Source organism: Lithobates pipiens, unplaced genomic scaffold (assembly GCF_037356315.1).
Source record: "Lithobates pipiens isolate NorthernLeopardFrog02 unplaced genomic scaffold, aLitPip1_a1.2 Scaffold_8, whole genome shotgun sequence".
NCBI lineage: Eukaryota > Metazoa > Chordata > Amphibia > Anura > Ranidae > Lithobates > Lithobates pipiens.
In genome coordinates this window covers 627888111-627949058 of record NW_027507903.1, presented here as the reverse complement: position 1 = coordinate 627949058, position 60948 = coordinate 627888111, and the positions used below count along the sequence as shown (strand labels likewise).

General features: G+C 44.1%; 1 protein-coding gene across 1 annotated transcript; it reads left to right on the top strand.

Annotated features, from left to right (window-relative positions):
- The first annotated feature begins 746 nt into the window (after positions 1 to 746).
- Positions 747 to 26735, top strand: LOC143964008 (olfactory receptor 5G26-like). Its single transcript, XM_077473730.1, has 2 exons — positions 747 to 856; positions 25779 to 26735. The coding sequence occupies exons 1-2, from the start codon at positions 767 to 769 to the stop codon at positions 26691 to 26693; spliced, it is 1005 nt and encodes a 334-aa protein (XP_077329856.1). The 5' UTR covers positions 747 to 766; the 3' UTR covers positions 26694 to 26735.
- Positions 26736 to 60948: the final 34213 nt, after the last annotated feature.

Sequence of the window (60948 nt, the reverse complement as noted above, 5' to 3'; positions counted from 1 at the left end):
ACCAAGCCTTTGTTGAAGGAACATCATAGTTATTTCCATAAGAAGCTAAATATAATTTGACAAAACACATGCTGTTGAGAAGGGGTGTTGGAAAAGCAACAGCAATCTGCTTACATAATGTGACTGTGTATATGCATTATAGCTGTCTATGCCAGCAGGTGGCACTGTAGTATTATAATTTATAGTGCATGTATTTTCTGATATAACAGGATGTATTGTCTACCTATGCTCTGTATACTTGTTTGTGTTTATGCTCCTTGTTACTGTCCCATACTGTAGGTTCTGCCATTCTCCATAAAAGTAAAGCCATTTGCTATATCCAAGAAGCTTCTAGCACATGATTTCTATACTCTGACAATACTAACAAACTAATAAATCAAAGCAAAAAATCCTACATTCTATATAAGAAATACACATATTAAAATATGATACAGTAAATGACCAAAATGTCCCTTTGTAGTTTATGTTCAATTTGTTTAAAATGTTCAGAGACAATGGTAGAAAATAGGTGAGTGGATAAAATCTGTAACAATAAACATGACGTTCCCTACTGCTTTCAAATTAGGATAAAATAAATGGTGTGTGTCAGGAGAAACAGGAGTCTAAAAAAAAAAAAAAAAAAATCCTAAACGATTATTAGCAATCTGGTAAATTAGCCATGCAAAAAAAAACAGCCAACCAAGGAGGAGTAAATGTATAAAAGGTTTTCAGATCCAACAGAGACTAATATTTCACTGTAAGCGGTATATTATTTCCATTAAAATATATGATGGCTGATCCTACATTGTTGGCCGGGGATAAACAAATACATCCAGACATCATCTCTAAAAATGCTCATGGAATTGAGATGAAGTATGTAAGTATGTTTAGAGATAAATGAAAACATAGACACATCATAGAATTGCTGTTTTGAGTATCCATACAGATGAAGAACTGTAGAAGTATAAGATTATAGATTTAGCATTAAATACTATACTGTATGCTTCAGAGCCATTCAATTTACCTGGGTCTTTTCTAATTATTATGCCATCATTTTCAAATCAGTTCAACTAATGCCAAAAAAGATTGCATTGTATGTCTAGGATTTTAAGCTTTCCTGGTTCAGTGTGTTTTTATAATATTGGTTAAATTTTGAACTTACAATCCAAATACTTGGCAATGTCTAATTACCAAACTTCCTGACTGACTATTTGCTGTCCTTTTTAATCTCCCCATCCTTCTTTTAGGTAATATCATGTATTTTTGTATTTATTTATGCTCAAGAATATAAAACAAACAATTTAAAATACATTCAATGTTCATTTAGAGGAGTGCCAAACTTATAATGAAGTTTAGAAAAAAAGGGTGGGGGTGGGGAGGGTACCTTCGTCCCAACAGAGTAGAGAATACTTTTTTGGGGAGGCTGAAATAGACTTTAATGGTACAGTACAAAAGCTTGGGATAACAAAAGTTGGTATAAAAAATATTATTTTTTATTACAATTTAAAATACATTGTTTAACCACTTCCTGCCCGCAATATAGCAATATGACATGCGCAAAGTGGTTGTGTTATCCTGACCAGACGTCATATGACATGATCAGGACAACAAGCCGGCGTGCAGCGTGGTGATCTGTGGTGCTGTGTGTCAATCTGACACACCGCATCACTGATCTTGGTAAAGAGCCTCTGACAGAGGCTCTTTACCACGTGATCCACTGTGTCTAATCACAGCGGATCAAGATGTGAACAGGAAACCTGTGTATTGGCTTTTCCTCACTCACGTCTATCAGACGTGAGTAGAGGAGAGCTGATCGGCAGCTCTCCTGACAGGGGGGACTGCACTGATTTTCAGTGCAGCCCCCCCGAGGATGCCCACCCGAGACCACCAGGGATGCCACCAGGACCATCAGGGATGCCCATCACTGATGACCACCAGGTATGCAACCCATGGCCACCAGTGCTCACATATGGTGCCAATCAGTGCCAACATATGATGCCAATCAGTGCCCATCATCAATGCCTGCCAGTGCTTCCATATCAATGATATCCATCAGTGCCACCTGTCAGTGCCCATCCATGCCCATCAGTGCCACCTATCAGTGCCACCAATCAGTGTCACCTATCAGTGCCACCCATAAGTACCCATCAGTGCAGCATTTCAGTGACTATCAGTGTCGCCTATCAGTGCCCATCAGTACCAACTATGTGTGCCCATCAGTGCTGCATATCAGTGCCAACAATGAGCGCCCATCAGTTCCACCTCATCAGTGCCACCTTGTCAGTGCCAGTCAATGCAGCCTCAGTAGTGCACATCAGTGAAGGAAAATAAAATTACTTATTTACAAAATGTTATAACAGAAACAAAGAAAAACGTATTTTTTCAACATTTTCAGTCTTTTTTTATTTGTTTAGCAAAAAATAAAAACCCAGAGGTGATCAAATACCACCAAAAGAAAGCTCTATTTGTGGAAACAAAATGATAACAAATTTTGTTTGGGTACAGTGTAGTATGACCGCGCAATTGTCATTAAAATGCAACAGCGCTGGAAGCTGAAAATTGGCCCAGACTGGAAGGGTAGAAAGTGCCCTGCATTGAGGTGGTTAAAAGAGGGGAGAAAACACAACAAAGGCTCTATATGATCACAAATGGTGTGACACTAGAAAGATTATACCATGTAAAAACTGCTCGCTCAACATGTTTCGTGGAAAACGTTTACCGCTTCTTCAGGCTCTTGTTTTTGTACATATATACATTAGGGCTGTGGAAATTACAGATGAATTCCTCGATTAATCAATTAATTTTTTTTGATCGATCAAAATTCTTTTGATTGGTACTCACCTCTCCGTCGGCTTCCGGGTCTTCAGGGAGTTCTGTTGGAGATCCAGTGACGTCACGTACATCGATGTCACCGAACTCCTACCCCCTTTCCCAGGTGCCTCCGTCTGCTAACGAAGGGAAGGGGGGAGGAGTCCAGTGACATTGAAATTCTGTTTGAACGTTAGGTGAACGGGGGAGGAGCTACATATGATGTCATGCGCGGCTGCCCTATGGAACTAACACGATTGTCGGCTTTACATGCTGTGTTTTATCATCTAGTAGTTTGTGTTTGAACACAAAAATTGTATCTTATACTTAAGCGGTGAGCACTTAGATCTTTTCTTTCTACCCATGACCTGGCGTCCTTGCTGAGATCTAAGGAGACGCGAGAGAAGTTTATGGTCTGTGTTAACCCTTTTGATACCCACTTGGATGACCACCTGTTTCGACAGGGGGCCATGCCATAAGGTGAAAGTGATTTGTTAGACTGGAGGTGGAGAGATTGTCACATTACTGTGGAAAAAAATGACCTACGTCAGTGCTACAGTTTGAATTTAAAATGTATTTGTGTGCACTGTGAAGTTAAGTCATGGATTGTGTAAACTAACTAGTGTCGGGTGATTGTATATAGTGTATACCACATTTACCACTGACTAATGCAGACTTGCAATGCAAGGAGATCAGCTAAAAGTAGTTGCATCTGTATGTGCGTTTTAATCGAAATGAGTCGATTAATCGATTATTTGTTTAATCGATTAATCGAACACGAAAAGTTTAAGCAGTAACAGCCCTAATATACATATAATTCTATAGAGCAAATATCAATGCCAACTATAAATCACACAGAACAAACATTAATCACCATATCATATCATACATATATCAAGATATTTAATAAAAATAAAAATATATATACATATTTTGTGTAGTGATATTGCAAACTGGTCATCTTACCCAAGACACGACCCATGGAGGAGATTTATCCTGGTGGGCATGGAAGCCCTACATGCAGAGGACACAGATCAAATATCTAGTCAAGAAGTAAATTGAAAAAATAAATAAAATTGCATTAATTGATAATGATGCTAAACCAGGAAACTCGGCTAAACATATGTTAAAAGGATGCTTGAATAAACATGCTTTAACTAAATATATATAGTGATATCTGTCATTCAGCACTGGAAGAACTGTAGACACAAAACATCCCAGGAAACTAGACTGATAGAGCCAAAAAATGCTGAACATACCATAACAATCACTGCATACCTCTGAGCGAGGGGCCTCTATAATATTCCAAAAACACACAGCCGCAGCACACTGCAATGGTAAAAAAAATATAGCAGATACTCCAGCCCAAACTATACAGGAAACTTATAAAAAAAGGCAAAACTGCACAAAAGGATTTTTGTATTTATTTATTTATGCTCAAGAATACAAACTAACAATTTAAAAATATATTCAATGTTTAGTCAAGCAAAGATAAAATATTGCATATTCATTAAGGCCCAACTGAACTTTCTCTTTAAAGCAGCTACATTTTTGTTCAGGTGCATAAAAAAAAAAAAAGTGTTCCAAATCTTGGTTGGTTTCCTTTAGAAAGAAGCCACACACACTGATTCTTAAAGCAAACCTATATAGAAGGCAGGACTTTTGAGGCACCACAAATACCATAATATACTTTTTCATAAAATTACATTATTTGTACAAAAATGCAAAAGCTATCACAAAAAAAAAAAAAAAATAAGAACAAAACCCAAAATGACATATACGTCTATCACCCACTTAACTGAAGCATTATTCTGTACAATACAGAGAAAGAAAGGAGAGACAAAAAACAACACCCCTTAATAACAACACTTTTATACTCCTATAGTGATTGTGACAGGTATTTGTCAGTAGGAATCGGCGGACGGTTCAGCCCGAAACACAGGTTTGGGCCGAACTTTGGTTGTTCGGACGTTCGGCGAACAATGAACATTATGCAGTGTTCGCGGCAAATTCAAAAGCCGCGGAACCCCGTTAAGGTCTATGGGACACTAACATGAAAGACCAAAAGTGCTAATTTTAAAGGCTTATATGCAAGTTATTCTCATAAAAAGTGTTTGTGGACCTGGGTCCTGCTCCAGGAGTAATGTGCCATTGCAAAAAAAGTTTTAAAAATGACCGTTTTTTTCGGGAGTAGCGATTTTAACCAGTTCCGGACCAGCCACCGCAGTTACACTGTGGCAGCTTGGCTCGGCTGGGGGAAGCTTTGTAGCTGTAAGTCGGGTGCATGGCCGCCTAGGGTGCACGCACGCGCACTCCGCTAGGTGGCCGCAACGATCGGATTCACTTCAGAACCGATCAGTCCCCAGGCCCAGGCCAATGATTTCTGGCCTGGACCTGGTGATCGGTCCTGGCGAATGATGTCATCTCCCCTCGTGAAACTCTTTTTTGTTCCAGAGAGAGGAGAAACGACATCTCAGAGTAAGTTGCACCAACACTACACTGACACAGTACACATAGCACACTTGTCAACCCCCCTGATCACCCCCCGATCACCCCCCCCCCCCCCCCCAGTTAACCCCATTCATTCCCTGTCACTGTGTCACCCAGTGCAGTGTTCATTTTTTTTATCACTGTACTGGGGTAATTTGTGACAATAATCACTGTTAGGGTACTTAGTGTAGGCCCAGATAGGTCTAGGGAACCCCCCTAAACTCCCCTAATAAAGGCTTAACTCCTTGATCACCCCCTGTCACCAGTGATCACCGTATTAGTGTCACGGGTAATGCTGGTTAGCTAGTTATATTTTTATAACGTCAGGGCATCCGCTGTATATTACCTAAATAAAGGTTTAACCCTCTGACCACCCGGTGGGTGATATCAGTTTTTTTATCAGGTTTTAGCGTCAGTCAGGGTCTGCTTCTCCCCAGGCACTGTCAGATTAGTGCCAGTAGCGCTAACACCCACGCACAAACCATACACCTCCCTTAATAGTATAGTGTCTGAAAGGATCAATATCTGATCAGATCTATACTAGCGTCCCCAGTAGTCTAGGGTTCCCAAAAACGCAGGGTTAGCGGTATCAAGCCAGATACCTGCTAGCACTTGCGTTTAGCCCCTTCACCCAGCCCACCCAAGTGCAGTATCAATCGATTACTGTCACTTACAAAACACTAAACACATAACTGCATCATTCACAGAGTCAGGCCTGATCCCTGCAAATGCTAACAGTTTTTTTTTGGTAGCATTCGAAGCAGTCGCTGACAGTCATGTACTTTTTTTTTCCTTTGAGTCTCACTAGTGTACCAGTCAATTTAGAGGCCAAAATGTCCAATCGAATGTACACTAGTGAAGAGGACTACACGTTTCTGAGCCTGAAAGATGAGAGTGAAGAGGAAGTCACCCATCTGTCCGATTCTGGCTTAGAATACGAACCAGTAGACAGCAGCAGCACCCTGACAGATAGCTCTGATAATGGAGTAGTGGTCCTTGCCAAGGTCAGGCATACCCAACCTCGTTATTTTGCCATTGTTGAGGTGCAAGAACCGCAGGGCTCTCATATGGAGCAGAGAGCCAGTATTAGTGTCGCTCATCCTTCTGGTGAACTGGCAAGCACTAGCAGCCTAGTACATCCCGGTCATACATCCAGCACTACAGTAACACTTGGTGACGTGGCGAGTCCATAAGGGTGAGTCCATAAGGGCAGTTCAAGCTGGTGAGGTGGTTAGCACAAGTAGTGTCCCACAGCCACCAAGAAGAAGACAAACACAGGCCCGCCGAGCCCATAGTCCCCTTCCTGCTGTATTTGCCAATCCGAATTGGGAGCCCACCACTTCTGTAGCACCCGTACTTCCCCCACTCACTTGATTTTACTTCACTTTTTCTTCATGGAAGATCTCTATAGATCTATTGTGGACCAAATCAATTTGTATGCTAGTCAATTCATCACCACTAATCCCCAGTTGACCCTTGCCAGAGATTGGAAACCTATGACGGTTTCTGAATTTAAGACCTTCCTGGGCCTATCCCTCCTCATGGGCATGGTTAAATAAAGTGAGTTGCGGTAATATTGGTCCACTAACCCAATTTACCATATGCCTGTGTTCTCTGCCTCCATGACTAGGACATGATACGAGCAGATCTTCCGGTTCATGCATTTCAATGACAATGAACTCTGTCATCCTTGTACGATTGGCTCCACAAAATGCCACCCCTCGTAAATCACTTCAAGCAGCAGTTTGCAGCCTTGTTTACTCCTGATCAAGTTATCTGCGTTAATGAGTCCCTGATTATGTTTTCTGGCCGGTTGTCTATCAAACAGTATCTTCCCAGCAAGCGTGCCAGATATGGGGTCAAGATGTATACGCTCTGTGACAAGGCAACAGGCTATACATATCATTTTATGGTTTATGAGGGAAGAGTTAGTCACATGGAGCCGGAGAACTGCCCAGACTACATAGGGAGCGCTGTTAAGATTGTGTGGGACATGGTGTCACCCTTATTTGGAAAGGGGTACCACTTGTACATGAACAATTATTACACAAGCATGTCACTTTTTAGTCACCTTTTTGGTTGTGGAATTGGTGCATGTGGCACCGTGTGATCTAACCGTCGGGGCTTCCCCCAATTGGCTTGTAGAGTCCTGACTTAGACAGGAGGAGAGAGCCTGCTTGAAATGTAATAATTTGTAAGCAGTGAAGTGCAGGGATTCATAAAATGATTTTGTTCTGTCCTTCCTTCACGCAGATACGACAGTCCAAATTCCTACAGTGACTGGTGTTGTGGAGAAACCCCTCTGTGTCAACGAATACAACTTTAACATGGGAGGGGTGGACCTCAACGACCAGTTGTTGGCGCCGTACCTAATTGCCCATAAGGCCAGGCGCTGGTATAAAAAAGTGTTTGTATATTTATTCCAATTGGCTCTGCTGAATGATTTTGTGCTATACAAAGCTTCAGGACCAACTGTATCCTTCCTAAAATTCCAGGAAGAGATAGTCACATCCCTTCTGTTTCCAGGTAGTGCTATGGCCTACCTTCCCAATGCAAATGCAGTGAGCTGGCTGCATGAGAGGCATTTTCCGTATGTCCTCCATGGTACCCCTACCCAACGAGCCCCCCAAAGAAGATGTCATGTTTGCAGAAAATGTGGATTTAGGCGTGACACCCGCTTTTATTATCTCTCCTGTCCAGACCAACCTGGTCTCTGCATCGGTGACTGTTTCAATCGGCTACCACACACTAGTGGAGTATTAGCGTAGGGTACACCACTACATAGTCCTAGGGTACACTTACACAGGGTCTCGAAGGATGAGATGGCCATCACATTTTGAAAGACCCTAATCTGGAATGTTTACAGTTTATATAAAAGTGCTAAAAACAAACACAAAAACACACAAAAATTAAAAATAAAAAAGCCAAAAATAGTTGTGGTTTTATTTTTCTTCTCTCTCTATTGTTCTCTCTCTTATGTTCGCTCTCTTTGGTCTGCTCTATTGTTCGATCTCTATTGTTCTATATCTATTGTTCTCTCTCTTTTGTTACTGTATTTTAGAACTGTAATGTTTTATTTTTACTATGTTTTATTGTATTTGCTTTGCAGGTATGATATGTCTTATCGTTATACTGTAATGTTACTTTGTTTTATTGTTAACCATCATTTGCTTAGCAGGTACGCCATTCAGCTGCAGCACTGATTTATTTATCTTGACAGCAACAGCGTTTGCTCTCACGATACATAAATCAGTGACTCCAGCGCTGTAGGAGGTGATTTTTACCACCACAGTTTAAAAAAAAATGCTGCATGTATGCCAATCATTAGAAGTGGGTGGATGAAGGGTGGTATTTTAATGGTGGACATACCCAATGATCAATCTCTTTTTTCGTTCAGCCCACAGGCTGCATGAGAAAAAGAACATTACAATATATGCCCAACAAGGACCAGCAACTTACTGAGAATGCAGCCGGTGGTTCCGCCAACTGCCTATAAAGCTGATCAGAGACCAGAATGGCTCCAATCATCTCTATGGCCTAAGAAACCGGAAGCTACAAGAATTTCATGATTTAGGTTTCCCTGGATATAAACAGCGCCATTGGGAAATTGGGAAAGCATGTCATCACACCGATCTGGGTTTGGTCAGATGCTTTGAGGGCAGAGAAGAGATCTAGGGTCTAATGGACCCCAATTAAAAACAAAAAAAGAGTACCTATCACTACCTATTGCTAACATGGGGGATATTTACTTTCCCTGAGATAACAATAAAAATGATAAAAAAAAGGAAAGGAACAGTTTAAAAAGAAAAGAAAAAAATAAAAATTAAATAATAATAAAAAATAAAGCACCCCTGTCCCCCTGTGATCACTTGCAAAGGCGAACACAAGCATCGGTCTGGTGTCATATGTAAACAGCAATTGCACCATGCATGTGAGGTATCACCGCAAAGGTCAGATCAAGGGCAATACTTTTAGCAGTAGACCTCCTCTGTAAATCTAAAGTGGTAACCTGTAAAGGATTTTCATTTCAATAAATTTTTATTAGTTTATAAAGGATATACAAAGGTGAGTGGTACAGGACATGTTGACTTTTACAATTGTAATTAACAGTCAATGTAATAGAGGGAGGGAAGAGGGGAGAGGGAAAGAAAGGGTGAAAAAGAAACGGGTAAGTAGGTGGTTACATAAACAATAATGCAAATACTGGTTACTACACAGGATACATCTTATCAAACCTGTAAAGGATTTTAAAGGCTTTTAAAAATGTATGTAGTCTGTAGCCACTGCACGTTTGTGCGCAATTTTAAAGCATGTTGTATTTGGTATCCATGTACTCGGCATAAGATTATCTTTTTTATTTCATCAAACATTTGGACAATATAGCGTGTTTTAGTGCATTAATATTAAAAAAGGTGTTTTTTTTCCCCAAAAAAAATTGCATTTGAAAAATCGCTGCGCAAATAATGTGTGAAAAAAAAAATTGCAACACCGTATCGTGCGGGAGGACCTGAACGCATGACTACAGGAGTTATATATATGTTGGAATGTGAGTGTGGCTTGCAATACATAGGTAGAACTTCTAGACCGTTACATGTCAGAATTAGCGAACATGTTAATAACATTAGGAAAGGACTCATAACCCATAATGTTTCTAAACATTTTAATTTGTTTCATAATATTGACCCCAGACACCTCAAATTTTAGGGTGTTGAGAGAGTTAAAAAACATTGGAGGGGGGTAATTTTATCTGACAACTCAGCCGTCGAGAATCATACTAGGTATATGAAAAGAAGGTGGCAGGGCCCATGGGTTTAAATGTTGAGTTTGACTTAAAGTGGAGGGCCACCCTGAAAAAAAAAATATTAAAAATTACAAAAAAATCTAAAAAAAAAAAATGAATTTTTTATTTTTTTTTTTACTTACCAGAAATGCCTGTTGCTAGGCACATAATCCTAATCTTCCTCTTCCTCCTCCGCGGAGATGTTCTTTCTTCTCTCCTCATCGCGTTGTCTTCTGGGTAATGGGTCATGCTGTGATTTGGGAACTGTGTGTTCCAGAACACAGCGCGTCCCATTCACAAAGCGCTGTGCGACTCGCGCATGCGCAGTAGGAAACAGGCAGTGAAGCCGTAAGGCTCCACTGCCTGTTTCCCTTAGAAGGAATGGCGGCGCCGGGACCCGAGAGCCGAGGGACGGGTCGGCCTCGGGCGGCCGACATCGCGGGCGCCCTGGACAGGTAAGTCTGCTTATTAAGTCAGCAGCTGCAGTGTTTGAAGCTGCTGACTTTTAATTTTTTATTTTTTTTAAACGGCCCTCCTCTTTAAATTGTTTTATTTCTGATCGCTAATTGATTTTTAGGTTTTATTAAAATGTTTGCATTTAACATAAGAATTACATTTCTTTGTGCGATTCTATAAATTTTTTAAATAATTTTTTTTTTAGATTTTTTAATTATTAATATGTATTGTAGAGTAGAGGTTGGTTGCTCTTACGTTTTAGTTTACATTTTTCTACCTTTATATATTGTGCAATGGTGAGTTTTGCATTACTTGCAGCTCATCGTAACATTTTTAGCACTATTGATGGAAATTCTCTATCATAATTGTGTCGTTACGATCCTTTCCCTTTCAAGTGTGTTTGCCAGGGACAGGGTTTGCTGGTCACTTTTTGCCCTGTATGTCCATTTCTGACGGTGCTCTGGTAGACTTGCTGTACTGAGTTCAGCCACTATGTCTGTACGGCAATTAACACAGTTAGGGTCACCACTGCACATGTCTGCCAATCAGGTGGCTGATAATAGGGCCGATGTACGTGCCTCTGAAACACCACTGATAAAGTCCCGTCCACTAGGATGATGCGTGTGTGGGAGGACCCGAACACGTCAGCAGCAGCCACCTTCCACTCAGTCTCTGCGAGACTAGCATGCAGCAAACATTTATATTCTTAGCACTGGGACCACAGTGCTTCATTTGTTCGTCTGTAACAACATTGATTGGAAGATCTGATGGGCAATCTGGAGCAGTAAAGCAGTGGATGTTTATTACGAGCTAGATCTCTGGAAAAGCACCTACACCTCTATTTAACCCCTTGTGAGGGGAAGGTTTTTATTGAACTATCTGTTAGTTCAGTTGGTCCACTGTGTAAGGTGAGCGGCTTGTATTACTGTCGGTGGCGGTGTTTTCACGAATCTGCACAAGATTAAAAAGCATTTTCACAAGCACAAGCATTCACAGCTGAGGACTTTTTCTGCCTTACTTCTTGTTTACCTGTTTACATGCATTGACTTTTTCTTTGAAGCTTTTATAGCTATCCATTTATAATAATCTTTATGTATTTCATTTAGTTTTTAATTAGAGCTGCACTATTTATGATTTAAAAGTTTTTTTGAAGGGGGCTTGGCTTTCCGCTGACCGGAATGGCCGCCTAGATCCGAAGCTCCGCACCACCGCTGTAGAACAGACAACCTGAGGCAACTAATCTCCCTCCCAAGCTCACTGCCTGGGAAGGGAAGAGCTGAGGAAACGCCAGGGTATGTCGTAAAAGCGGCAGAAGCCGCCTGCACCGCACCGCCTGACTCATTATTATACTGCCACCGCGGCCATGCAGACAGCCCAAGATGACGCCGGCGCAGGGGACCCACACCACGCTGTCTCCAGGCCCTCGCAATAGAACATGCAGCCAGCTACACAGCGCCCAGCAGAGAAGAACATGGACACCCTGCCACTGCCAGTAGCAGCCCTGGGGACACCTCAGATGGACAGAGGTAAGAGGCTGGCTTCCTCTCCAGCTAACTCCCCTTGCAAAGAGCCCCATGCTAAAAAGCAATTATGGTCAGCAGTAGTGGCAGGGGGACAGAGCTCAGAACAAACTCCCTCACTAGCTGCAGTCCCTGTCACAGATAATCCAGTATCTGAAGCAATGCTTAAATCCATGCTGTTAACCCTTCAGAAGGATCTGCACAGAGAGCTACAAATCTCCATGTCTCAGATGCATGATAGAATAGACTGCAAGATTATTCCAAAGTGCATAACAAGCTACTGGATGCACATGAGCACCAGGCTGAGGAAATTCATTGCTTAAAATTAAAAATGGCGGATTTGGAAGACCGCACCAGACGGAATAATATAAGGTTTAGAGGAGTCCCAGAATTGATTAAAGTGCCTGATATTATCCCATACTTGCAGCAACTATTCACAATGCTAATACCGCACCTTGGCACTAGTGACATCCTAATCGATTGGGTGCACAGGATTTCTAAACCCACACATCTGCCTGATGACATTCCCTGAGACATCCTGGCCCAAATTCATTTCTTCCACATTAAAGAACAGATTCTCTCCACTGCCAGGGCCTCCAAATCCCTGCCTGCACTATATTTGAACATTACATTTTTTTACGGATCTCTCCCCTGCAACAATGGAGTTATGCAAATATTTCACTCCAGTCACCTCTATCTTGCAACAGAAGAAAATCACCTACAGTTGGGGATTCCCCACAAAACTCCTGGTGAACTATCAACAGCAAATGGTCCCCATCCTTACCCCTAAGGATGGATACAAGAAGCTAACCAACTGGAGTCTCCTTCTGTTAATCCCCTAGAGATACTGGTCAAACCAACAATCACCCCAAGTCACATCCCACTGGAAAGCTGACGTCCCATCAAGAGCGAGACGCTTAACCTACCATTGCACCAGGTCCTCATACCAACCTCCCTGCCATGGTCAGACTGCACTATGCACTTAGCCCTTTTTGCTTTTGTTTAATAAAAAAAAAAACAAAGGTAATATCCACACTTCTCTTTCACCCCCCCAGGTTATGGTGTTCTAAGCACACCAAGTGATACCAGTATTGACACACTTTTATCCTAATTGAGCTTTACTCATAACCTTGTTTGTTGGTTCTCTACTGTATTTTATATATCATATTGTACATTACTTGGAATTTTTTTTTTTTTTGTGTTTCTTTAACTTGTTTGAGACAATTAGACTGGTAATAGAGTGTAGTGGAGAGGCATCTGATTGACTTGTCTGGAAGGCGTGGTCTCTCTCTAAGCACTCGCTCCCCGCTACATAACCCGTCATTATGGCCCTCACAATTACCACTATAAATGCAAAAGGCCTCAACTCCCCCCTTCAAACTCAATCTTCTCTGGAAGGAGGTGCTGGCCCTCTGCTCCAACATTCTGCGTGTCCAGGAGACTAATTTCTTCAAGACCAGTCCCCCCGCCTGCACTCACAAATGCTACCCTTACTCCTTTTTTGCGAATGCCTTGCGCAAACAAAAAGGGGTGATGATAGCCATCAGCGCCTCAGTTGACTTTGTGTTACACCACTCTGAAATTGATGAAGAGGGCAGATACTTAATTTTGTCAGCTACAATTGACACCCGTTCTCTGACCATAGTCAATGTGTACACCCCCCATATGGCACAGAAAAAATTCTTTGCGACCCTCATGGCCAAATTTGCAACCTACAGATCTTCACCTCTACTTATGTGTGGAGACTTCAACGATATAACAGACCCCTCATTAGACTCTTCATCTCTCATTAAACGCAGACCCTCCTTAGATGAGAAGACCTCTTAGACAGGAAGACCTCTACGATTCATGGAGGTGTGCACATGGCTCGGAGAGAGACTACACCTTCTCTCCCCCACATCAGTCCTACTCACGAATAGATTTGATTATTACTGATAAACACTTGTTACAATCCATAACCAACTCACGCATAGGAACAATCTCATGATCTGACCATGCCCCAGTCACCATCAAATTGGCCCCACTATCCCATGTACCCAGACATATCCTCTGGAGATGAAATTCTTCCCTCCTTAACAACCCAGCGCTTGAGCCACAAATACAGTCGGAAATTCTCTCATATTTCCAGACTAATGAAAACTCCATCAGGGACCATGACATTGTGTGGAACGACCACAAGGCTTGCCTGCGAGGTCTCTTTAAAAAACTTGGAGCACACCTAAAAAAGTCCCAAGCAGCCGCTACGGAGTCCCTGCTCCAACAAATTCATACGCTAGAAGTTACTAACAAACAATCCCCTTCAGATCAGGTCTCTGTCGAATTAAAAAATCTTAGGCTCCAACTCAGTGAACATCTCCAAGCTAAATTTGACTACTACAAAAAATGCCTCAAACTACAATCGTATTCCTCGGCTAATAAACCATGTGCTTACATGGCCAAGCAACTAAAAAGACAACTAGCTAATAAAAAGATCTCATTTTTGACAAACTCCCAAAAGGTTTGTATATCCAACCCTCTTGATATCGCAAATGAATTTAGTAAATTCTATCATAAACTTTATAAACACGCGGACACAGACCCCCCACCCCAAAACCAAGCGGACATCACAAAATTTCTATTGTCTATTTCCCTCCCCGCGATCACTCCGGAACAAATGACTTTCTATCTGCCCCCTTTCCACTTGAAGAAATACATAAAATCATTAGACAGCTCCCTTTACATAAAGCGCCGGGCCCTGATGGCATTCCCAATGAATATTATAAACGTTATGCAGATCTTATTGTCCCCTACCTCTGTAAAACGTATAATCAGTTTGTGTTTATGGGAAACATCCCAAAAGAATCCCTAGAGGCTCTAGTAGTCACTATTCCCAAACCAGGGAAGTCTCCAGACAACCCGGCTAATTACCACCCTATTTCGCTCCTTAATACGGACACAAAATTGTATGCCAAACTCATATCCCAACGTCTTTTCACAGTTATCCCCACCCTGATTCACCAGGATCAAGTGGAGTTTGTCCCAGGACGGCAGACAGCAGATGGCAAAAGACACTTTACAGACCTTATCCAATGGGTCGAGCGGGAGCGAACGCCTTCTCTCTTCCTCTCTTTGGATGCAGAGAAGGCATTCAATAGGGTCTCCTGGCGGTACATGGAAGCAGTTCTCTGTAAGGTCGGTATATCGGGAACATTCCTGTCTGCTATCCTGGGGCTATACTCCCACCCTAGTGCGCGTGTCTGGACCTCAGGTATTATTTCAAGCCCCTTCCAAATCACCAACGCAATAAGGCAGGGATGCCCACTATCCCCTTTAATCTTCGCATTAATCATGGAACCGCTAGCACAGACCATAAGATCCAACCCAAAGATCACTGGAATCAAAGTTGGAGACACAGAGCATAAGATAGGCCTTTACGCCGATGATGTTATTATAACAATCACAAACCCCTTAATGTCTAGACATGTTTAGTGCTGTCTCCATGTACAAAATTAATCACACCAAATCACTTATGCTTAACCTAGGCCTCGACCACCGAATTACCTCACTGATCTCCACTAAAACTCCCTTTGCATGAGCCACCAATTCATTTCTACCCTACTTAGGTATTAAATTAACATTTCCTAGCTCTATTCTGTAACAGACCAACTTAGAAGACCTCGCAGGCAAATTAACACGTCTTTCCAAAGAGCTATTATCCACCCCAACCTCCTGGGCAGGTAGAATTGCCCAGGCCAAAATGTATTTACTCCCACCCATGCTGTACCTTTTCCGTTCAATCCCCCTACCAATCATGCAAGCCCAAATAAAAAAACTCCAGGGCATTGTCAACATCTTTATCTGGCAATACAAGCACCCCAGAGTCAAATTGAATACACTCCTGACCCCCATACGCTAGGGCGGGCTAGGAGCTCCGGATATCAAGGCTTATTACCGAGCCACGATACTAGACCAACAATCCACTTGGAAACAGATCGAAGCTACCGTTTTGGCAGTAGATCTTAAAACAGTCCTGAATACTATGTGGGTTAACCACAAACCTCTCCACTATCCACTGGGCGCAATCAACGCACCAATATGATATATCACTAACCACCCTCCCACTAATCCCTTTGGAATCACTCCAATTCCTATCTCCTGACCTTTCCCTTGCAGAATGGGTAAACGCTGGCACTACCAACTTAGGAACACTATTTTCCTCAACAAACCTTCTGTCCTTCTCACAACTACAACAAAAATTTCACATACCCTCAAAAATGTTTTTCCTCTACCTCCGGATAAGGTCTATCCTTGCTAAACTCCCCTTATCTCCTACGAGTTCTCTTGCTGAGCCCTAATAAAATTCTATGAAGCAAGGGACCCCAAGGCAAAAGGTATCTCCCTTGTCTATAGAATACTGACTTCACCAGATCCGGAAGTGCTTTCAGCACCCATCGAATACTGGTCCATGCACATGAAGCAACCCACACAACCTGAAATGGCAAAAGGCCCTAAGTGCTCCCTCACGCCTATCCCACTGCACCTCACATTGGGAATCAATCATGAAGCTTTTTCATGGCTGGTACTACACGCCGGCCAGACTAGCAAAAATCTTCCCTCCCACTTCACCAAATTGCTGGAGGGGCTGTGGTGGCAAAGGCACCCTACTTCATATTTGGTGGGGTTGTCCCCAGATCAAGTCCTATTGGAAGAGAATTAAGTCTTTAATGCATCAGGTATGTGATATTTCTTTCCCACTCTCTCCCCCTGGACCTACTACTAGGATTATCCATTCCCTTATGGCCGCACCATCTACACACGGTTTTAATGCATATCCTTATTGTGGCTCGACTAGCCTTGGCCAAAAAATTGAAATCTAGGCAACTACCAACCCTGAAGGAAGCCCTCATATTGTTGAACTCTCATTTTCAGCTGGAATTTGCATTTGCCAAAGTAAACTTAAAAACAAAGTCTTTCTACACCACCTGGGATAAATGGATGGCTGACCCGAGAAGTGTCCCCCTATCTTGAACCCTTTCACCTTTTTCCAAGTGAGTAGACCTCACTGTTGTGTGCTGTGCACTAACTGATCTTTGCTTACGCAGCAACCTTTCTACCTCTAAACCTTAGTAACGCTTAATCTAAAATACCAACACAATGTCATGTTTTGGGAAAAGTCCCTCCTTTGCACTTGTAATCCCTGTTTATTGTTCAGTTGTTATCAATATCCTCCGCAACGTACACCTGCCTGCCTACCTTCAGATGATTGTATACCATCTTTGATGTTTATTTTATGCCAGGGTATGCCCATTTGGCAATGTTTTGTTACTTACATTCTTTTAATGACAATAAAAACTAAAGTAAAAAAAAAAAAAATTTGTATTTTGACCTTATTACAGTGGTTTCCTAGGTTAGGTTATTTTTTTGCGCCGATTGATCACAATTTATTAATGTTGTGCATAAAATGCCAGGACAGTTCAAACCCCACCCCCCAAATTACCCCTTTTTGGAAAATAGACATCCCAAGCTATTTGCTAATAGGCATGTTGAGTCCATGGAATATTTTATATTTTGCCACAAGTCTTATGAAAATGACAAACTTTTTTTTTTTTTGCACAAAGTTGTCACTAAATTATATATTTCTCAAACATGCCATGGGCATTTATGGAATTACACCCAAAATACATTCTGCTGCGTAAATTCCAGAAATATACCCTAGTTTGTAGACGCTATAACTATTTGCGCAAACCAATACATATACGCTTATTGACATTTTTTTTTTTACCAAAGACATGAATGCATTTTGGCCTCAATGTATGACTAAAATTGAGTTTATTGGATTTTTTTATAACTAAAAGTAGAAAATATCATCTTTTTCCGTTTATATCGCTAAAAATAAATGATAATATTTTGTTTGGTTACAACATTACATGACCGCGCAATTACCAGGTAAAGCAGCGCAGTGCCAAATTGTAAAAAGTTCTCTGGTCATTGAGCAGCCAAATCTACTGGGGCTGGATTGGTTAATAATGCTTAAAGTGAAACAATAAAAATGAAATATTCCTTTAAATATTGTGCCTAGGGGGTGTCTATAGTATGCCTGTAAAGTGGCACAGTTTTCCCGTGTTTAGAACAGTACCACAGCAAAAGGACATTTCTAAAAGAAAAAAGTTATTTAAAACTGATCGCGACTATAATGAATTGTCGGGTCTCGGCAATATAGATAAATCTCATCGAAAAAAAACGGCATGTGGCCTGGTATGGTTCAGGGGGCGCTCTCGTCCCCCCCCTCTTTTCCTGCAGCCTGCCAGGTTTTGTGCTTGGATTAGGGTCTGGTATGGATTTTGGGGGGAGGACCCCTACGCTATTTTTTTTTAATTTGGGGCAGGGTTCCCCTTGATATCCATATCAGACCTAAAGGGCCTGGTATGGATTTTGGAGGGACCCCCACGCAATTGGGAGGGAACACATGCCATTTTTTTCAATGAGTTTTATCTATATTGCCGAGACCCAACAATTCATTACAGCTGTTTTTTCCTTTAGAAATGTAATTTTTCTGTGGTACTGTTCTAAACACAGGAAAACTGTGCCATTTTACAGGCATACTATAGACGCCCCCCAGGCATGATATTTAAAGGAATATTTCATTTTTATTGTTTCACTTTAAGTATTATTAAAATCACTGCTCCCGAAAAAACTTGTTTTAAAAAAAATTGGTATTGATACATGTTCCCTTGGGCATGGCCCAGGTCCCCAAACACTTTTTATGACAATAACTTGCATATAAGCCTTTAAAATTAGCATTTTTGATTTTTCATGTTTGTGTCCCGTAGACTTAAAGGTGTCCTGTGTTCGTTTGAATTTTTTGGCTGTTCACAAGTTCTTGTGCGAACAGAAGCGGGAGGTGTTCCTTATTTGTCAGGTCGACGCATTTCCTGGATTTTAAAAATGCTGCTTCATCAGGAACTAGGGGGTAATTTTACTCCAAGATAGAGATTTACACATTAGTCACATCTAATATTTTTTTTTTTATAATTCATATATTATATAGTCCATGCAATACCCAAACACCCCCTCGCCTAAAACTTTACATGCACAGGTATCAGTCCTCCCCAGAGATGTAGAAAGAGATAAATGCATAGGAGGGAGGGAGGGATAAAACACTGTCCCAATGTCCAACGCATCGCATAGAGGACTTTCAAAATGTATAGATATAGGTTTTTCTTGGTCACCAGAGATATTATTAGATTGCTAGAAATATCCCAATTAATGTCCCTCGATCATTTTTCTCCACTCTGCAATCGGCTTTTACAAAATTTATTTGGGGACATAAAAAACCAAGATTACAAAAGAAATTATTATCATTACCTAAAACGAAAGGAGGTGCGGGTGCACCTGATCTATATTATTATTATGTTTCGGCTGTTTTGACTAGACTGGTGGACTGGTTTTATTGCTCGGAAACCAAACAATGGGTAAAAATAGAACAAGGGTTAAATCAACTGGATTTAAAGGTGTTACCATGGTTAGATCTGTCTGGTAGCAATTTAAATCAAGAGTTGAAAGAGTCTATGCCTTCCCTCACATCCCATGTGTTGAATATATGGGGAAAAACAGCTATAAAATTGGAACTTTCCTCTTATGAAGGACCTATGACACCTTTATTTGGCAACCCTTTTTTTCCACCGGCATTAAATAGGACAAGTTTTCTTATATGGAATAGGGAATCCCATTATAGACTGAGCAATATTCTAAGCCAGGGGACAATTCCGTCTTTATTAAATCTATTCTCTACACAGCGACCATCACCTATGCAAATGTTGGAGTTTTGGCAGTTGCGGTCATTTTGGTGTACAATCCATTCAAATAAGTCTCTGGGTAGAGATTTAACAGAACTTGAAACTCTCCTGTCACAAGATCAGAAACCAAAGCATGTTATATCAGTACTATATAAGATGTTTATTATTAAAAATCACCCGGAGCCCCCAGAATATATAAATAAATGGGTTAATGAGATCAACGCTCATATTGAGGTTGGGGAATGGGAGAAGGCATTTAGCTTCACTCACTGTCTATCACCGTCGATTAAAGCACAAGAGACGAATTATAAATTGCTCTCAAGATGGTATTGGAGCCCAGTGACACTCCATCGTATATATCCAGAAAAATCAGATATATGTTGGCGGTGCCATAGAGACAAGGGTACATTGCTCCACATCTGGTGGGAATGTCCCCTAATTTTCAAATTTTGGGAAAAGCTTATGCAATTATATACAACAATCACTGGGGAGGTAATTCCAAATACACCACAAGTCACCCTTCTCTCTATGTTACCAAGAACATATAAAAACGTTAAAAAGAATCTTCTAGGATACTGGTTGACTGCGGCAAGAACTGTGATACCGCGGCACTGGCGATCATCCCAGTCCCCTACGATAAATGAATGGGCTTTAGAAATGGATAACATAGAGAGAATGGAGATACTCTTAGCTCAAGAATTAGATACATATGAAAGGTGTCTTTTGGTCTGGACTCCTTGGAGTCAGCATAGGAAATTGGTAAAGGACTGAGGAATTAGGAGGGAAGAGGGGGGAGGGAGGGACTTGCGGAGGAGAGAGGAGTGAGAAGTGGAGGAGGGGGAGAAATTAGATATACATTTCTCCCCTTTTCCTCCTGGAGGGAGGGAAGAGGAAATAAAATAATAAATGTGATTATTATATATGTAAGTAATATATATTTATATGTATGAAATTGCTTAATTATGTGTAATGCTTTATAATAATTGAAAATAAAAACAGAATTGGAATAGATTGCTAGAAAATAATAGGAAACCACCAAAATATCATCAAAGATACTGGCAGATGATAAATACTTATCATAAGTCTCCGTCCTTCTCTGGAACTTGCCGTCTAGCTCTCCAAATCATCAAACTCTCATGTGCTCTCCTAAAATTGATCTCTTCAAATCATCACACAATCTAACTGGTCAGTTGTACAGAACTGTTTCCTTCAACTCTCCATGCTCTAAGATCCTTTTAAATGTTATGTTTGTTTTAAATAACACATTAGTCTTTCTAGAATAGAAGGTATTCACATGTCTCATTTCATCACCTATCCCAAAAGTAAGGCAATTAAGGCTTACTTTTGAACAATGGGTGGATTCATGTAAGCAGTGGCGGCCCATAATGTAGGGCACAGGGGCACCGACTCCCTATCCATGTGTCCTGCCCCCTAATCTACATGCATGGATTGCAATTTTTTTTTTTTTTTTGAAGTACATGATTAGAGCCTGAGACTTCAAGCTTCAAAAAAGGGTGGGCTTGGGGTGCAGAGCATGGCATCCAGAGCCCACACAGTTGTGTGACAATAGCAAATTAATATTTGCTATTGTCTTCCTGGTTATCCTCCTCTTCCTGATTCATAACCTGCATGCTAATCAGGAAGCAGGTCATGAGACCCATCACCCAATTGGCCGAAAGGAGAACTGATCCTATTGGCCTCCTAGGAAGAGAATGGAGATACATCCAAACCACTGGTGTACACCGCAGATACAGCCTAAGCCCTTGTACACATGGTCGGACATTCCGATCACCAAATCCGTTGGATAATTTCCAACGGACTTAGTCCGGAACTGGTGTTGCATACACATGGTTGGACAAAGTTGTCGGAATTTCCAGTCGACAAGAACGCGGTGACGTAAACTGTGTATGACGGGACTATAAAAGGGAAGTTCAGCACCACGTGCGGCACCCTTTGGGCTCCTTCTGCTGCTTTCTTGTTTATCGCGTGTTAGTAGAAGTTTGGTTAGAGACGATTCCCGCTTTTCAGACCTGTGCTTCAGATCATTACTGCTCTTCAGTTTGTGCTTGTGGGTGCATATCTGCTTATCAGTGCTTGTAGTCAGTTCGCATTTGTTGGTCATTGCGGACTATATTTTGGTATAGTACACTTTGATTTTCAGTGCTTATTGTTGTTTCTGGTTTTCAGTTCGTTCTTTCTGGCCTTGCTGTTTATCGGTGCTTTCTGTTGTCCGTTCTGACCAGCCGACCGTTTTGAAGCCATGTTTCGTGTACGTACTTGTCGTAGAGTTCGTGCTGTGCAGGGGCTTGGTGTTGGGCTTTTAGCTTGGACACAAGCCCAATCCATGAACAGGGCGAGGAGTTCATGGAGCAATAATTGATTGCTCCAGCGTGACCAGTTCTCGCACATGCCTTTGCTTTGTGTGATCCGGGAGAATAATCCTGATGATTTCAGGATTTATCTCCAGATGACGGACCCCATTTTTTACCGTCTGCTGGCTTTGCTGTCCCCTTATATCAGCAGGCACGATACCTGCATGCGGCAAGCCATCACTCCGGAGAAGAGGCTAGTTGCCACGTTGCGGTACTTGGCGACATGGAGAAGTCTTCAGGACCTAAAGTTCTCGACAGGCATCTCCCCCCAGGCTCTGGGAATCATTATTCGAATCATTATTCCAGAGACCTGTTCTGCCATCATACAGGTCCTGCAGAAGGACTATATTAAGGTACGTTTTCTCCTTTAACATCACATTCTATGTATTTAACCACCTCAATACAGTGCACTTACACCCCCTTCCTGACCAGACCAATTTTCAGCTTTCAGCGCTCTCACAGTTTGAATGACAATTACTCAGTCATGCAACACTGTACCCATATGAAACTTGCATCCTTTTTTCCACACAAATAGAGCTTTCTTTTAGTGGCATTTAATCACTAGTGGGTTTTTTATTTTCTGTGCTATAAATAAAAGAAAACATAAATTTTGTAAAAAAAATGCCTTTTTCTTTGTTTCTGTCATAAAATTTTGCTAATTAGTAGTTTTTCTTCATATCTTTTGGCAAAAATGTATACTGCTACATATCTTTGGTAAAAATAACCCACATTAGTGTATATTATTTGGTCTTTGTGAAAGTTATAGAGTCTACAAATTATGGTGCCAATCACTGAAAATTGATCACATCTGATCAGGCCTTCAGTACATCAGGTGTATCTCATTTCTTGAGACACTAACAAGTCAGGAAAGTACAAATACAAATGACCCCTTTTTAGAAAGTAGACATTCCAAGGTATTAAGTAAGTAGCATGGTGAGTTTTTTTAAGTTGTAATTTTTCCCCACAATTCTTTGCAAAATTAAGATTTTTTTTTTTTTTACAAAATGGTCATATTATCAGGTTATTTCTCACACACAGCATATGCATACAACAAATTACACTCCAAAATACATTCTGCTACTCTTCCCGAGTATGGCGATACCACATGTGTGAGACTTTTACACAGCATGGCCACATACATAGCACCAACATTGAAGTGGCACTTTCAGACGTTCTACGAGCAAAAATGACACATCTCATTTCACAACCACCTATTACACTTTTGAAGGCCCTGGAGTACCAGGACAATGGAATTGCCCATAAAATAACCACATTTTGGAACGCTAACACCCCAACATAATCTTTGAGGCATAATGTGTCTTTTGAACAGTTCATTTTTTTCCAGAAGTTTTTGGAAAATGTGGAAAAAAATTAAAACGCATTTTTTTTACACAAAGTTGTCAATTTATAAGATATTTCTAACACATAGCATGTATATAGCAAAAATTACACCCCAAAACACATTCTGCTACTCCTCCTGAGTATGGGGATACCACATGTGTAGGACTTTTACACAGCCTGGTCACATAGAGAGGCCAAACATTGAAGTAGTACCTTCAGGCGTTTTAGGAGCATAAATGACACATCTCATTTCATTCCTACCATCACACTTTTGAACGTCCTGGAGCATCAGGACAATGGAATTACCCACAAAATTACCCCATTTTGGAAAACAAACACCCAAACGTTTATTCTATGTGGCATGGGCTGCAAATAGCTACTCTGGTACTCTGATGGGCTGCAGATAGGTACTCTGGTACTCTGATGGGCTGGTGACAGGTACTTGAGTACTCTGATGGCCTGGTGACAGGTACTCTGTAGGCCTGGTGACAGGTACTCTGGTACTCTTATGGCCTGGTGACAGATTATCTGATGGCCTGGTGACTGGTATTTGGGTACTCTGAAGGGTGGTGATAGGCACTCAGGTACTCATATGGACTGTGACAGGTACTCGGGTACTCAGATGAACTGTGACAGGTACTCAGGTGAACTGTGACAGGTATTCAGGTACTCAGATGGACTGGGATGGGTACTCGGGTACTCAGATGGACTGGGACAGGTACTCTGATGGGCTGTGACAGGTACTCTGGTACTCTCATGGGCTGTGACATGTACTCGGGTACTCGGATGGGCTGTGACAGGTACTCGGGTACTCGGATGGGCTGTGGCAGGTACTCGGGTACTCTGATGAGCTGTGACAGGTACTCGGGTACTCTGATGGACTGTGACAGGTACTCGGGTACTCTGATGGACTGTGACAGGTACTCGGGTACTCTGATGGACTGTGGCAGGTACTCAGTTACTCTGATGGGCTGTGAAAGGTACTCAGGTACTCTGATGGACTGTGACAGGTACTCAGGTACTTGTATGGGCTGTGACAGGTACTTGGGTACTCGGATGGACTGTGACAGGCACTCGGGTATTCTAATGGGCTGTGACAAGTACCCGGGTACTTGGATGGACTGTGACGGGTACTCGGGTACTTTTATGGGCTGTGACAGGTACTCGGGTACTTTGATGGGCTGTGACAGGTACTCGGGTACTTTGATGGGCTGTGACAGGTACTCGGGTACTCGGATGAACTGTGACAGGTACTCTGATGGACTGTGAGTGACAGGTACTATGATGGGTGGTGACAGGTCCTCTTTATTGGGGGGGCAATCAGTGTGATTGGTGTACACTGTAAGTGGTAACGAGATGTTACAGCAATCTCCTCCTCACACACCGATCTCGTTACCAGGGTTTGTTTACATTTAGTGATCGGCTGTGAAACGATCACAGCCAATCACATGGGTAAACAGCCGGCCAATGGCTGTTTACCAGCGTTGGTGACGAGCAGTGTTCCCGGGAACACGCCGCCACCGACGTGCAGTGTGCTCGCAATCGCGCGCACGTGTAACCATCTGTGATCGGCCGTGACTTCATCACATACGATCATGTGGTAAACAGCCATACCCAACGGCTGTTCACCCCCCTCAGTGGCGAGCGGTGTCTCCGTGACACGCCGCCACTAAAGGAACAGGGATGCGCGCATATTCCCTGTTTAAATGGGAGGACGTCATATGACGCCCTCCCGCCACAAGAGCTGCCCCGCCTGGCCGTCGGCAAGTGGTTTAACTATTTTTAACATTGCAGCGTGACGAATGTGCTATATCGATTACGAACGCTAGTTTTACCTGACTGAGCGCTTTATTCTGAGCATGCCTGGCACTTTGTCCATCGGACTAGGCTACACGCGATCGGAATTGACGCGCATCAGATCACGTTGTCGGAAAGTTTTAGATCCAGCTCTCAAAAAAGTCCGCTGGAGCCCACACACCCAACATGGTCTGATAGGACATTTTCCGTCGGAATGTCCGACCGTGTGTACAAGGGTTAATATTATAAAGACATTTATTCAGAAAAGACATGTATTATTTATGGGGAATGGTTAAAACTTGGCTGAATAGTAATATATGATAAACGGTTCTTAACAAAATTGAATAAGTAATTGAAAAAAAAGAAAATATTGTTTTTCCTTCCACTGGAAAAATTGAACATTGTGTATTTTCTTCTGATTACAACCTAAATTGTTACATATTTTTTATTCTATTATTAGGTGGTCTATCACAATAACGTAACCTATATTGTACTAACAGGTTTTCCAAATTTAAAATTCATAAAAATTCTATTTTTCTTGTTGCTATTTTTTATATATTGTGTTACTACGTCTGGAAATCTTTTCATTGTGATTTTATTTCACCTGAGTAAAACAATTCAGTCTCCCATGTACCTCTTCATCACCCAACTATCATTGCTTGATATCATTCTGTCTACAGATATTCTTCCTAACCTTCTATATATCATCTTACATGATGGATGTACCATGTCTCTTGCTGGATGTATCATCCAGTTCACCTTCTTTTCACATGCTGAGACCTCAGAGTGTTTTCTACTGACTGTGATGTCCTATGACCGGTATTTGGCCATCTGTAAGCCTCTGCATTACAGCTCTATAATGAACCAATCAATTTGCATTAAATCAGTGATTATCATATGGGTACTGAGCTTCAAAATGGCGTTGGTTAATTCTCTATCTTTGTGCAGTCTTTACTATTGTGGACCAAACATCATTGATCACTTCTTCTGTGACTATCTACAAATACTTGAGCTTTCCTGCTCTGATACTTCATGGATTCATATTCAGACCTATCTAGTAGGTCTCATTTGTGCCATAGCACCTTTTATGATAATTGTTATATCGTATATCTATATTGTTATAACCATCCTCAAAATGAAATCAAATACAGGAAGAAAGAAAGCCTTCACCACCTGCAGCTCTCACCTGACCGTTGTTTGCATTTTTTACGGGACGCTAATCGCTGTGTATTTGTTCCCAACAAAAGGACAACTGGATATTCTGAACAAGGTCCTCTCTCTATTTTACACTATAATTACTCCATTACTTAATCCGATCATATACACGTTTAGGAACAAGGACTTTAAAAAAGCTGCTGTGAAAATAAAATCATAATTTTTTTAATTCAAAATGCAAATGTAATCGATATGAAAAATATGAAATAAATTCTTCTCAGCAATCAGTCTTCTTTATTCTGTGTGTATATATATATATATATATATATATATATATATATATATATACCATATTACCAAGAGTACTGGGACACCTGCCTTTACATAGCTGTTTTATGTTCCCATTAATGAATGATTGTGTTTCAACCCACATATGAAATGTGATGGTCATTAGAACCTGCGTGGTATAATTGATTATACACCTGACTATTAACCTACAAAATTCATGGCTTTGTGCAAGTGTAAGAATTGATGCTGGTTTTATGCCAAAGGGTAGTCATAACAAATATTATTTGAATTTACATTTTTCCTCTGTAGGCTTACTTCACATACTGTAAATTAAGCATTCTTATGCCGCATACACACGAGCGAATTGTCCGGCGTACTTAGTCCGGCAAACAATCCGGCGGATAGTCCGGCGGACTTTCTACCGAATGGACTTGGCCACACACAGACACACAGAAAGTCCGGCGTTTGCTAGCGCTATGACGTACATCGCGTACGACGGGACTAGAAAAAGGAAGTTCAATAGCCAGTAGCCAATAGCTTCTTTTTCGTACTTGCTTCTGAGCATGCATCATTCTTAGTCCGCCGGACTAGCATACTAACGAACGTATTGTCCGCTGAACCCAAGATTGGACTGCAAAAATACTTTCTAAGTCCGCCAGACTTTACGCTGGAAAAGTCCGCTGAAGCCTCCTCACGATCGAATTGTCCGGTGAAATACGTTTTGGCAGACTAAGTACGCTGGACAATTTGATCGTGTGTATGCGCCATTACTTTACAGCATTTCTGCACACCTACCTAAAACTTTTGCATGGTACTATAAATATATACACACACTATATATATATATATATATATATATATATATATATATATATATATATATATTTTTTTTTTTTTTTTTTTCACATATTTCTTTAAGCAGGATGGCTCATTACCAGCATATGCCCCTGTGCGTATCCTTGGTGTCAGAAATATACAATGTACAAGGAAGCTGCAAATCACATTGAAGGCCCTCCTTCTTTCCTCCCATCCACCTTTGGATTGAGCAGGCCATCCCACTGCGATTCGGTGCCACGCCTCCCCGGGCCATGCACACGGCACCCTCTCTGGGCAACCTGCTGCTGGCGTAAGTGGGATTTCATTTGTGGCCAACCTGTCATGGGTGGCTTCGGTTGCTCCGGCAGGAGAGCCTTCCCCCTTTTTTTGCTATGCCAGCGTGACACTGGGGGGAGCCTATTTGATCATGCTGAGCACATAAGGATCCCCATTTCACTCTGCTAGCTCTCTTGGTAACACCTTCAGCAGCATACTGCACAGATCTGTGGATCATGGTTTTCTGTCACAGCTTTAGGTAATCACCTGGCTTGGCTTTCTGCCTATGCTTTCAGTGTTTGATTGAAGACAGCATTGGCTGTCCATCATTTTTCCTATATCCTTTGCACTTTGTATCCACTTTTTATCTTGGTGTTGGGCTCCATTTACTGTTCAATAATTTTCAATGATATAATACACCTTCATATATTCATAGTCTACCTGATTTATCACTTTTACAGCATTGGAGCCCAAATGGTTTTCTTTTTGACCACCTCTTTCCTTTTCTCTGGGGGCTCATTGTGTGCGTCCGGCTTTCCTGCGGGCCTCTTCCTCAGCTCCCGGGATGGACATTTTAAGCAGCCACCAGTTTTCATGTTCACATGGTCTAGACTTATTTGACATGTAAGTACTTAGTGGGATGAGTTCACTTCTCCCCTCCTTTACATGTATATAGTCTCCCTTGTGTTTGGGTGTAACTTTGGACCATATTGTTTATTTATGCTTTTTTACAGACATTGGTGCACTCGCCCCTTATGATGTGGTAAGAAACCTCGAAATGTGTGTCGGGCCAGTTCTGATTTACCATTTTCTTTTTAGGTGGTTTTATTTCATCCACTCCCAAGCTACCCCACCATGCTGCTTTTCAAGCAATTCTTTACTATGAACAGATGTCTGATACCTCAATATGTCATCTCCAAGTTGCTATGATTGTTTTTATGAATATCTGGTCAATAATATATGATTGCTATGCTTATTTACTATGTATGTACTCATATTGCCATGTCATGTTTTTTAATGAATAAAACATGTCTTGTCACATTGACTCATCTTTTAGCCATGCTAGATCTACCTCATTTAAAGTCCCAAACCCTTTTTTTATTGCATAAATCTATTTTCACACATATTTGGTTAAGCGGGAAGGCTCATTGCTAGACATGTGCACACTGAAATATTCAGTTTCGGAATTTTGTTTTCATCCGAAAAATTTATTAATTTAGTTACTTCCGAAATTCGTTTTTATTTTTATTTTTTTCGTTAAAAAATGCATTCTTCCGAAAATCTGAAATAATTAAGGTCAAATCTGTCATTGAATTCTATAGCCTATGAGTGGAGCATTTGACCATAAATATCCGCTCATGTTGACTGCCTCGTCAAATATTCATGTTGAATCTTTTCTCTCTATGTCGAATAATCTTGGACTAATAGAGGTTAGGCACATTCAACCTCTTTTGCTATTGTCTCTATAATGTCAAATCTTTTCTCTCTATGTAGAATAATCTTGGATCTTGGACTAATAGAGCTAAGGTTAGGCACATTCAACCACAGGTTGGATGGACACAGATTGCTATTGTCAGCGTCATGTTGAATCTCCTATTTATATCTAACTTTTGTCACAACAAAAACGAAAATAAAGCATTTGTTTATGTCGGATTTTCAATTTTTCGGATTCTGCACGTTTTAACAAACGATAACGAAAATACCCAAAATTCGGATGAAAATGCATTTGGATGAAAACCAATGCACATGTCTCTTCATTGCCAGCATATGTCCCTGCGTCAGAAGTATACAAGGTTGTTATACATTGGATTATATGGCCAAAGGTGTGGGGGTAGAGATGTTAAAATCACATTATGTAACTAGAACAGAGTGGTTCCACATTTTTTACAAATCCCACCCTAATCTTGGATAATCAACATCTGCCTTAACACATTCTATGTTGATTGGATTATGGTGTCTTTCGCACTTATGTGGATATAAATTCTAGGGTATGTTCATATGACTTGTCAGAACTGAAGAAGTGGCTTGGAAACACTGTAAAACCTCTTCCACATTACAGAGCCAAGTCCAGTTGAATGTCACCAACTACTACTTATTGTACCATTACCTGGATCAATGAGAACCTTCACAGACAACGTTGATGGTACTAACAAACTGATATCTAGGGATGAGCTGAGAGTTCGAGTCAAACCCATGTTCGACTCGAACAACAGCTGTCCGTCCGTTCGGCTCACGGCCCATAATTCACTGTGGCATCTCAGTGCATTGCTGGCTGATGAATGGCCAAGCATGCACTATGACCCGCATGCTTGGCCAATCACAGCGCCGTCAGCGAAGAGGATGCCTGTGACCAATTATGGCTCAGGGGGTTTAGTACACACCCCACACTATATAAGGCCACCTGAGTGGCGGCCTTGCGTAGTGTTTTGAGTCACTCATAGAGAGAGATAGACAGAGAGAAAGTGTCTGAATTTCCTTTGAGGCTATTGCAATTACATTCGGTGTATTGTGCCACCTTCACAGTGTACACCTGAAGCTAACCCAATTGCTGGTGTTGTTCTGGTCTTATACCACAGGCAGCTGTAGCAGTTACAGTTGCTATATTGTGCCAGATGCACATTGTACACCTGAAACTACCCCAATTGCTGGTGTTGTTCTGGTCCTATACCACAGGCAGCTGCTGCAGCAATTACAGTTGGTGTATTGTGCCACCTGCACAGTTTACACCTGAAGCTACCCCAATTGCTGGTGTTGTTCTGGTCCTATACCACAGGCAGCTGTAGCAGTTACAGTCGGTGTATTGTTCCACCTGCACAGTGTACACCTGAAGCTACCTCAATTGCTGGTGTTCTGCTGGTCCTATACCACAGGCAGCTGTAGCAATTATAGTCAGTGTACTGTCTCATATGCACAGTTTGCACCTAAAGCTACCCCAATTGCTGGTGTTCTGCTGATCCTATACCACAGGCAGCTCCAGTAATTACAGTTGGTGTATTGTGTCATCTGCACAGTGTGCACCACCTAAAGCTACCCCAATTGCTGGTGTTCTGCTGATCCTATACTGCAGGCAGCTGCAGTAGTTACAGTCGGTGTACTGTGTCATCTGCTCAGTGTGCACCTGAAGCTACCCCAATTGCTGGTGTTCTCATATTAATAATACTAATAGTAGGCAGTTGATTCTGCTAGCTATCAGTATATACGTCTCAGCTTTGTGCAGCTACATCTCCCTGCAGGCCATTAGTATGTCTGGAATGCCAACAAGGAGAGGCAGACAGTCATGAGCCAATACAAGAGGGCAAGCAGGCTCTGTGTCTTGAGGCAACAGTGCTGGTCGTGGACGCAGTGCATCCTCATCAGCACGTGGCCATGGCACACACTTGTCCTTATTTTCGGCAGCTGGACGTGTTGAGCCACAACATGCCGAAGACCTGGTAGAGTGGATGACCAAGCTCTCCTCATCCTCCTCATCCTCTCTCACCCAGGCTCAGGGTACTGGCAAAGCAGCTGCCAACACAGCCTCTTCCCTCGTCTCAATGGCATCAGCCACTCCTTCCCTAGCCCCACCATGTCCTCCTAAAGAGTCCCCCGAACTGTTTAAGCACAGTGCTCCAGGAGGATGCCCAGCTTTTTGAAGGCTTTGATGATGATACCCAGCTAGAGGAAGGCAGTATCGTGAGCCCAGAGAGAGGGAATGCCCAAGAAGGACAGCAATCTGGAAGTCATGTTCCACCAGCTGCAGCATACTGCCAGGTTTGCTCCAGTGATGAGGAGGGAGGGGATGATTAGGTCACTGACTCCACGTGGGTACCTATGCTTATACGGCACCAGGACAGGGTCAGGGGAGCTCGTTTTTTTTCCTCACGCTAGTGGGCCATAATCAGGGATGCATGCACTGTCCTGTCACCATTTGAGGAGGCCACGAGGGTGGTGATGCATCAGTGACACTGTACCTCTTGTCCACCTGTTGGAGCACACACTGCGTGGAATAATGGACAGGGCACTTGAGGCAGAACAGAGGCAGGAAGAGGAGGACTTCCTTGCCTCTTAAGGCCCCCTTTATCCAGACAGTGTTCCTGCTGGCCCGCCGGTCACACAGGAAGAGAAGGAGGAGGAGGAGGAGGAGGAGGATTGTGTCAGCGTGGAGGTGGAGCCTGGCACTCAGCATCAGTCTATTAGGGATCATTTACAGTCCCAAGAAACCCGTGGACTTGTACGTGGCTGGGAGGAGGTGGCTGCAGATCATGTCGTCCTTAGTGGCCCAGAGGACTCCGGACCGAATGCCTCAGCTAACCTACGCTGCATGGCCTACCTGATCCTGCAAAGCCTGCGGAAGGATCCTCGTATTCAGCGGATCAAGGAGAGGGATCATTACTGGCTGGCAACTCTCCTTGATCCATGGTACAAGGGTAAGGTTGTGGACCTTATCTTGCCGTTGCAGAGGGAGCAGAGAATGAGACATCTTCGGGAGGCCATGCAGAAAGGTCTGTGCAACGCGTTCCCAGAAACTGGGAGTTTACAAATTCCTGGTCCTGAACAACATGTTGCTGAGGCTTCAGTCAGTCACAGAAGAAGAGGTGGAGAAGGTGGCCGTCTGACCGATGTGTTCAGACAATTTTTTAGTCCGTAGCCCCAAGGTATGATCGATTCCAGCAACCATCGCCAGCGTCTGATTTACATGGTGCAGGAATACCTAGGCGCAAGATCAGACTTGGACACTTTTCCCACCAAAAATCCTCTGGGTTACTGGGTCTTGAGGATGGATCACTGGCCAGAGTTTGCACAGTATGCAATTAAGCTACTGGTCTGTCCTGCATCCAGCGTTCTTTCGGAATGCACATTCAGTGCTGCTGGAGGCTTTGTAACCGATCACAGGGTGCGCCTGTCCACCGACTCGGTTGATCGACTGACCTTCATAAAGATGAAACAGTCTTGGATCACCACCAGCTACCAAGCACCTGAAGCTGATGTAACTGAATCATTTTTTTTTTTAAATGTCAGATCCCTTCAAGACTGCCTATGCTGAGTGACTGTCCTGTTATGCTGACTGACTATCCTCTTCCTCCTTAATGATCCTGCTGATAGCTTGGAAGAAAAATCATTTTTGGTTCTGGGCGCTGCCACCAGTGCCTAAGGCCCAATTTTTCAGCCTCTGTTTAACAGGGGCGTGTAATTACAATTTTTGATGCCATACTTTGCAGCAGGGCTCATTCCTGCGCTCCAGCTAGAGTATCTGTAGGGGTTGCAGTGTCGTGGCACCAGCACCAGTGCCTAAGGCCCAATTTTTCAGCCCCTGTTTACCAAGGGCGTGTAATTACAATTTTTGATGCAATAATTTGCAGCAGGGCTTATTCCTGCTCTCCAACTAGAGTTTCTGTGAGGTGTTGCAGTGTTGTGGCACCAGTGCCTAAGGCCCAATTTTTCTGCCTTTGTTCAACAGGTGCATGTAATTACAATTCTTGATATAATATTTCACAGCAGGGCCCGTTCCAGCACCCACCAAGAGTAACTGTGAGGACTTACAGTGTTATGTCACCTCCACCACCACCACCACCACCAAAGGCCCAATTTTTCTACCACTGTTCAACAATGGCATGTATCTTACCTAAAACGTTATATGTGTAGCACTGACCCCCGAAGGAGCAGCTGTTTTTTCTGGGCTTACCGTTTACCTTCTCCACCTTGTAGCTCATTGTTCTTGTCTAGGGGTTCCCGAGGTTGATGGCCCAATAACTGCAGAGACCGACACTTGAATTGCTTTAGTAATTTTTATTTGTATAAAACGTTGAACAGAAACTCAGTCTCTCAGTTGGGAATAGACGGTATGGGTAGAAAAGCTCAGGTGCTTTTGGAAACTGCAGACACTTAAAGATGTCTCTATATGATCCAAGGAATAGCCATTCGCAACTGGAAACTTTAGCTGTTGGATAAATCCTTGTTTGTGGATTTAGCAGCCAACAAGGGATTTAAGATTAGCAAAGTCTCTGCCACATACTTGGTTGTAAAACTTTAGATGAACAAGATAAAGTCTCTCACAGGAACTTAGTTGTAACCGAAGGATGAAATTAGATACTTTCTTACGGTACTAGTATCTTGCAGCCAGTCTGGCGATACCGTGAGAAATGCGGATTCAATTAGTGTCCTTACAGCTCAGCTTCCAGGCTCTTACCAAGCAGCCAGCCTCGTGCGTGGCCCTCTTCTGAAGAGTCCTCCCCCGGTTGCGTTTTGAGTTGCTGGGCCTCTCCAAACCCGAGATGGCACCAGACACTTTAGAATCCTCCTTCCAGTTACTGTGCCTCGGACTAGCCAGTCCCGAGACTCGGAAACGGATGGATCCACACCCCAGGCCATGAGGGCCCCTGGGGGCTGGTCAGGAGGATCAGGATCATGGAGTCAGAACATACTTCAGGACCGGAACCCAGAGCCACGTGACTTCAGCACCTTAAGTATCCTCTCCCAGAATACACAGCGAGACAACGCACCCACTGATTGGCTCAGAGAGAGAGATTGGTACCCAATGCGTCCAACCAGACTGTGTTCCAATGCCCATCAGAGGTGACACCAATGCCTATGACCAGGCAGAACATATTACAGTCCAGCCAAACTGAAGTCAAAACCACAATTTAGTGAAATTAACCCCCAAGACCCAACTATAGTCTTAGGAAAATCTAAATTTACAAACATAGCGCATACTCTTCAGGAGTACTAGTGCTACATATGAAAGGGTATCAGCCCTCCCCAGAAATGTAGAAAGAGATAAACGATAGATGACTTTCAAAATGTATAGATATAGGTTTTTCTTGATCACCAGAGATATTCTTGGATTGCTAGAAAATAATAAGAAACCACCAAGCTGTCATCAAAGATACTGGCAAATGATAAATACTTATGATAAGTCTCCATCCTTCTCTGGAACTTGCTTTCACATACCATCTAGCTTTCCAAATCATCAAACTCTCATTTGTTCTCCTAAAGTTGTTCTTTTCAGATGATCACACAATCTGACTGGTCAGTTGTACCGAACTGCTTCCTTCAACTCTCCATGCTCTAAACTCTTTCTGTTAAATGTGATGTTTTTAAATACATTTTTAAATAGTTTATTTTAAATAGCACAGTAGAGTCTTTCTAGAATATAAGGTATTCACATGTCTCATTCCATCACCTATCTCAAAAGTAAGGCAATTAAGGCTTATTTCTGAACAGTGGGTGGATTCATGTAAGCCAGGGGTGCCCAACCTTTTGAAGAGCGAGGGCCACTTAAGCGACTTGGTAACTGGTCGCGGGCCACAATAAGTGGAGCGGGCAGAAGACCTATCCATGTCCGCGCTATATATGCAGAGCGGACATGGACACAGCCCACTCTACTCTGTGGGCCCCCCTATCTGATCCAACCAGATGGAAGGGGACCCCCTTCTGTTTTTTTTTGTGGATAAGATTGGAGGTAGGTGGGTACAAATGGACACAAGTCTGCCCATAGAGGTGAATGGAGGGTCCACGTGGGTTGTACCGATCATGTGAAAGGGGCCTAAGGCTGCTTTCACACTGATGTGCGGCAGTTTACCTGCACTGCGGGTGCAGTACGGTGCACCTGTGGCTTTCCTGCAGGTTAGCTGCACTTTGCCATTGATGTCTATTATATCCTGCAGGTGTGGTGCACTTTCTGAAAGCGCACCAAACCCACAGATAAAAACAGATGTCTATGAGTGCAGGTAATCCGAAGATGCAATGCACTGCACCTGCGGATCAGTTTGAAAGCAGTCCAGTAACCACTGCAGAACAGATATGCCCATATATACACTGCTTTTAGTAATAAACGTACCTCTTTAATAACAGTCTTCCATTCAGGTATCGCCAGCTGTTGCTGTCCCAGGCAGAATGCATTTGGTATCACTCCGCTTGGGACAGGAGCTGGCGCTATACAGGAAGCATCGGCAAATGCGGCTCTGCTCCCTCTGCAGCCGCTTGCTTCCTCTACCGCTGGCTTCATTTAAAACACTGGGATGGTGAGTCGGACACCCATGATCAGGGCTTGAGAACCTGCTATCCCAAAGCAGGAGGTTGCGGGCCACATCAGAAGGCTCCGCGGGCCACATGTGGCCCCTGGTTGGGCACCCCTGATGTAAGCACTGCCGGCCCGTAATGCAGGGCGCAGGGGCACCGCCCCCCTATCCATGTATCTGGTCCCCTAATCTACATGCGGGGCACCAGATGCATTGATTCCAATGGTCTTTCTTTTTTGAAGCACGTGATTAGAACCTGAGACTCTAATAGGCTTAAAAAAAGGGTGGGCTCAGGGTGCAGAGCACTGCGTCCCGAGTCGAGTCCACCCAGTTTTGTGACAATAGTGAATAAATATTCACTATTGTCTTCCGGATTCTCCTCCTGGCCAATCAGGAAGCAGGTCATGAGACCCATCACTCAATTGGCTGAAAGGAGAACCGGTCCTATTGGCCATATAAGAGGAGAAGGGAGAAGGAGGGAGGAGACGCACGGCGGAAGCCGCTGTGATGAGGAGACGCAAGGGAAGCTGCCTCTCCCATCGCCCTGAGAAAGCGCTTCCCGATAGATGTGGTAAGTGCAGGTCTGGTGACCGACCGACTGGGGGGGTGCAGGTGACCCCATCGATCAACCGGGGGGGGACGTGCATGGTTGTTTGCCAGCCCCCCAAAAATTATACCACCAGCCACCACTGCAAGTGATTTTCTTATGTCCAATTGGAAAACTACACATCCAAACCACTGGTGTACACCGCAGATACAGCCTCATACTATAAAGACATTTATTCATAAAGACTTGTATTATTTATGAGGAATGGTTAAAACTTGGCTGAATAGTAATATATGATAAACGATTCTTAATAAAATTGAATAAGTAATTGGAAAAAAAATAAAAACATTGTTTTGCCTTCCAATGGAAAAATTGAACATAGTGGATTTTCTTCTGATTACAACCTAAATTGTTACATATTCTTTTTATTTCTTTTATTCTTTTATTATTTGAGGGCAGTTTTAACACTTTTTCGGCCGCTAGCGGGGCAGTTTTAACATTTAACAATACAGCCGCTAAAACAATGTTAAAGCGGCGCTAAAAATATTGCCGCATTACCGACGACACCCACACTGCCCCAGTGTGAAAGGGGCCTTAGGTTCTCTAACTCTAAGCAGACTACTCGTTGGACTGAACTCCGAAGGACTCTTCGACAGAGTTCCGACGGAGTTCCACCATAACGGACTTTCCTACACACGATCACACCAAAGTCTGATCGTTTACAATGTGATGAAGTACAACAGGACTAGAAAAGGGAAAGTCAATAGCCAGTAGCCAATAGCTGCCTTTGCGTCCTTTTTGGTCCGTCAGAACAGCATACAGACAAGCCGTTTTCTCAATAGGAACTGGTTCCGGCGGAAAGATTTGAAACATGTTCTATTTCTAGGTCCATCAGAATTTTAGAAAGAAAAAGTCAGATGAAGCCCACACATGATAGGAATGTTCGACAGAATGATTCCGTCTGACCCTTTCTGCCGGAAGGTCCAGTCGTGTATACAGGGCATTACAAACTTCTGAGGACTTCACAGAACAGTTTTATTTATAATAAGATTAAATTACACACAGTTGGACTCTATTTACTAATTAGGTGACTTCTGAAGGCAATTGGTTCCACAACATTTTAGTTAGGCGTTTCAGAGTAAATGGGGCTGAATATAAATGCATGCTACACTTTTCAGATATTTATTTGTAAAAAAAAAATTGAAAACCATTTATCATTTTCCTTCCACCTCACAGTTATGTGTCACTTTGTGTTGGTCTATGAGAAATAGTGCTTCAATGTGCTGTGCAATCAAAAAAAGTTCAAAAGTGCTCCAATGTAATCCATGCGATTCAGTGGTTTCTGTGATATCAGTCCAATATTAAGTGTGCACTCAAGTGTTCCCCCCAGGTAATGGCCACTCACCTTAGAGCGTGTGACCTTGCTGATTAGACTTGGTCGATACACGCATTGGAACCTGCAAATGGTTCAGTGGTAAATCCGGATTCCTGTGGTAGCCTCACTCTGTGCTTCAATATGGTAATGGAGTCCCCTTTTGTGCCTCAGTAATATCAATAGAAAAAGGAGGACTTCATAGTGTAGTATGTTAAAACTTTTATTATGAACACAGTAAAGATCCCTTACAGGGTACTCACATCTGCATGGCGCTACTGGGCTACAATGGAAAATTACTGCGCTCCTAACCAAAAATTCCCTCTAAGTTACTAAAGCTATTAGGTTGTGATATCAACAAAAATATCAACAAAAAATGTATAGCTGCGCTACCTATATACACACCAACCTCCCTAATAATTCAAATGCATCAATCTGAACACTGGTATTATCACACCCTTCAAACCATCCCCACAGTGAATAAAATAAATAAATAATAAATTAATGGTTTCCCAAATATTTCATCAACATATACAAAAAAATAAAAAATACACAAAATCATAAGTGATACTAATAAATAATTAATAGTTAATAGATAAAAATTGAAAAAAAAAAGAATTAGAATTATAATAAAATCATAAGCAGTTAAGCATAAGTTATTGTGGAAAAGTGACTCAAAGCTCAAAGTGAAAAAATCCAAATAATAGTCCTTTCGGTAATAATAGTATTTCCTTCAGTAATAATATTCAAACATGCAGTCTTCCATCACCAGAAAAAAACGCGCTGAACACCATTAGAAATGCACGCTTACCAGAGGAAAGCGTGTAATCGCTCACTCAGTATACACAATCTGGTCTGCCGAATGGATCGCAAATCCCCACCAATTCAGACTGAAACCTCACTCAGGAAGCTCGCACATATGCAGATGGTAACTCAAAAGAAGAGAGGAAACAAGTAAAATCACAGCGTATATGCCGGCCGCCAAGCGATCGCCCGTTTATTCAGGGTTCACGTGACTGCGTCACCACGTCCTAGTCACCCAGTCGCCACTCTAAAATAGCATAAAATTGAGCTGTAGCGGCTGATATCGGGGTGGTATGCTGATCGTCCTTAGTGGATGCACTAACTAGCGCTCTGTCCTGTCCCCTTCCCCAACGTGTGTCGATACAAGGGGTTAATTCGTATCTTCATCAGGGGGTGATTTGATTGGAAGGTGAACCTGTGATTTAATATAGGACGTCCGTGGCCATTTTGTTGTAAACCGGGGGGCACTCTAGTATTGAATCAGTGCAATCCAATGGAAAAAAAAAACATCTAAGCATCCAATAGATGGATACAAGATATGACCTCTAAGGTTTAATATAACTCCATGATGTCTGTGATCTATAGTGGCCTAAATAGACCAAACAGCGCTACAAATGGCTAAATATAAGCCTGAAAAAAAAATTATATATATATATATATATATACACACACACACACACACATATACATACATATTATATATATATACACACACACACATATACATATATATATACATACATACATCCAGGGTAGACGCTGTGACTGATCAGTATACCATGCGATAATCGGCCTTCTACTATGCATCATTAAACATATAAAATTAAAAATAGTATGCCTAATTACAGGCATAATAATACAGAGTAAAAGATTTTATTTTTATATGTTTAATTAAATATTGTTTGTAACTTAGCACATTATCACTTTATTGCTGTTGACATATAGCAGATATTTAAATTTTTTCATTTCACTATTTGGATTTTATGTTTGAAAGCGCAGCGTACTTTAGAATATTGGATGATCTTTGCATGATTTATGAGACATGTGCAACGCTAGCTGCTAATTCTAAATAAAAGTGTCATTTGAGAGACCCGATTTGGGCTTTTAGTATAGTGGTGGATTGCAGGACATTACATTGTTTGTTGATCATTAAAACCTGTTTGGTATTATTAATTAATAATACACCTGACTATTATCCTACAAATTCCCTTTGTGCAAGTCTACAAAATGTGCAAGTGTAAGAAGTGATGCTGGTTTGATGCCAAAGGGTAGTCATAACAAATATTGATTTCATTTACATTTTTTCTCTGCAGGATTACTTTGCATTTTGTAAATTGAGCATTCTTACTTTACTGCATTTCTGTGTATGTATATATATATATATATATATATATATATATATATATACACATACATACACACACACACTGTATATATGCATATATTTAGAATGTGAATTGTTGTGAAATCACTGGGTTAGAGATAGTAAAACCACATTATAACTTCCGGTTCCGGCGCCGCATGGAGTAGCTGTCCCCTCTCACAGCTCCCGCAGACCGGCCTGTAAATCTGCTCCAAATCCGGCGATTTTGCCCGATCCACCGGCCAGCTAACTTCCCCACGCTACCAGCTCCAGGATGGACCGGTTCGTGGAAAAAACCGGGCCGCGTTCGTACGCGGCCGCCACCGCGCGGCAGGCCACGCCGCAAATCGAGGCCCCGGCTTCGGCCTACACCGCTCCGGTCACCGCTCCGGCCTGCGCGGCCTACCCGGAGGAGCCAGCGCCAGCTATGGAGGTAGGAGACCCAGCACAAGGCCAAACAACCTCCAAGGCACCCTCTTCCCTACAATCTCCAACCTCCACACATGTACCTGGGCCTGTGGCGCCTGCGACCATGCTGCATCATTTGCCATCCCCACCGCTGCAGGATCCACAGACAGAGCTTCTGGCACAAGCTGTTGCTGCTCTCCTCTCCCCCATGATAGCTGCCTCTGTTGAGAAAGCTGTCACCCAAGGCATGCATAAATTTCAAGCCCAACTCGGGGAACATGCATCCAGACTCAATGAGGCTGAAAATCGCATCTCTACTTTAGAGGAAGAATTATACCAAACGCAGTCCTTGGAACAAGCTCAGGACAGAACTAACAAATATATCTTGGAAAAGCTCGACGACCTCGAGAATAGGTCCAGGAGGAGCAACCTGCGTTTTGTAGGTATCCCCGAGTCGCTCCACCAATCCGCCCTATCAGACCTGTGTGCAAGCCGCATCCCGGAGGCTCTGGGCCTGGGGGGACCCTTCGTCGTGGAACGAGCACATCGTGTGGGGGCGCCCAACTCTGAGCGCAAGTCCCCGCGTCCGATCATTGCCAAATACCTGAATTATTCAGACAAAGCCTCCATTCTGCAGCAGTATCGTCAGTCCAGATCACTTCAGTTCGACGGGGTCAAAATCCTGATCTTTGCTGACTATTCAGTGGATGTTTCCAAAAAACGGAAGGCCTTTCAACATATCTGTACGGAACTATTTCAACGGCAGATGAAATTCACTCTGGCATTTCCGGCAATCTTACGGATCAAAACACCCAATGGAGAACAGCTCTCTTTTCAAGACCCGGACGATGCATCACGTTTTCTGAAATCGCTACGCTCGGGCCCTCCACTCAGCCCGGCTCCCAAAGCGGCCCCAGTCAATAGAGCCCTTGACCAGAGGAGCCCACGGAAGGATTCCCCCAAGCGCTTCAGGGCCTCAGGTCCAGCTCCTCACGCTCTCAACCCACGTTGATGAACCCCAGGACCTTGTCACCTTTTTGTCTTCCCTCCCTTTTAGGGACGAAGCTTCACCTGCCACCCGTTTTCTCATGGTAGAAGTGGCTTCTACATGAATCAATCCCCTCCTGGGCCACCTGCGCTATACATGCGCTCCTCAGGTAATATTTGACCAGGGCCGTGACTGGCCCCGTACGCTGCATTGACTGAACTTATGTCTTTTACCGTGCTCCATATGCCTTCGGCATCTGGTTGTTCTTTTATTGTCCTATTATAACTGTTTTCCTCAATGTTTGTGTTTTTATTTTCTCTCAGGTTATTCTCACTTGTTCCCCCTGTGGATTCTTCTGTGCAGACCATCTCACTTCGTTCTGATCCTTGCCTGGGTTGACGGCATGCCGTGCTACTTCTTTTAAGGGCAGCCATCTTTATGTCAGTTCGGAGGCCTGGTTCTGGGAGCTGGTCTACACAGTGACCCCCATGCGGAAAAAAGTGAAGTTCACAGTGAGTTGTTCTTATTTTTTTTGTTATTATGCTTGGCACATTTGCCGCTCCCTTCCCCGCCCCTTCCTTCTACTTATTCCCCCAGCTGCACTTTTCCTTAAATTACTCTTCCTTGCTGCTACCTTATCAGGGGCTGCCCTAGCCCTATCTGGAGCAAAGCTCCTGCTACTATATGCCCCGGGTCCTCCCTACTACATGGTACTACTAATCCGCACTGTTACTGCTTTTAACGCTCCACCATGCTACAAGTAGTCTCGTGGAACGTTAAAGGGCTTCGTTCCCCCAACAAACGTATGAAGATACTGCGACACCTCAAGAGACTCAAAACAGACGTAGCGTTGCTACAAGAAACCCATCTCTCCTCATCCGACTTTGTTCGGATGAGGAAGCTCTGGGTGGGTGAAGTGGTAGGTTCTGAGGCCGTGGGCCGGAAAGCAGGGGTTCTTATTCTTATTAATAAGAATCTTCCTTGTAAGATCCTATCTACGGACACAGACCAACAGGGTAGACTCCTCACGATCAGGGCCCTCATAGGGACCAAGGAACTTGCTATTACGAACGTCTATGCCCCCAATAGCCCCACAAAACCTTTCTTCAGCGCATTGACTAGTTGGCTCCTGCGCTTCCCTCACCTCCCGCATCTGGTGGGGGGCGACTTCAATTCCGTTACCCACCCGGTAGATGACAAATTCTCATCATTACGCCCCATACTCTGTTCGACTGCTACTATTCCCACGAGCCTGGCAATGACTATGGAATCCCTTCAACTGCATGACATTTGGCGACTACACCACCCGACCGACCGAGAATTTTCCTTTTACTCTTATCCCCACAATGTCTTTTCAAGGATTGATTATTTTTTTAGTTCTAATGACTTAATCCCCTTCCTTCCGACAGCGGAAATCCATGATATAGCCATATCAGACCATGCTCCGATATCAGTGACTCTAGAGACCCCCGACATACACCCCAATCCCAAAATCTGGCGTTTCCCCTCCTATTTGCAGCACAACGCAGATTTTCAAGCTTTCATGACGAAAGAATGGGCATCATATTCACAGACGAACGCAATACATGCTGACAACCCACACTTGTTTTGGGACGCAGGTAAGGCGTTCCTTAGGGGACGCATTATCTCTTACGCCTCCTCATTCAAGAAACACGCCCAGTCTCAATACAAAGCCTCCAGTTCCAGACTACATCAGGCCCAACGAGCACTCTATGCCGTAAACTCCCCCGAAAATCGCGAGGCCTGGCATACAGCCAAGCAGTCATTTGACACTTGGGCCGAAACCTTGGAAAACACTAAACATGCCCACTTCGACGCCACTCTACACAAATTTGGCAACAAGGCTGGCAAGCTTCTTGCCAGACTATGCAAGGGAACCTACCGCCCCACGGTCATATCGTCGCTACGCGACCCCGATGGCACAGTCGCGACTACTCCAAAGGGCATCAATGCGGCGATGCTCCGCTTTTATTCCTCCCTCTATGCGGCGGACCCTATTGACCGACCCACTGCTCGCGACTTCCTCGACGAAGTACAATTGACCCGAGTATCTCCCGCACAACTCGATTCGTTAAACGCTCCCATTTCCTCCTCGGAGATATCTGATACGATTCGTAAACTAGCTTCCTCCAAAGCCCCAGGCCCGGATGGCCTATCAGGCGAATTTTATAAATCTTTAAATGCACTTCTAACCCCGACCCTGGCCGATGTCTACCAACATATATGGTCTGGTGGCCCCTATCTCCCGTCCGGTAACCAAGCAATTATTAAGTTGTTAGAAAAAAAGGGTAAGGACCCACAAGAGCCCGGGTCATATAGACCCATCTCGCTTCTAAACCTTGATGTCAAAATTCTTTCTAAAATAATAGCTAATAGACTGGCTGACATCATCCCCTCCCTGATCCACTCCGCCCAGTCAGGTTTTGTCAAGGGCAGAACGGCAACTATTAATATCAGGAAGGTGATGATGGCACTAGAACATGCCAGATGTCACCCTACTAGCGATCTAGCCATTATCACCCTAGATGCCGAAAAGGCTTTTGACAATGTCAACTTTGAATGGCTGTCCATGGTACTGGGAGATATGGGCTTCACCGGACCATTTCTACACCTGATCAGCTCCATGTACACATCCCCTGCAGCCAGACTGGTGGCCGCTGGCCTCCTTTCGGATGAGTTCCGACTACATAAGGGAACCAGACAAGGTTGCCCCTTGTCCCCACTCCTCTTTAATCTGGCCTTGGAGCCACTATCCAGATACCTGACATATAAAGCTCCGCTACACGGGATCGAAATCGGGTCACACGAATTAAGAACCTCCCTCTTTGCTGACGATGTCTTGATATTCTCCGCCAACCCTTCAACAGACATGCCCACGATTAAACTCTTATTTGACCGTTTCAGACAGTGTTCGGGACTGCGCATTAATTACTCCAAGAGCGAAATACTCCCCCTGGGATCCCTTCCACCCCCGACATGGGCAAACCACTCCATTTTCAAAGTAGCCAGAACCCATATCACGTACTTGGGCATTAAGATAGGGAGGCTCCCCTCATCTCTCTACCACCTGAACTACCCCCCCCTTTTTGCCAAACTTATACAAGAATTAGACAACTGGATGGATCTGCCTCTTTCGCTCTTGGGAAGGTGTCACCTGGTAAAAATGGTCAGCTTTGCACGCCTCCTGTATCCCCTTCAGACGATACCCTTACTCCTCAAACATAAGGATACAAAACTTTTAAACTCAGCAATCTCTAAATTCCTGTGGCGAGGCAAAAGACCCCGCATAGCCTTCTCTAAACTTCACCTTCCCAGGAGCGAGGGGGGTATTAGCCTTCCCAATCTTAGAATGTATAACCTAGCATGTCTTTTGAGGGTAGGTCTAGACTGGATATCCCAAAAATCCCGCTGCTCTAACTACCCACTGGAAGCTGCAATGACCCATCCTTACTCCCTAGCTGCTCTTCTCCACTGCAAATGGAAACAATTAGATCCGTCATTGCAACACAACCTTTTACTGAGGGACACGGCTATTGCCTGGAGAGAAACACGGAAGAGCCTTAAGCTGTCCCCCTTCATTTCTAGACATCTCCCGATACAAGGCAACCCGCACTTTACCCCGGGGTTGGACCGCCAACCCTATGAAACATGGCGTCAACAGGGCCTCGTCACCTTCTTCTCCTTATGTGACCCGGACTCTGGTCGAGCACTTCCCTTCCACCGGCTAGCTGTCAAGTTCTCCTTACCGGATTCCTCCGCCTTTCACCATGGCCAATGCCTCAGCTTCTTGCAGAAAACTTGCAGAGCGGAACATGCAAGATTCCAATCCTCTTTCATCGAAGTACTTCTCCTCAACGACTCTTATGGCATCTCTGATATTTACAAACCTCTACTACTGAATACTACACCCTCTCTGGAATCTTCCTCGGTCTCTAACTGGGCCAAAGATTTCCCAAGTACCGATATTGTGGATAAGATCCTACACGGACTCCAAACAGTCTATGATTTGGTACCAAATGAAACTTGGAGGGAAACCCAACTAAAAATTGTACATCGAGCACACATACCTTTTCTACATTCCTCACCTTCGTGTCAATCTGCTGCTTCTTTGTGCCCTCTTTGCCAGCATCCAAGACCCTCCCTTACCCACCGCTATTGGTCATGCCTGGTCATCTCCTCATTCTGGGATGGAATTTTGGCTTTTATTTTCAAGATAACACTCCTGAAACTCCCCAAGGATCCCAAAGACTCCTTATCTTTGGGTATTGGGACCCCAAACTACTCCCCTGGTCGGCTACCCCCACACCTCTGGGCAAGGAGTGGGCCTTGCTCTGCTTGTTACTCGCTAGGAGAACCATCCTAGCCAACTGGACAACCACGACCAAACCCTCTGTTCCACAAGTAGACAGAGAACTTATGCATCTCCTCTTCCGGGACAAATTGAATACTAGCTTTCTCAAAGCCAAAGCCAAACTACGCTTTCACAACAGATGGGGCTTCTATATGGCATCTAAACTCACCCCACAGGAACGAGCCCACCTTGAGGACCACTCCTTCATTCATAAGGGACACGCGCCAACGGCGACAATCGCTGCAACCTGAAACTGTACCAAGCGGATCTCTGTGCTCCTGACTCTCTCTCTCCCCCCACACGGGGACTCTTCACCTCCGTGGACAGCCGGGATCTGTGCAGCACCTCTCCCCCCCCCCATTATGCAATGAACTGCACCTGCTACTGACCAGTCCCCCCCCTCCTGCTCCCCCCCCCCCCCCACGGTTATTTTATTTCATATTTATTTTATTTCATATTCAGTATATACTTTATTTTATCCTTTTGCTCGCTTTTATACAACACACCAGGTTACCTTCTGACCTCCAGATCCATCCAGTTGAAGCTTCCCCTTCTCCCTTCTCCGGGGAGAATGGTTAGTCTTCCCTTAAGCCATGTACACACTGTTTAGTTACTACCATACCATAAGCTGTATGATTGTTTTCACTCGATCTTTATATTTCAATGAGAAAACTTTCGCCTTTGTATTATGTACAATTTGTTCTATGCCTTTTTCAATAAAATTTTATTTAAAAAAAAAAAAAAACACATTATAGGATATCATTACATAACTAGGATGAGGTGGATCCACAATTTTCACATCTCCCATCCTATTATTGGACAATCAACATCTGTCTTGACACATTCTATAGTGATTGTATTATTTAGTGTTTCTGCTACCTATGTGAATATACATTCTATGGTTTGTTCATATCACTCAATAGAACAATAGAAGTGGCTTGGAAACACTATGAGACATACTTAACATTACAGAACAAGCCCATCTAAATGTCAGTAACTACTATTAGCTGTACCATGACCTGGTTCACAGACAATGTTGATGTTACTAATAAATTGTTAAGTCCATCTTGAATGCTGCAATGCTGCTACCCCGCCCCCCCCCCCCCCCCCCCACTGGCCAATCCCTCCACTGGACTTTACTCAAACCAATACAATTCAAGATACTGACAATAACTTACAAAGCCATCCACAGCTCTGCACCCAGCTACATCACTAACCTAGTCTCAAAATACAAACATGGCTGTGTTTAAGGCAGGGCAAAAGGGGCAGCTGCCCTGGGCCCATCATTGTTGTGAGGCCCAAAGTAGCTGCCTCATACTTGTGAACTATCCCAGTTTAAATTCCCTTGTCCCTTGAATTTTTATTCCCATGTGGTGTCCCGATATCTCAATGTGAAGTTCTGCTACTAATGCTGTCCAGCTCTGCCTATTGCAGTGGACAGATGACTCACCTGCAGACCCTTTGTTTATATGTAAATAATATGCATTGATATGTTAATAGCGGTGGCATTAATACTTAAATATCTGTGGATCGGCGGCATTGATATATAAATAGCTGTGTACCAGCTGCATTGCTATGTAAATAGAGGCGGCATTCATATGCATTTCATGCCCCCTGAGGTCATATCTGTAATGATGTGCATGCTTTATGGTATAATTCAAGTTCAACTGTTCTGCCTAGTTCCTTATGCATGTTAGGAAACAGTTAACAGTTTTGGTCATGTGATCTGGGGCGGGAAGCTGTGGTTAGTTTTGTAAGATGGATGCTGCTGAAGAAACACCAGGCTCATGTTCAAGCTCTTGCTGTCTGCCTATTCTTGCTGTTAAAATCATCACATGGTACCAGAAGTGGGGTCAGAAGAGTCATGGCAGCAGACAGCAACACAAAGAACATTCCATCCCTGGATTTGGAATCAGGGAATGAATCTGAAAACTGGTCACAATGGAGGGAGCTGATAGAGCTTGTGTTTGCAGGACCAGATGCAGACAAATGGTCTGATCAGCAGAAAGCAGCTCACTCTCTGATATGCGTGGGACAAAAAGGACATGATGTGTGCCGAGCCTGGCAAGCAAGTGGGGAGATCACTGCAGAGTAGGGATGAGCCAAACACCCCCCAGTTCGGTTCGCACCAGAACTTTCGAACGGACCCCAAATTCGAACGAACTTTAGAACCCCATTGAAGTCTATGGGACTCGAACGTTCAAAATGAAAAGTGCTAATTTTAATGGCTAATATGCAAGATACTGTCCTAAAAAGGGTTTGGGGACCTGGCTCCTGCCCCAGGGGACATGGGTCAATGCCTAAAATGTTTTTAAAAATTGCCGTTTTGGCGGGAGCACTGATTTTAATGACGATTAAAGTAAAAAAAAAAGTGAAATATTCCTTTAAATATGGTGCCTGGGGGGTGTCTATAGTATGCCTGTGAAGTGCCACTTGTTTCCCGTGTTTAGAACAGTCCCTGCACAAAATGACATTAAACGGAAATAACACCATTGAAAACTGCTTGCGGTTTTAATGTTATATCTGGTTCCTGCAATATGGTTGAAAATCATTGAGAAAAATGGCATGGGTAGCCCTCCCTGCCCATTACCAGCCCCTTTAGGTCTTGTATGCATATTAAGGGGAACCCCGTACCCATATTAAAAAAAGGAAATGCATGTGACCCCCGGGCCCTATATACTCAGAACAGCAGTATACAGGCGGTGCAAACAAGACAGGGACTGTGTAGGTTTGTTGTGTTAAGTTGAATCTGTTTGTAATTTTCAACTGGTACATTTTTAAAGTGTAGCTCCAGTCAAAAAAACTATTTTTAAGCTTTTTGGAAAACATAGGGAAGGGTTATCACCCCTGTATAATTTGTTTTGTCGTCCATCTTTTTTCATCTCACTTGCTGTTGTCTCCTTCCGTTTGCAAGTAGGAGATGTTTGTAAATTGGATGTTTAAAAAAGGGGCCTGCCCTATATGCTCTGCAGAAATGGCGGAACAAGGTGTTGGTTTTGCCACAACATTGTAAGCCCTCAAAGTGACTCTTGGTGGGCGCTGGAGCACCCTGCTGTGAACGATTATATCAAGAATTGTAATTACATGCCATTGTTGAACAGTGGTAGAAAAATTGACCTTTGGTGGTTGTGGTGCTGGTGCCACAAAACTATAAGTCCTCACCGTTACTCTGGGTGGGCACAGGAAGGGACCCTCCTGTGAAATATTATATCAAGAATTGTAATTACATGTCCCTGTTAACCACTTGCCGACCGCCGCACGACGATATACGTCGGCAGAATGGCACGGGCAGGCATATTGGCGTATATATAAGTCCATGCCTGCCCGCGGGTGGGGGGCCCGATCGGGCCCCCCCCCGGTGCCTGCGGCGGTCGGCATTCGTTCGGGAGAGATCAGGGATGAGGGGACGGCCATTCATTCATGGCCACCCCCTCGCGATCGCTCTCGACGAATGGAAATCCCCCGTGACATCACTTCCTCTCCTGTAATGTAAACACAGGAGAGGAAGTGATGTATTCTCTCCTCCGTGTCGGTATTTTCCGTTCCGACACGGAGGAGAGCGGATCGGTGAGTTGCACCAACACTCTACACACACAGTAGAACATGCCAGGCACACTCACACCCCCCCTTTACCCCCCGATCACCCCCCCAATTACCCCTGCCCCCCAGTCACAGTGACACCAATGTCATTTTTTTTTTTTTTGCATTGGTGTCATTTGTGACTGTAATAACTGTTAGGGCAGTTAGAGTTAGCCCCCTTTAGTTCTAATGTACCCCCCTAACCCCCCCAATAAAGGTTTAACCCCGTGATCACCCCCCGTCGCCAGTGTCACTAAGGCTGGGTTCACATTGCAGCGGTTTATGAGAACGAATGTGATTCGCACCGCACTGCAGTGCAAATCACATCCGATCTCTGTGCGATTCGAGTTCAGCCATTCGCCGCACCCGCCGCACCCGCCACACCCGCCGCACCCGCCGCAAATTCGCACGGGACCCTTTTTTTGGCCCGCAGCAGAATCGGATCGCATGGGTGTTCACACCATGCGATCCGAGTTTGCAGATCGCACTGCGATATGCGAACTGATCTGGGGGTGTCAGTAACATTTCACTGACACTCCCAGCAGTTCGCATAGGGCAGTGTGAACTGCCGCCGGGAGGCATGCGATGCGGGAACCCGCCGCGGATTCGCGGCGTTTCCGCATCGCTCCAGTGTGAACCCAGCCTAATAAGCGATCATTTTTCTGATCGCCGTATTAGTGTCACAGGTGACGCTAGTTAGGCAGGTAGGTATTTAGGTTCGCCGCAGCTTTTTATAGCGCCAGGGACCCCCATATACTACCGCATAAAGCCCCCTGATTGCCCCCTAGTTAACCCTTTCACCAGTGATCACCATATAACTGTTACAGGTGACGCTGGTTGGTTAGTTATTTTTTTATAGTTTCAGGGCACCCGCCATTTATTACCTAATAAAGGTTTAACCCCCTGATCACCCGGCGGGTGTCATTTGTGACTAATAACTGTTAGGGCAGTTAGGGTTAGCCCCCTTTAGTTCTAAGGTACCCCCCTAACCCCCCCAATAAAGGTTTAACCCCGTGATCACCCCCCGTCGCCAGTGTCACTAAGGCTGGGTTCAGATTGCAGCGGTTTGAGAACGGATGTGATTCGCACCGCACTGCAGTGCAAATCACATCCGATCTCTGTGCGATTCGAGTTCAGCCATTCGCCGCACCCGCCACACCCGCCGCACCCGCCGCAAATTCGCACGGGACCCTTTTTTTGGCCCGCAGCAGAATCGGATCGCATGGGTGTTCACACCATGCGATCCGAGTTTTCAGATCGCACTGCGATATGCGAACTGATCTGGGGGTGTCAGTAACATTTCACTGACACTCCCAGCAGTTCGCATAGGGCAGTGTGAACTGCCGCCGGGAGGCATGCGATGCGGGAACCCGCCGCGCATTCGTGGCGTTCCCGCATCGCTCCAGTGTGAACCCAGCCTAATAAGCGATCGTTTTTCTGATCGCTGTATTAGTGTCACAGGTGACGCTAGTTAGGCAAGTAGGTATTTAGGTTCGCCGCAGCTTTTTATAGCGCCAGGGACCCCCATATACTACCGCATAAAGCCCCCTGATTGCCCCCTAGTTAACCCTTTCACCAGTGATCACCATATAACTGTTACAGGTGACGCTGGTTGGTTAGTTATTTTTTTATAGTTTCAGGGCACCCGCCATTTATTACCTAGTCTCACTAGTGTACCCCTAAATTTAGGGGTGTCTACTTTCCAAAATGGGGTCATTTGGGGGGGGTTTGTGCCATCTTGGCATTTTATGGCCTTCAAAACTGTAACGCCCTTAGAAAGCCTGAAGGCGGTGCTTGGTTTTCGGGGCCCCGTACGCGGCTAGGCTCCCAAAAAGTCCCACATATGTGGTATCCCCGTACTCAGGAGAAGCAGCAGAATTTATTTTGGGGTGTCATTTCACATATGCCCATGGCATGCGTGAGCAATATATCATTTAGTGACAACTTTGTGAAAAAAAAAAAAAAAAAAAAAAAGTTTGTAATTTTCCCGCAACTTGTGGCAAAATATAAAATATTCCATGGACTCAACATGCCTCTCAGCAAATAGCTTGGGGTGTCTACTTTCTAAAATGGGGTCATTTGTGGGGGTTTTGTGCCATCTTGGCATTTTATGGCCTTCAAAACTGTAATAGGTAGTGAGGAGTGAAGTCAAATATTTACGCCCTTAGAAAGCCTGAAGGCGGTGCTTGGTTTTCGGGGCCCCGTACGCGGCTAGGCTCCCAAAAAGTCCCACATATGTGGTATCCCCGTACTCAGGAGAAGCAGCAGAATTTATTTTGGGGTGTCATTTCACATATGCCCATGGCATGTGTGAGCAATATATCATTTAGTGACAACTTTGTGAAAAAAAAAAAAAAAAAAAAAAAGTTTGTAATTTTCCCGCAACTTGTGGCAAAATATAAAATATTCCATGAACTCAACATGCCTCTCAGCAAATAGCTTGGGGTGTCTACTTTCTAAAATGGGGTCATTTGTGGGGGTTTTGTGCCATCTTGGCATTTTATGGCCTTCAAAACTGTAATAGGTAGTGAGAAGTGAACTCAAAAATTTACGCCCTTAGAAAGCCTGAAGGCGGTGCTTGGTTTTCGGGGCCCCGTACGCGGCTAGGCTCCCAAAAAGTCCCACATATGTGGTATCCCCGTACTCAGGAGAAGCAGCAGAATTTATTTTGGGGTGTCATTTCACATACGCCCATAGCATGTGTGAGCAATATATCATTTAGTGACAACTTTGTGTAAAAAAAAAAAAAAAATTTTTTTTTTGTCATTATTCAATCGCTTGAGGCAAAAAAATAAAATATTCAATGGGCTCAACATGCCTCTTATCAATTTCCTTAGGGGGTCTACTTTCCAAAATGGGGTCATTTGGGGGGGTTTTGTACTGCCCTGCCATTTTAGCACCTCAAGAAATGAGATAGGCAGTCGTAAACTAAAAGCTGCGTAAATTCCAGAAAACGTACCTTAGTTTGTAGATGTGACAACTTTTGCGCAAACCAATAAATATACAATTATTGACTTTTTTTTTACCAAAGACATGTGGCTGAATACATTTTGGCCTAAATGTATGACTAAAATTGAGTTTATTGGATTTTTCTAATAACAAAAAGTAGAAAATATCATTTTTTTTCAAAATTTGCGGTCTTTTTACGTTTATATCGCAAAAAATAAAAATCGCAGAGGCAATCAAATACCATCAAAAGAAAGCTCTATTTGTGGGAAGAAAAGGACGCAAATTTTGTTTGGGTACAACATTGCATGACCGCGCAATTACCAGTTAAAGCAGCGCAGTGCCAAAGTGTAAAAAGACCTCTGGTCATTTACCAGCAAAATGGTCCGGTCTTAAAGTGGTTAAACAGGGGCAGAAAAATTTGGCCTTAGGCACTGCTGCTGGTGCCACCACACTGCAACCTCTCCCATATACTCTAGTTTTATTGCAGGAATTAGCCCTGCTGCAAAGCATTGCATCAAAAATAGTACTTAAACGCCCCTGTTAAACAGGGGCAGAAAAATTGGGCCTTAGGCACTGGTGCTGGTGCCACCACACTGCAACCTCTGCCATATACTCTAGTTTTATTGCAGGAATTAGCCCTGCTGCAAAGCATTGCATCAAAAATTGTACTTAAACGCCCCTGTTAAACAGGGGCAGAAAAATTGGGCTGATGGCATCAACCAGAACCAGAAATGTTCTTCCAACATATCAGCGGAGGAGGAAGAGGATAGACAATCAACATAACAGGACAGTCACTCAGCATCAGCATAGGCAGTCTTGAAGGGATGTGATATTTAAAAAAAAAAAATTCTGTTACATCAGCTTCAGGTGCTTGGTAGCTGTGGATGATCCAAGACTGATTCATCTTGATGAAGGTCAGTCGATCAACTGATTCGGTGGACAGGCGCACCCTGTGATCGGTAACAAAGCCACCAGCAGCACTGACGGTGCGTTCCGAAAGAACGCTGGATGCAGGACAGGCCAGTAGCTCAATTGCATACTGTGCAAGCTCTGGCCAGTGATCCATCCTCAAGACCCAGTAAGCCAGAGGATTTTCGGTGGGAAAGGTGTCCAAGTCTGACCTTGCCCCTAGGTATTCCTGCACCATGTAAATCAGACGCTGGCGATGGGTGCTGGAACCGATCATACCTTGGGGCTGCGGACTAAAAAATTGTCTGAAAGCATCAGTCAGACGGCCACCTTCTCCACCGCTCCTTCTGACCGATGCCTCAGCAACACGTTGTCCAGGACCAGGAGTTTGTAATCTCCCAGTCTCTGGGAACGCGTTGCACAGAGCTTTCTGCAAGGCCTCCCGGAGATGTCTCATCCTCTGCTCCCTCTGCGATGGCAAGATAAGGTCGGCAACCTTACCCTTGTACCGTGGATCAAGGAGAGTGGCCAGCCAGTAATGGTCCCTCTCCTTGATCCGAAGAATACGAGGATCCTTCCGCAGGCTTTGCAGGATCAGGGAGGCCATGCAGCGTAGGTTAGCTGAGGCATTCGGTCCGGAGTCCTCTGGGTCACTAAGGACAACATGATCCGCAGCTACCTCCTCCCAGCCACGTACAAGTCCACGTGTTTCTTGGGACTGTAAATCATCCCTATAAGACTGCTGCTGCTGCTGCTGATGCTGATGCTGAGTGCCAGCCTCCACCTCCATGCTGACACAATCATCCTCCTCCTCCTCTTCCTCCTCCTCATCCTCTTCCTGTGTGATGGGTGGCACAGCAGGAACACTGTCTGGATAAAGGGGGCCTTGAGAGGCAAGGAAGTCCTCCTCTTCCTGCCTCTGTTCTGCCTCAAGTGCACTGTCCATTATTCCATGCAGCGTATGCTCCAAGAGGTGGACAAGAGGTACAGTGTCACTGATGCATGCACTGTCACTGCTCACCATCCTTGTGGCCTCCTCAAACGGTGACAGGACAGTGCATGCATCCCTGATCATGCCCCACTGGCGTGGTGAGAAAAAAACAAGCTCCCCTGACCCTGTCCTGGTGCCGTAGTCGCACAGGTACTCATTGATGGCCCTCTGCTGCATGTGCAGCCGCTGCGGCATGGCCAATGTTGAGTAGAGAGGTGTGTCACAACCAATAGTAGCATTTTGGAGGCGTGGTGGCGGAACAAACCTGGCAGTATGCTGCAGCTTGTGAAACATGACTGCCAGATTGCTGTCCTTCTTGAGCATCCCCTCTCTCTGCGCTCACGCTACTGCCTTCCTCTAGCTGAGTGTCATCATCAGAGCCCACAAAACACTGGGCATCCTCCTGGAGCATGTACCCAACACTGTGCTCAAAGAGTTCAGGAGACTCCTCAGGAGGACGTGGTGGGTCTAGGGAAGGAGTCACTGATGATGACATTGAGAGGAGGGAAGACGATGCGTTGGCAGCTGCTTTGCTAGTACCCTGAGACTGGGTGAGAGAGGATGAGGAGGATGAAGAGGGCTTGGTCATCCACTCTACCAAGTCGTTGGCATGTTGCGGTTCAACATGTCCAGCTGACGAAAAGAAGGACAAGCGTGTCCCATGGCCACGTGCTGATGACAATGCACCACGTCCACGACCAGCACTGTTGTCTCTAGACACAGAGCCTGCTTGCCCTCTTTTATCGGCTCGCGCCTGTCTGCCTCTCCTTGCTGGCCTTCCAGACATGGTAATGGCCTGAAGGGAGTTTGGTAAAAAAGCAGTTGGGTAGTGTATATTGTGCTAGAGGCACAGAACACCCACTAACTCCTGCAGATGCCTTTATTATAGAACACCAGAGATAAAGGGGTATATACAGATGTATACTGTGCTGTGCTGGAGGCACACACAACTTCCAATAACTCCTGCAGATGGCAAGTGGGCTCAAATAGAGAACAGCTATGTAGGTGGATATAGCGGTATGTACTGGGTACAGAGCACGCAGACAGCACGCACTATCTCCTAACACTACTGGCTGCAAGCTCTATTATAAAAGATAGATCACTAGCTATATAGGTGAGGTGAATATAGCGGTGTATACTGCGGTCAGGGCACGCAGACAACAACCACTACACAACAGCAAGATCGAAAATCGTCCGAAAACGATCGGTGTGTACTGTGTTGAAGGTACACAGAACACCCACTGCTTCAGACGCCAACACACTACACAAGGCCGCCACGCTGGCGGCCTTATATAGTGTGGGGCGTGCACTACACAGCCTGAGCTATGATTGGCCACAGGCATCCTGCCTGTGGCCAATCATGGCTCTCCTCGCTGCTGGCGCTGCGATTGGCCAAGCATGCGGGGTCACAGTGCATGCTTGGCCAATCATGAGCCAGCAATGCACTGCGCCATCGCAGTGCATTGTGGGCCGTGAGCGCCACACGAATTTGGAGCGAACGGACCAAAATGTTCGGACTTCGCCGAACGGACGAACAGCCAATGTTCGAGTCGAACGTACGTTCGACTCGAACACGAATCTCATCCCTACTGCAGAGGACAAAAAGAAAAGAGAGGTACTGTTTGCAAAGTGTGAGGCATACTGCAACCCAAGGAGAAACTCTGCAGTGCAAAAGAAATTGTTTTATGAGAGGAACCAGTGTGGAGGTGAGTCTGTGGATGAATAGGTGACACAGCTATGCTTGCTTGCCAAAGACTGTGCTTCCTATGATGCTGGAGATATGATAAAAGACCGCATTCTGATGGGCAGTAAGTTTATAGCGGAGGTCGACCCTAAAGTGGACCTTCCACTCATTGGAACCCTCCCCCCCTCCAGCGCCACAATTGGCACCTTTCAGGGGGGAGGGGGGTGCAGGTACCTGTACAGTGCAGGTACCTGTACAGTACAGGTATCTGCACCCACTTCCGGCGTAGATTCTGCAGAAAGGAACGCCCCTTTCCACAGAATCTACGCCCCTTTCCGAAAGTCCCCCGCTGCCTGCTGGGAAACACACGGATCCCAGAGACAGCGGAACCATCCTTATAAGGCTCCACTTCCTGATTCCCATACCCAAGATGGCGGCGGCAGCACCCGAGAGACGATCGAGAGATCGGCTTCGGGTGCCGACATCGTGGGCGCGCTGGGCGGGTAAGTGTCATTGTTTTAAAAGTCAGCAGCTGCAGTATTTGTAGCTGCTGGCTTTTAAAAAAAAAAAAAAAACACGCGGACTCCCGGCGGACTCCCGCTTTAAGGAAGTTCAGGAAAAGCTGCTGCAGGAAGAAGACTTAAATCTTGAGAAAGCCATAAGGATTACCAGAGCATATGAAATGTCAAGAAAGGACATGAAGGTACTGGAAGGAACACAGCTCCAGATTAATGCTATAGAAAATTACAGCAGCAGATATGGGCAAGAAAGAACACACAAAGGAATAAAGAACACCTATGGCACTGGGACAAGTAACACACAAGAAGCGTGTGGATATTGTGGAAACATGCTCCACAAAAATAGTGCCTGTCCGGCAAGGGGGCAGATATGCAATAAATGCAAGAAAAGAGGACATTTTGCCCGGGTGTGTAATCTGTCTTCACAAACCGGAAGGTCAAAAACACATTCTGTACATGCCATAGAGGACAATGATGACAATGCAGGGTCAGACCCGCACCCCAATATATCTTATACAAAATACACATCAGTCTGCAGATGAAGCAACTGTAAAATTACAGATAGGGGCTAACAAAACTCCAATCACATTCAAAAAATATACAGGAGGACAAGTAAATTCTGTGCCAAGCCACATATACCTGGAACACCTCAGTAATCATTTTGTGCAGGCACTTCACAGGCATACTATAGACACCCCCCAGGCACAATATTTAAAGGAATATTTCACTTGTTTGTTCACTTTAAGCATCATTAAAATCAATGCTCCCGAAAAAATGCCCGTTTTTAAAACTTTTTTTTTGCATTGATACATGTCCCCTGGGGCAGGACCCAGGTCCCCAAACACTTTTTAGGACAATAACTTGCATATTAGCCTTTAAAATTATCACTTTTAATTTCGAACGATAGCATCCCATAGACTTTAATGGGGTTCTAAAGTTTGCATACATTTTCAGTCCATTCACAGGTTCTTGGGGCGAACCGAACCGAGGGGGGGTGTTCGGCTCATCCCTATTAACCACTTCCTGCCCAGCCGTCATTTTGCTATAGGCTGGGCGGGAAGTGGTTAATATTGATTGGACCCTGGGTAAACATTTCCTGTTGGTTCAGTTATCCTGACTGGGCATCATATGACATCCTTCAGGATAACAGCCGCTGTGCACCCGTGGGGGAGCGCATTGCAGTGATCGGTGGTGCGGTGTGTCAGTCTGACACACCGCTACACCGATCTTGGTAAAGAGCCTCCAAAGGAAGCTCTATGACACATGATCAGCTGTGTCCAATCAAGGCTGATCACGATGTCAACAGGAAAATCGGCTTTTCCTCACTCGCGTCTGACAGACGCGAGTAGAGGAGAGTCAATCAGTGGCTCTACTGACAGGGGGGTCTGCGCTGATTATTTATGATGCCCACACTAGACCACCAGGGAAGCCGCCAGGACCACCAGGGAAGCGGGCAACATATGGATGGCCAGGTATGTACCCCATGGCCATCCACATGTACAAGTGATGCCCAATCTGTGCCAATCAGTGCCCACAAATGGGCACTGACTGGCACCATTATATAACATGTGATGCCCAGTAATGCCTCCCATCAGTGCCACCCATCAGTGTCATCAGTTCCACCCAATGTCCATCAGTGCCACCTATCAGTGCCCATCCATGCCCATTAGTGCCCACCTATCAGTGCCCATACGTGCCACCTATCAGTGCCACCCATAAGTACCCATCAGTGCCACCCATAAGTACCCATCATTGCCGCCTATGAGTGCCCATCAGTGCCACCTATGAGTGCTTATCAGTGCCGCATACTAGTGCCACCTATCAGTACCCATCAGTGCCACCTCATCAGTGTCACCTCATTGGTACCCATCAGTGCCGCCTTATCAGTGCCCGTCAGTGCAGCCATATCAGTGCCCATCATTGAAGAAGAAAACGTATTTATTTACAAAAAAAATTTACAGAAACAAAGAAAAATACAAACCACAGAGGTGATAAAATACCACCAAAAGAAAGATCTATTTGTGGGAACAAAATGCTAAAAAAATGTGTTTGGGTACAGTGTAGCATGACTGCACAATTGGCATTCAAATTGCAACAGCACTGAAAGCTGAAAATTGGCTTGGGCAGGAAGGTGTCTAAGTGCCCGGTATTGAAGTGGTTAAAGACGGCCCTGAATACAACCCAGATCATTCTCTTCATTCCTCCCAAGACTTCCTGCTGTCCAGCTCCCTTGTCACTTCCTCCCATGCTCACCTCCAAGACTTCCCCAGAGCCTCTTCCATTCTCTGGACCTCCCTACCCCAATCTATCCGACTATTTACTACTCTTTCCACTTTTAGGCAATCCCTGAAAACCCTTCTCTTTACAGAAGCCTATCCTTCTTCCACTTAATAAATGTACTTTTACTTTCTCTATCAGCTCGTCCCCCACAGTTAAAAGCATATATTGATTGGTTTGCACAAAAGTTATAATGTCTTTAAACTATGGGATATATTTATGGATTTTTTATTTATTTTTACCGGTTATGGTGGCGATCAGTGAATTATAGCGGGACATGCCAATGACATAATGTGCTGCAGACAGAGGCAGTACCATCCATGCCATTGCCATAATGCATGTGCCGCAGAGTGCCATCCATGTCAATGCCATAATGTGCTGCAGACAGAGGCAGTACCATCCGTGCCAATGCCATAATGCACGTCCTTCAGAGACAGTGCCACCTATGCCAATGCCATAATGCATGTGTTGCAGACAGAGACAGTGCCTTCCATGCCAATGCCATATTAATGTATGTGCTTCAGAGACAGTGCCATCCATGCCAACGCCATAATGAATGTGCTGCAGACAGAGACAGTGCCATCTATGCCAATGGCATAATGTGTGTGCTGCAGAGACAGTGCCATCCATATCAATGCCATATTAATATATGTAATGGAGAGACAATGTCAATGCCATAATAATGTATGTGCTGCAGAGACAGTGCCACCCATGCCAATGCCATAATGTATGTGCTGAAGATACAGTGCCATCCATGCCAATGCCATAATGCATGTGCTGCAGAGACAGTGCCACTCATGCCAATGCCATAATACATGTGCTACAGACAGAGACAGTGCCACCCATGCCAATACCACAATGCATGTGCTGCAGAGACAGTGCCACCCATGAAAATGCCATAATGTATGTGCTGCAGAGACAGTGCCATCAATGCCAATGCCATTATGTGTATGTGCTGCAGACAGGTACAGTGTGTGTAATCATGTAGTAGATCTTGTCTGAATCACCCCAAGCAAGCACACACCTGTGTTAGGCACTGGCAGCCCCATGACCTCCTCTCTGTTCCTCTGTTCTTGCTGCTGCCTGGACAAATGTCAGCTCAGCTGCTTCCTCCACCACCGCCACAGCCACTGTTTGCCTCACAACTTCTTCTCCAGTCTCAGGCCCAGTTGGGAGCAGAGCTGAGCATCGTAAGAGGAGGAAGAGAAAAAAACACTCCACCAGGGAAGACAATATGCAGGCCAGGACTTGAGCCAAGAATAACATGCAGAGCCGGCTCAGAATTGACATGCACCCGAAACAGAAGAAATTGTCCCTCTCACACACCCACCAGCACATCATTACAGAGGGGCCCAGAAAATGGAAAAACACACCCAGATCAGTTAGTAGGAAGGGAGGGGTGGGCAGCGGACTGGCTGGAGAAATACTTTTTTTATTTTATTCTGCACTCTGTTCAGATTGCCGGATGTACTGGCTTATCAGCGGCCCTAACTGTACTGTCTGCCCTCATGTTGTACAATTACACAAACCATTGGTTTTATCAACTTTTTGAATAAATAATAATGATAATAATATACTGTATAAAGAATTCCACAAATATTTATTTTAGCAGAATGGCTCATTGCCAGCATTTGTGCATAAGCATATCCTTATGCCGTGTACACACGACCGGACTTTGACAGACTAGGTCCGACGGTCTTCCCAATGGACTTTCGGCGGAGTTCCAACGGACTTTCCAAATGAACGGACTTGGCCACACACAAGCACACCAAAGTTCGACAGATTCGAATGTGATGACGTACGACTAGAATAAGGAAGTTCATAGCCAGTAGCCAATAGCTGCCCTAGCGTCGGTTTTCATCTGTCGGACTAGCATACAGACGAATGAATTTTTCGTCCGGACTCGAGTCCGTCAGAAAGATTTGAAACATGTTTTATTTCTAGGTCCGTCTGACTTTTGAGAAAAAAAAGAGCCCATACATAGATTCATTCCGTCGGACCTAGACCGTCAAAGTCTGGTCATGTGTACGCGGCATTAGTGTCAGAAGCATACAAAGGTGTTATACATTGAATAACATGGCCAAAGGTGGGAATTGCTGTGAAATAACTGGGGGTATAGATGTTAAAACAGCATTACTGGATTATAGGCCGACATTATGTAACTAGAACTAGTTACATAATGTCAGCCTATTGTAGTGGTTCCAGAATTGGCACACCCCACATCCTGTTCTTGGACAATCGACATCTGCTTTGATACATTCTATAGTGATTGGATTAAGGTGCCTTTGCTGCCTATGTGAATATAAATTCTAGCTTCATGTTTTTCAACAGAACTTA

Excerpts from the sequence above, each read along its gene's own strand:
- LOC143964008 (XM_077473730.1), top strand. The coding sequence starts at position 767 with ATGATGGCTGATCCTACATTGTTGGCCGGGGATAAACAAATACATCCA. Across the intron at positions 857-25,778 it reads ATGGAATTGAGATGAAGTAT|GTGGTCTATCACAATAACGT; the intron begins GTAAGTATGTTT and ends TTCTATTATTAG.